At 39.9% G+C, this 64,652-nt stretch overlaps 1 protein-coding gene across 1 annotated transcript; it reads left to right on the forward strand.

The window, feature by feature from the left end:
- Positions 1-34,769: 34,769 nt before the first annotated feature.
- Positions 34,770-60,597, forward strand: SNX6 (sorting nexin 6). The gene is made up of 8 exons (XM_046651231.1): positions 34,770-34,852; positions 35,010-35,057; positions 47,939-48,043; positions 48,689-48,799; positions 50,557-50,678; positions 52,592-52,715; positions 58,074-58,169; positions 60,409-60,597. The coding sequence occupies exons 1-8, from the start codon at positions 34,847-34,849 to the stop codon at positions 60,595-60,597; spliced, it is 801 nt and encodes a 266-aa protein (XP_046507187.1). The 5' UTR covers positions 34,770-34,846.
- Positions 60,598-64,652: the final 4,055 nt, after the last annotated feature.

Genomic DNA, 64,652 nt, shown 5'->3' on the forward strand with positions numbered 1-64,652 from the left:
AGAAATGGAAAGATACTCCATGTGCATGGATTGGAAGAATTAACATAGTTAAAATGTCCATATCTCCTAAAGCAATCTATAGATTCAATGCAATCCCTGTCAAAGTTCCAACAACATTTTTCACAGAAATAGAACAAAGAATCCTAAAATTTATATGGAACAACAAAAGATCCCAAATAACCAAAGGATTCCTGAGAAAAAAGAACAAAGCCAGAGGCATCACACTCCCTGATTCCAAACTACAAAGCCATAGTAATCAAGACAATTTTTGTTGCAATCAGTGGATTAATGTGGATTAAACCTCCCCTACTAGATTGCTAACACCCAGGGGGATGGGGCTGTGCCTCTTTTGCTCACTACCATCTCTCTTATGCCTAGCACAGTAGCTGACACATAGCAGGAACTCAACATATATTTGGTCATTCATAAGAATACAAGAAAAATTTATGTAGATGTTCACCACAATTTTATGATAGAAAAAAAATTGACGTAAAGGTTAAATTATAGGAAATTTATATGATGAAATATGTAGCCATTAAGAAATCATGTTTCTGAATAATATTTAATAATATTGGAAAACATCCATTATGTAATATTAGATTAAAAATCACATGAATGTGTCAGGGCTGGCCTGGTAGTGTAGTGGTTGAGTTTGCACATTCCGCTTAGGCGGCCTGGGGTTCATGGGTTTGGATCCCAGGTGCAGACTTATACACTGCTCATCAAGCCATGCTGTGGCAGCGTCCCACATACAAAATAGAGGAAGATTGGCACAGATGTTAGCTCAGGGACAATTTTCCTCACCAAGAAAAAAAAACACAACATGAATGTGGAGTAAAAGTTCTATTTATTTATCATTTCCACATATTTTTAAAAAGTGGAGTTATTCAATATGATTTTGTTTCCTGCTTTCCACTTAATATTATATGCAAATATGTATATTATATATACATGCAAAAGATATATATGCAGAGTAAAAGGTTGAAGACATATTACTGGTGATTTACTTCGGTAGACAGGATTTCAGGGCAATTTATTTATTCTTCAGACTTTGTGTATTTTCCAAATATTTTTACAATAAACACATATGTTTCTATAATTACGAGGTAGCTGTAATTATGAACATGGACTTTGGTGTTAGCTAGATCTGAATTCCAGTCCCAGCTTAACCTACGCTGCATAGTACCTGAGTGACCTGGGCAAGTCACTGAACCTTGCCTGTGGCTCAGAAGAAAACCTACCCACAAGGTTGTTGCGAGAAGCAGATGATATAATACGCATAAATCACGTCAGCACAGTTTCTGCCATATCAATAAGTAGCAGCTCTTGTTATAGATTTCGATCTGATAAAAATGTAACTTCTAAAATTTAAAAAATACCTTTCCTTGGGAAAGAAAAAATAAAAATAAAAACCATATCTCGTTTCAATTATATTTTCCAAAAGAAAAAAGTGAGTTTAAAGTAACAGCCAGAACGTTGAAAAAGTGAAGGACGACTGGAGCTGGAGGATCAGCCGTAGGCAGCAAGATCATTGAAATTCAGGAAATTAATTCCTGAGTCACTTTCTAAAAAGTGAGAACAAAACCCTGTCGTTGCCGTCTTAAAGGGAGGTGAGAAGCAAGCACTGAATGGATTCCTGTACAGAAGCGCAGCTGCTGCAGCCGAGCCCCTCGGAGCCCTTAATACCGTGATGGCGAGCAGGAAATAACGTCGCCGAGCCGTTTGACTTGACGGGTGTCAACAACATAGCGGTCCGCTTGGAATCTACCTACCCCTCAACTCGGTGGGCATGGACTTACGTGACCTCGGCTTCTCCACTGCAAATCAGCACGTTGGCTCCACAACCAGGTTGATAGTTTGCAAATCCAAGATTTGTGCATCGTGTTCCAGTCAGGGCGGCGTGGAGTCAGGGAGACCAATTTTGTAACAGTTGTTCGATTTTCTCTAGTGGAAAGACCTGTTTGAATCTCAGCTCCACCACTTACCCAGCTTTATGACTCTGGGGCTAAAACTTACTCCCTCGTGAGCTTCGTTTTCTCATTTGTACGCTGGGAATGACACTCCTACCTCACCAGGAGGCTGTGCAACTGGAAGGAGATGATGTACGCGAAAGCCTAGAGCAGGGCCTGACAACAGGCAGGATCAATTCGTTACTTCCCACTTCTTGTGGCGACCCAATCCGAGAGGCAGTCCCAAGCATGCCAGGCCTGTATTCGAACAGGGCTACGGCAGTGAGACGTGAGGCCCACTTCTTTCATGGGGCACGTGTCCAGCGAACAGGGCCCTCTGCCAAGTGGTGAGGCCTTCAGGGAGGGAATCGACATAACGCAAGCCTTCAGGAAGCAGCATTCCTAAGCACCGGTTAGATTTCTAAATATAAATTTGCACCATACTACCCACTATACTAACACCCACTCCCCCCCGCCCACACACACCCACATGCACACACATACTCCTTGGATATGAAGAGTGATTTTCTCCACCTGTCATGGCTTTTCCCCAACTTTTTATTTTGAAAAATTACAAACATACAGAAAACTTGAAAGTAGTACAATGAACAACATGTGCTGTTCACTTAGATTTATCAACTGAGTTTCACTGCATTTCCTTCCTCTCTTTCTGTTTTTTTGGTTTTTATTTTTTTGCTGTACCATTTAAGAGTTAATTATAGACACTGTGACACTTCATCCCTAAATAACTTTAGCATGTATTTCCTAAGAACAAGGACATACCTCCCACATAACGTAGAATAAGTATCTCACTCGGAAAATTTAACATTAATGTGCCAGTATTATTAATGTACAGTCCATATTCAAATATTTCCACTTGTTCCAAAAATATCTTTTGTAATTTTTTTTAATCCAGATTTCAAAAGGAAAAAAGGAAAAAAATCAGACGTTGCATTTAATTGTTATGTTTTATCCAGTCACTGAAATTCAGCTCTTCTGCCTTTGGACTTAGATCTTTTGTTTTCCTCTTAATTTTTATTTCCTCACAATTAAATGGTAGGCCCCAGCAATTTTTCATCTTCACTTTTGATTCGCATGCTTAAGAAAAAGATGGCGTGTACTGAACATGATCCCACTATGTTTCAGTTTCAGTTCTTAGCTTTAAACCATATTTAAGTAGAATAACAAATGTTGGGGCTGGCTCCGTGGTCGAGTGGTTAAGTTCGTGCGCAGTCCGCTGCGTTGGCCCAGGGTTCAGATCCTGGGCACGGACATGGCAAGGCTTGTCAGGCCACGTTGAGGCAGCGTTACACATCCCACAGCTAGAAGGACCGGCAACTAAGATATGCAACTGTGTACAGAAGGGGTTTGGGGAGAAAAAGCAGAAAAAAAAAAAACCCACAAAAATATTAACAGCATCTACACAATAACAGGTGTGGGCAGGGAGGGGCTGGGGCATTCAGCTTGGGGCACATTCATGTCAAAGTCATGACAGAATATCCAGGTGACAAGACCAAGAGGTGGTGATTGGAGATGGGAACCTGAATCTCTCCCTTGGTAAGGTATAGAATGTCACCTACAGAGAGGTGAGAGAGGAAGCCGCAGAATGGGTGACTTTCCCAGGGGAGGGACCGTTCTGTGAGAAGGGCCAGTCTGAACCTTGGGAGACTTCCAAGCCAGAGGAGAAGCAGCAGGGCATGCCGGGGGCCCGGAGGAACCAGGGGAGTGGAGTTCCTAGGAGGCAAGGAAGGAGTGGGGGGCACGGCTAATGGGGAAGAATAATGACTCCCAACCCTGAGCTGCTTATGGTTTTTAATTCCAGATGCAAATTATTGTCAAGACCAGGCCAGCAGAGGGCCACTGGGACCCGGAGCTATGTACACCAGCTGGAGTCAGATCAGGTAACCTTCTGAGGGGCAGGGTGGAGGCCAGGCCGGAAGTGCAAAGCCGCAGACCTCAGATCTCCTTAAGGTAAGGCAACCGGAGAAAGAATCCAAGAATAATCATCAGGAAGAGAAGTTGCCAAGGAGACCGTGAAGGGACAAGCTGGGGGACAAAAGCCAATTCAGTGGGGATGGCCAGGGAACAAGTGGAAAGAATCTGTGTCCTTGACAACATTGAGCCACTGAATTAACCAACTCCAAAACTGCCCCACCTCTGGACTTCTTGTTATGTAAAATAATAAATTTCTGTACTATTAAAAACAAGCGGCAACCTAAATTGATGAATTAAGAAATTCCCTTAAAAAGCATATTCACCAAGAAGTCTGAAGAACCAAGAGAATGAAGTAAAAATATCAAATAGGTGAACCTAACACAGTCATAAGGATGGCAGCAAATCCACTCAGTTTGTTAACTAAATCTTATATGAAGGATTACATTTAAAAGATATAAAGAACAAGTCTATCAGCCAGTAACCAATGATTTTAAAAGCGTCAGAGAAAACCAGAAAGGCAGGAAAAACGAAAATCTGCTATATTGGCCTTAGTTTCTTAAGACAAGACATATGGACACACACACACATATGCATATGTACGTCGACATGTATTGTAGACAGAAAATTTGCCGCCCCCAGGAGGCAGTGAAGAATCTGTACGCTTTCCTGATTATTCAGGTGGCGAGAGCGAGGGAAAGCAGGGTGCAGACGGCTGAAGGTTGAAAAGAGGTTTGAGATGCTCTTGCCACCTAACGAGGGAATTTTGCCAGAATAACTGGAATAAACAGAGCTTGCACAATGCACCCGCTTTAATAAGGTTCCTAAGCAGTGTGAGTAACAGAGGAGGGGGAAGTGTCGTGACTGCTCCTATTGTCGCTAGTCTCTGTGGTAACTCTTCTCAGCAGATCCTGAATCATTGGGGGAGATTATCAAACCCTTTTAGTGTCTAAAAATTAACCCCAGAGAACTTCAGTTTACCGGTACAAAGCTTACTTTAGAGTTGTTTACAGGACCGTGAACGAATTTAACAGGCTCTAGTTGCAAATTTAACCCTAAAATTTTTCAACTTATTTCCTTCCATTTATTACGAAAATAATCTGTGCTGGAGTTATGGAGAAGAAAAGGGGAAGCGCATTTTCACCTTTTCACCCTCAGATTAACTATATAACCGTTTGCATGAAGCCTCCCTGGTTCATTTAGAGACGGTAGGGTTGACGACTTCTTTCCTATTCCTCCGGTCCTCTCATCTCAAGGGGTGGTGCTGGTGGGGATCTGAACAGCTGCACATTTCCAACATAGTATTCCCTAAATGGTGTCAAGTGACTGGGAATGAAGTTTTGGTGACTGGATGATTTATTCACTTAGTCATCGTTGTTCCATCGGGGGAAACAATAAGAGGCTTTTGTTTGTGTTTCTGTGTGTAGGGTGTGAGGGATGAAGAGAAGAAAATGGCCATATAATGAAACTTTGGTCCTCTTCTTTCCTTCTCTCAAAAGAGGTCTTTATCTTCAAATTACTATAAATGTATCATAAAAATAGAATGTATAGTGCATTGTGGCTCTTTCTATGTTGTTTCTTCATGATTGCCTGGAAGGTTTCTTTTTTCCTTTTCTATTAAAAAAAAAGTAATGCATGAATGTGGTCTAATCATAAAATATGCACACATTACAGAAGCGTACAGAGTGAAAAATAAAAGTCTGCCTTCACTGCCCGTGCCCAACCCCCTTCTCCCACCCTTCTGCCCCTACAAAAAAGTCCTTTTTTACTTTTTTTTTTAAACCTCTCTTATCCCAGTTTGGGGCAATTTCATAACAACAGATGGCATATTGCAAGCAACAGGCAAATTGCAAAATACAATCAGAAATCACTGAAAATGAACCTCACTGTGGAGCGCGGTCCCAGAAAGTGCCAGGGAAAATCGTGGCAGAGTGACTGAACACAGATCAGGCTAGCTCCACCAAAGAAAAGGCACATGGAGCCAGAAACATCTGGGTTTGCTTCTCCCCCTGCCACGAGCTAGCTGGATGTCCTCAAGCAACTTTGTTTCCCCAGCCGTCAGGCGGGCATGACAGTATGAGCACAAAATGAGATTTTGTGTGCAAAACCCTGGCAAGTGCCTGACTTAATCCTAGGACTTTGGCAAATGCTAGTTTTCCTCCCGCTTCCAGAGGAAATTTGCTGCATCTAAAGCACACATTGGTTTATTTCTGGTGAAGTTCTAGTTATGTCTGCGTGTTTAAGGGAAAATTATAATCCACTTTTGTACACTGTTTATAAAAGGTGAAAAAGAACGTGCTTTGCTCTCCTGCCAAGCTGCTCAGAGCACGTCGCTGTTTTCCAGGTTAAGGAAAGGCTGATGAAGAAATAGATCTGCGCTGCATTTGGGTTCAGGCAATGTGTGTGGGTTTAGGCAAGAGAGTTCAGGATTAAGAAATCCTGATAATCACAGGTATGTTATTTCCTAGAATCCTGTATCGTTAAGTGACTGATTCAAAGTACAAGTTGAATAATTGGGGGAATACTGATGCAAGAACATCAGCTTTTTTAAAAATTATGTATGTAATATTAACATGGCTATTTGGGAGTGCAGAAGTTTTGGTTTTCATCTCCAACAAAACTCTTCCGTAATCATCCAACTGGCGAGTTCATAATAAGGTGAAAGTATCTTGCAGGAGGTAAAAAAGATTAAGGCTTCTGGAGGGATCCACGAGAGTTTTCTGCATTCTTTGAAGCTTAGAGTGCCCTCTACTGGTTTCCTTCCAGAAAGCCAGGCAGGCAATGGTTTCTCAGAGGACTCACATTTTTGAAACACCGTGTATATAGCCCCTTATCTCTGTAACTTCCCTATTGAGTGACCTTTTTCTGAGGCTTCATTGTCTGAAAGAGAGAGCAATGACTTTTTTGGGGTGCCACCTTGATTCCGTAATCAGAAGTGTGTGTGATATCCCATTTGAAGTGTGATCAATTATGTCTGTTGGATCCCAAGTCCTACAGTAATCAGCATTTCAGAAGAATAATTAAATGGAATAAAGTGGCCCAAAAAAATTTAACTGGATTTTACATTTTAAAAATATAGTTTGTTGTACAGTACACAGTTTCTAGTGTATACAAGTCTCTCTGTACGTTTTTCAACTTCCTATGAATCTATAATTATTTCAAAATAAAAAGTTGAAAAAAAATCTAGTGACTTTACTTTGCAGCTTTAAAGCATTTAAATCTTTCTTTGAGCTTGTTGAACCAGAAAGGAAAGGAGATGCCTGGGGCTGGCCCAGTGGCTTAGCAGTTAAGTTCATGTGCCCCACCTGGGCTTCACAGGTTCAGATCCCAGGTGCAGATGTAGGACTGCTCGTCAAGCCACACTGTGGCGCCATCCCACATAAAATAGAGGAAGATTGGCACAGATGTTAGCTTAGGGCCAATCTTCCTAGAAAAGAAAAAAAAAAATGCCAACAACAAAGATAGAAAAACGTGCATCATCAGAAATTTGTATTTTCAGTTCTTCTTCTTTCCCTGTTTCTCCTCTTGCTGGTGGCCAGTAGCCCTTCCTGATAGTCCTTGAGGGACCTGCAATGATCCAGCAAGAACAGGTATGCCCACATTCATCAGCCGTGGGAGCTTACTGGACTTCTAATGTGAACTAGCTCACTGCTTTTCATATGTGTGCTTAAAAACAGAATCCTTATCTTCTAATGCGATGCTACCCAGAATTTGTCCACTTTTCTTTCAGCCATGCATTCATTTGTCACACAGCTATCGAGTACCCATTGTGTGCTACACACTGCATGTCATGAATATATGTTGCTTCTACCAGATGGGGGCCCAAAATATAATCACATTCCTTTTAACATGAAAACTAAACAATTCTCACAGTCAAACACATCAATCCCAGGCATATGTCTGTTTTTCCCCGTCCCCAGAATTCCTCTCTGTAATAAACCCATTAACGGCAGAGGGCAAACTCAGGCTGGGACCCAGTTCTCCTCTTGACTTGCCTGCTGGTCTCTGCTGGGAGTGTGGGGACTCAGATTTGCACTAGTTTCCATTACCCCCGGCATCGCCCTGGCTGGTCACAGATACCTACAATGGGTCCTAGAATAGGGAGGGAGGATGTTCTTCCCCACCCAGTGTTAATGCACACAAAGGACAGATATCCCAAACTGCTCCTCAAACACACACACACACTCAGAGCCCAAAGCTCACCTTGCCCTAGAGGACTGGCAATTCCAGTCTTGTGCCCATGACCTCAGAAAGCTCCAAAACAAGTAGCCTTCCCTCATCTGGACTCTCCCGTGACATCCTTGGTTATCTCGTTCCACAGAAAGCAGACAGCAGAGCTGCCCTGGTGGAAGTAGGGATGCGGCTCTGTCTCTTTCCTCCTTTCCTTTCTCTGCACCTCTCTCTCCCCAAGTTTGGTGGACACTGAGGTACCTCTGTGGAACTGTGGGGTTTTGTGAACTATGGATTGAAAGCCACTGATCTATTTAAGAACTCTTATTTTACACATGAGAAAAATGAGACCCAGAGGTGGTGTAAACTGCTGATCTGGAACTCTAACTGAGATCTCCTAGTTTTAAACCCCTTGCTTTTGTGTTGCGTTGTGCTGTTTCTCTTTTATCTCAATGAGGATTTATTTGTCCTATGTCCTATTCCCTCTGATAGGCAGTTATACCTTGAAAAGCAATCTCATAAACTAATTTATAATTGGACGTTTTTGGCCAATAGTAGCTTGGTAAATTGCTTCTATCAAGGTGTATTTGTCAAAATCCCAGGAGGAAACAGATGGCGTACTCAAATTGGGATAATTCCAGGTGGTTTAATAAAGGTACTATTTACACAAATGTGTGCAGTGTGTAGAGAGACCACAAGGGACAGCAGTGTCAAGGCTATTCCCACCCCCAGGCCTGGAAGGAGGAAGGGAAGGAGCAGACTCTCCAGAGGGACACGAACCTGCCAGAAGAGCAGCTGTGACCTTTGGCTAAGGGACCCAGGCAGTCCAAGGTGACATTTCAGGAATGAAGTTATAACAACAGTTATAACAACACCCCTCACTATCCTCTCTTCCTCTGATCTCTGCTGGGGATCTTCATTGGTTGAACTTGTTGACCTTATACAAATAGCCAGTTACTTCTCCAGCAAAAATGGATTTATTTGAGATCAGTAAAGAACTGCAATTCAGGATCAGCAACCATGGCAAACCAGTGCAAATCCCCAGCAACGAAGGGAGGAGAAATTCTTTTGGGGGGAAGAGGAAGTTGGGAGGGCCATTGTAAACAAGTCCATCGGAAGAGACTGGGAGTTGTAAGTTAGTGGTTTTTCATTGGCTGAGTTGTGGCAGTCTCTCATTGGCTGAGCTTCATGCCAGTCAGGAAGAGGAAGTCTTTCTTCTTCTTGGGCTCTACTATGAATGCAGGGCATGAGAACACCCCCTTTTGGCCTCCCAACTCCATTTTAATGAGATTTCTGTTTATTAATTTCTGCAAATCCAATGGGAAGTCAAAGGCATTGAACTAGCCCATACAGGTCAGTCACCCTACAGAGCGGAGTGAAGAAAGGTGGAGAGTGGATCTGGAGGGCAAATAGAAAACTCTCCTTTCTACAAGGTTATATGCAATTTAGTAAGGGACTTCTGGAGTCATCTAATGATGACTCATTGTGATATTGTGATTTATAGTAAGAAATATATATTTGGTCTTAGTCCCAATTTCTGGCACAGAGTCCCTAAAACCCTTGGAATTTCCCAAGTGATGAGAGTGGTAAAGGTGTCTTTTAATATGTTGATGAGTTGGCTTTTGGACCGCATCGCCGGGTGAGGGCTGATTGCCAGAAGAGCTAACAATGTAATTAGAGGGCTGGAACTTTCAGTCCCACCTCTCTGACCTCCAGGGAGAGGAGGGGCTAGAGGTTGTATCAGTCATCAATGGCCAAGGATTTCATCCATCATACCTGTGTAGAAACCTCCATAAAACCCAAAAAGGATGGGCTTTGGAGAGCTTCTAGGTTGGTGAACCAGAATGCTTCCACCTTCCAAAGTGCTGGGCGCCAAACTCCGTGGAGACAGAAGCTCGTTTGTCTGGGAGCTCACCCTGTGTATCCCTTCATCTGGCAATTGATTTGTATTATTTAACATCCTTGTAATAAGCCAGTAATCTAGTGAGTAAACTGGTTTCCTGAGTTCTGTGAGCCACTCTAGCCAGTTAGTTGAGCCCAAGGAGGAACCTCTGATTTAGAGCCAGTCGGTCAGAAGCACAGGTAACAACCTGGACTTGCAACTGGCATCTGAAGAGGGGGCTGTCTTGTGGGACTGAGCCCTTAACCTGTGGGATCTGACAGTAGATAGTGTCAGAACTGAGTTTAATTGTAGCATACCCAGCTGGTGTTGGAGAATTGCTTGGTGTGGGGAAAAAATCCACACATCAGAATTAGTGCCAGCATTGTACTCATCCTGTGAGGAGATCTCAGGTTCTGTGGAAAAACAAACGGAAAGAAGTCTTTGGGAGGGAGCTTTCCCAGTTGCCCTCAACTCATCCCACACAGCCTGTCCTGGGATGAATCTTGCTGTGACCTGTGCTCTACATTTCTTTGACAAGATGCACATCTAGGGATTTTTAAAGGGAAGTGTCATAGTTTCTTAGATCCACACAGGTGGCTGAGAAATCCCCCAAAGTACCACCCAAGTGAGGAGGGAGAGCCTTGCTTAGAGTTGAAACCGTAGCAGGGGTCTGGAGGCATGCACTGGACCCAAGGGGAGGGCCTGAGGTAAAATGGAAGAAATTGTGGAACTTCAGATAAATATTTCTTCAAAATAAGAACTAGTAATTCCCAAAAGATCTCTCCGAAGTTAAAAATAAAACTTTTTTTAAAAAACAAAACTTTAGGAAATTAATGTTACTGTTTTTCTTGGCTACTTCCTTAATGGGCATATGTTTAAGTTTTGATTTAATATTTAAAATACAAACTACATTTTTAGTGTTTCTTTAAATAAATTAATAGAAAAAGACGGATAAGAGAAAAATCTTGAAGAACAAAATATTTTAAAGAACATTTACTTTAAAGAAAATGTCCACCCACCCCTAAATTATGGGAAGATAGTTATAGCTGGTACCTATTGTAAATCCACAAAGTCCAACGAGGTAAATAAACTTATCTTGGATAGGAGGGAGACCTTCAAATGGGGATCCCTGAGCTGTGACAGAGAAGCAGGATGAGAATTGGACTGAATCTTTTATCAGCGAGTAGTCAGAGCCAAGAAATTTATACTACAGCAACATTCTAGAAGGAAAAAAACCCAGAAATTGTTTTAGTCTCTACTTTTCCTTCCACAGCCGATCAGTCACTTAATGGAGGCAGTCGTAATTTTGTAAACACTTCTTGATCCATTTCTCGAACCTCCGGCTTGATTGCCGCTCAGTTTTGGTCCCTACCACATCATACCTGGATGGTGCAATTGTGTCCTGCCTTTAGTTTTCCACCTTCCATCCCCTTTATTCAACTTCCACACCACAGGCAGGACGATTTCTAAGATGCAAGTCTGACCATTTACTTCTCTGCTTAATAACCTTCAATGACAACATCACTTCAATACATTCTGTATCAGTAATAAATTATCCTAAAGTGTAGTGTCTTAAAACAACACTAATCACATATTCTCTCTCATGATTTCTATGAGTCAGGAATTTGGAAAGGGCTTGGCTGGGAAGTTCTTGCTTAGGGTCTCTCATGAGGAAGCAATCAGATTTTGCTGGGGGCTGCAAAGGCAAGGACCTCTGGGTGCCATCTTGGAGACTAGCTGTTACATACACCTAGGATGTCTACTCTCCTTAAAGTGTCCTACAAGGCCATTCACCCTTGTCAGGGACAAGGACCTGCCACGTCCTCATACATCTCCAAGTTTGCTATTTGAGAAGTAAGTGACAGAGTAAATCGATTCATTTACTCCTACCACTCAGTAATTAGAGGTAACAACTCTACTCCTGTTGGCTCATTTATTTTAATTTTATTGGGGAAGCAAAGCTTAGTGCCACTTAAAAATAAAACATTCCGGGGCCGGCCCCATGGCTGAGTGGTTAAGTTCATGTGCTCTGCTTTGGTGGCCACGGGTTTCCTCGCTTGCGATCCTGATTGCGGACATGGCGCTGCTCATTGGGCCATGCTAAGGCAGCGTCCCACATAGCACAACCAGAGGCACTCACAAGTAGGATATGCAGCTATGTACAGGGGGAGTTTGGGGAGAAGAAGAAGTGGAAAAAAAAAAAGAAGATTGGCAACAGGATGTTAGCTCAGGTGCCAATCTTTAAATAAATAAATAAAACATTCTTTGGTTAGCACTACTAACAAATACAAAATTATCTCTAATAATAGGTGTCAGCCAGCAGGTTTCTTATCAGGAGGCTCTGGGAAGAATCTTCTTGCAAGCTCATTCAAATTGTTGGTACAAACTTGTTCCTTGTGGCTGTTGGACTGAGGTTTCTGTGTCCTTGCTGACTGTCAGCTAAGGAGGCACTCTCTCAGCTTCCAGAGGCTCCAAGCCCAATTCTTAGCACAAAGTAGATGGGCATTAAATATTTGTGGAATTGGATTGAATAACACCAGGAATAAATAATCCCCTGATCTTCTCTTTACGGTTCCTTCTGAATTTCTGCAGAGCAGTAGACAGTATTATTTTCCAGGCACTACACTAAGAACTTTGCATGTATTATCTCATTTAATCTTCATACCAATCTTATGAGAGTGGTACTTTATTTTGCCCATTTTGTAGATGAGGAAACTGAGGCCCAGAGAAGTTAGCCTCTATTATTCATATCCTCTCCGAATTCTTCATATTCCATAGTTTATGGAGTTCAGAAAGAGACTGTTCAGTTAACCTTTGCCTAGCAATGAATATACCGATTCTCTGGTTTCTATCGGAAAGACTATTGCACATGTATTTAGCAACAATTTTATTGAACTCGCGTTGTCTTCAAGACAAAGAGGACTGTGCTGTAGGGACCTAAACAGAAAGTACAATACTTCCTGCTTCTAAGATACGGTTTCATTGTCCTCATTTTAAAGTTTGGAAATCAGGATGTAGCTTGCCATTGGTGAAACATCTAACCCACTGCCTTTATTCTTTCCCAAATACTGTTGGTGCATCTTAGAATTGCAGGAATACGTTCTGTCAAAGACATGGCCCATGTCTCTCTTCCCCATGGTCTGCCAGAGAATGTGATGACTATGACAATATATATGCTTTGTAAAGCTGGCTGACATCCTGTTGTCTTCCAGGAACTTGCTGGCTCTCTGCCATACATATGTATTTTCAAAATGCATCTGCAGAGTTAAGCATTTTTAATTTTGAGAGCTTGCAGCACTTCAGAGACTCTGGTTTCTTTTCTGTTGTAAACAGGGGTATAATATGCAGTCTCTTACATGGCAAAGAAAGAGCCATTGGTTTTCCTGGGAAAAACCATTTTTGTCTTCATATAATGACTTAAGCATATTTACTTAAGGGCTATTGTCATTATCTTCATTAATCACCATCACCACAATGTAGTGGGAGAAAAAATTCAACACCCTAGTGCTCCTTCCAGAATTATAACTGTAAGTTTAAGAGCACATTTTAAAATTAATTATGAAGATAAGACCTTTGGGGATAACTTGCATGGCCTGGAGCCAGTTAAGAAAGAACTAAACTGCTCTGTAAGAAATTAATGAGAATTTAGGGGATCGAGGACAAGGAAGTTAGGGAGGGATGGGGCCTAAGGCAAGATGAGGGGGCACTGGGGCTGAAATCTGGCCCAGTTTCTGCTGTCAAGCTGTGAATTGCAAGGGCTCCTGAGGGAGAGTTGCCTTTTTCTAAATGGGGACAAAGGTGTCATATGGGTCACCAGTGACCCCAAGAGGGACACAGCACAATATGAAGAGACTACAACCGGATGGAAGAGATACAGGGTGATTTCTTCATAAGAAGAAATGGAGTAGGAATGTTTAAGTTCAGAAATGTTAAAATCTGATTTAGATCCTTCTGCCCTAGAATGTCATCTCCTCCATGGCTCTCTTCCTGTGGTGATATCTGCTCACATATAGTGTGGATGAGTGATGCTTTAGGGAGATGAGTTTGGAACAGTGTCCAGTGAGCGGACGAGGTGGAGAAAAGAGAGAAGAAACACTGAGCAGAAGGGCTATAGTGTTGCTGGAAGCAAGACCTCAACCAGAGGACACCAAGAGGAGACCAACCCTCAGAGCATCCTCAGAGACACTGGGGATGAGTATTTGAACCAAATGTTATTTGAATTTCAGAGGGCTTGGGGACATCCATGCAGCTGACATTTGTATTATACACAAATAAATATCATTTAAAATCATTTGAGTTTTCAGGCTGGCCCGGTGGTCGAGTGGTTAAGTTCGCGTGCTCCACTGCAGGCGGCCCAGTGTTTTGTTGGTTCGAATCCTGGGCGCAGCCATGGCACCGCTCATCAAACCACGCTGAGGCAGCATCCCACATGCCACAACTAGAAGGACCCACAATGAAGAATATACAGCTATGTACCGGGGGGTTTTGGGGAGAAAAAGGAAAAAGATAAAATCTTTAAAAAAAAATCATTTGAGTTTTCAAAAAATGGTGCTGGAAAAAGTAGACATCCACATGCAAAAAAATGAATCTATACACAGACCTTACACTCTTCACAAAAAATAACTCAAAATGGATCATACACCTAAGTGTAAAACACAACTATAAAACTCCTAGAGGATAACATAGGAGGAAACCAAATGACTGGATTTGCTGATGACTTTTTAGCTATAACCCCAAAGGCCCTATCCGTTAAAGAAAGAATTGATACCCCGAACTTTATTAAAATTAAAATTTTCTGCTCTGTGAAAGACACTGTCAAGAAAATGAAAAGACAAGCCACAGACTGAGAGAAAATATTTACAAAAGACACATCTGATAAAGGACTGTTATCCAATATATACAATATCCATCAAAAAATGGGCCGAAGATCTTAACAGATACCTCACCAAAGAAGATATACAGATGACAAATAAGTATATGAAAAGGTACTCCACATCATATGTCATCAGGAAAATGCAAATTAAAACAACAATGAGCTACCACCACACACCTATTAGAATGGCCAAAATCGAGAACACTGACAATATCACCTGCTGGTGAGGATGTGGAGCAACAAGAATTCTCATTCATTGCTGGTGGGAATGCAAAATAGTACAGCCACTGTGGAATACAGTTGGCAGTTTCTTCCCAAACTAAACACACTCTTAACATATGATCCAGCAATCGCGCTCCTTGGTATTTACCCACAGGAGTTGAAAACGAATGCCCACACAAAAACCTACACACAAATATTTATAGCAGTTTTATTCATAATTGCCAAAACCTGGAAGCAACCAAGATATCCTTTAGGGGTAAACGGATAAATAAACTATAATGCATCCAGACAATGGAATATTATTCAATGCTAAAAAGAAATGATCCAGGGCTGGCCTGGTGGCATAGTGATTAAGTTTGCAGGTTCCACTTCGGCAGCCCGGGGCTCGCAGGTTCAGACCCCAGGTGCAGATCTACACACCACTCATCAAGCCATGCTGTAGTGGTGCCCCACATCCAAAATAAAGGAAGATTAGCACAGATTTTAGTTCAGGGACAATCTTCCTCAAGCAAAAAGGTGAAAGATTGGCAACAGATGTTAGCTCAGGCCCAATCTTCCTCACCAAAAAAAGAGAAAGAAATGATCTATCAAGCCATGAAAAGACATGGAGAAGCAAACCTTAAATATTTATTACTAAGTGAAGGAAGCCAATCTGAAAAGTCTACATACTGTATGATTCCAACTCTATGACATTCTGGAAAAGGCAAAACAGGATTTTTAGGACAGTGAAACTACTCTATGTGATATTATAATAGTGAATAAATATCGTTGTACATTTATCCAAACCCATAGAATGCACAACATTGCGTGAAACCTAGTGTAAACTATGAACTCTAGGTGATAAAGATGAGTCAATGTAGGTTCATCAGTTGTGCCAAATTTACCACTCTGGTGGAGGATATTGATAATGGGGAAGGCTATGCATATGTGGGGGCAGGGGATATATGGGAAATCTTTGTACCTTTCACTCAGTTTTGCTGTGATCCTACAATTGCTGTTAAAAATAGTCTATTTTTTAAAAAATCATTTGAGGAAGTGAAGTCTGAGAGGTTAATTAACTTGCTCAGGGAAAAATAGCACATCTGTAATTGAAATATGGCCCCTGGGACTTCTGCTTTCTGTCATGATAGAGGAAGAGGAGCTGAATTTGCTGCCTGCCTTAAAAAACTAAAAAACTGGACAAAATATTTGAAGCAATAGTTTCAGACATTGGACAACAGGCAGCACAGGACAGTGATCCCTGAAGGGAAATGAAAGAGACCAGCTCCATGGTTGCCCCAGCTCACTGCCTGGAGAGAGTTTCCAGGCAGTAGCACAGAGAGGGGGAAACTAGGTAGAGCCCTGTGGTCTCCCTGAGTTGAGGAGACAGAGTTGAGAATTCGAGAAGACCCAAGTGGTTAGCATTTGCAGGGCAGAGTACCAGAGAGATTGATGCACAGAGAGAGTGAGCTCTAAAGATCTGAAGAGGGTTCCCCTAGAGTCTTCAGCCGAGTAGTGATAAGCACATGTATGTGAGGAAACTACCCAGGCTGGGGGAAAGAACCCCCAAAAATGATTGCTGAAGCTCACACAGGACTGGTAATAATTTACATTCTCCAAAACCAGAGGAAACCTCATAATCAAGGCATCGGGTAGAGCATTCAGCAGGCTATTGCCTCAGTCATAATGGGTTCAAATTAACCTTAAATTAAACACTGCTCTGGTCCCACCGAACAAAGCTTAAAAACAAGCCTCAAATTAATCAAATTAGTTACTTAACTGTATACCCCCAAAAAAGTTAAAAAATATTTAAAGGAATGCAAAAAAGTCTGGCACCCAATAAGGTAAAATTCATAATGTTTAGCATCTAATCAAAGCATGCAAAGAGGTAAGAATATACAACCAATATTGAAGAGAAAAATCAATCACTAGAAAGAGATCCAGAAATGGAACAGATGATAGAATTAGTGTGCAAGGACATTAAAACACCTATTAAAAATGTACTCTATATTTTCAGGGGCTGGCCCCGTGGCCGAGCGGTTAAGTCTGTGCGTTCTGCTGCAGGCGGCCCAGTGTTTCATTGGTTCGAATCCTGGGCACGGACGTGGCACTGCTCATCAAACCACGCTGAGGCAGCGTCCCACATGCTACAACCAGAAGGACCCACAACGAAGAATATACAACTATGTACTGGGGGGCTTTGGGGAGAAAAAGGAAAAAATAAAATCTTAAAAAAAAAATGTACTCTATATTTTCAAAATGGTAGAGGAAAGATGAGCATGATAAGGAGACATATAGCAGGTATTAAAAAAACGGACCCAGAACTCTCACGTTTTCCTGGTGGGAATATAAACTCATGCAACTTTTTTGGAAAGTAGTTGGCAATGTCCATAATAATTTAAAATAAACAGAATCTTCAACCCAAAAAAAAATTAAAAAAAGGACCCAGAGCCAGCCCAGTGACATAGCAGTTAAGTTCACGTGCTCCACTTTGGCGGCCTGGGGTTTGCCTGTTCGGATCCAAGGCACGGACCTAGCACTGCTCATCAAGCCATGCTATGGCAGGCATCCCACATATAAAATAGAGGAATATGGGCACAGATGTTAGCTCAGAGCCAATCTTCCTCAGCAAAAAGAGGAGAATTGGAGGAGATGTTAGCTCAGGGCTAATCTTCCTCAAAAAAAAGAAAAAAAAGACGGCTGGCCCCTTGGCTGAGTGGTTAAGTTCACGCGTTCCGCTGCAGGCGGCCCAGTGTTTCATTGATTTGAATCCTGGGCACGGACATGGCACCGTTCATCAAACCACGCTGAGGCAGCATCCCACATGCCACAACTAGAAGGACCCACAATGAAGAATATACAACTATGTACCAGGGGGTTTTGGGGAGAAAAAGGAAAAAAATAAAATCTTAAAAAAAAAAAGAAAAAAGACCCAAATCAAACTTCTAGGGATGCAAAAATACAATATTTGAAGTGAAAAATACACTGGATAGTATTACTGCAGATTATACACTAAGGAAGAAAAGATTAGTGAATTTGAAGACATAGCAAAGAAACTATCCAAAATGAAACACATAGAGAAAAAAAGACAAAAAAATTGAACAGAGCATCAGTGAGCTAAGGGACACTTTTCAAGAAGCCTAATATAAATGTAATTAGAACCCCAAAAGGAGATGGAACAGAAAAAATATTTGAATAAATGGCTAAAATTTTTCCAAATTTTATGAAATCTATAGATCTCATGCAACGGGCTCAACAAACATCAAGCAGAAGAAACATGAAGAAAATTACACCAAACATATCATAATCAATGTGCTTAGAACCCACAATTTAAAGAAAAAAAATCTTAAAAGTAGTCAGAGAGAAAAATGTACATTTTATATAAAGGAACAAATATAAAAATGACTGTAGACTTCTCTTCAAAAACAATGCAATCAAGAAGTCAATGGAGCAATATCTTTAAATGAATGAAAGAAATAAACATATCAAACTAGAATTCCATAATCAGCAAAAATATCTTTCAAAAACAAAGATGAAATAAAGAATTTTTCATATATACAGAAGCTGAAATAATTCACCAGAAAACCAGCACTATAAGAATTGTTAAAGGAAGTCCTTCAGGGAGAAGGAAAATTGTACCAGATGGATATCTGTACCTACACAAGTAAATTAAGAGTACTGAAAATGGAAAATATGTGGATAAATATTAAAAACATTGCTCATTTTAAATAAGCAATGTTTATTATTTTACTTTAAACAGAATAATGTATCATGGAGTTTATAACAACTGTAGAAATAAAATGCATGACGACAAAGGTTGGAAGGGGGAAATAAAGATACTGCTGTAAGGACCTTACAGTAAATGTGGAGTGGTATAATACAGCTTCAAGTCAGACTAGAGGTTAAAAATATAGCCTATAGGGGCTGGCCCAGTGGTGCAGCGGTTAAGTGTGAACGTTCTGCTTCTCAGTGGCCTGGGGTTCGCCAGTTCAGATCCCGGGTGTGGACATGGCACTGCTTGACAAAAGCCATGCTGTGGTAGGCATCCCACATATAAAACAGAGGAAGATGGGCATGGATGTTAGCTCAGGCCAATCTTCCACAGCAAAAAGAGGAGGATTGGCAGTAGTTAGCTCAGGGCTAATCTTCCTAAAAAAATAAATAAAAATAAATAAAACCTATAAACCCTAAAGCAACCACTAACAAAAAAAAAACACAAAGACTAATAGTTTATAAGTCAACATAGGAAATAAGATGGAATAATAAAAAGAGTGAATTGATCCAAAAGAAGGCACAAAAAGAGAGGAAAGGAAAAAGAGAACAGATGGGACAAATAGAAAACAAATAGTAAGATGGTTGATTTAAATACAACCATATCCCAGGGGCCAGCTCCGTGGCCGAGTGGTTAAGTTCACATGCTCCGCTGCGGCAGCCCAGGGTTCAGATCCTGAGCATGGACATGGCCCTGCTCGTCAGGCCATGTTGAGGCGGTGTCCCACATCCCGCAACTAGAAGGACTTGCAACTAAGATATACAACTATGTACGGGGGGTTTGGGGAGATAAAGCAGAAAAAATAAATAAATAAATACAACCATATCCCATATCAATAGTCACATTAGATGTAAATGGTTTAAACACCCCAATTAAAAGGAAGAGATTATGAGATTGGATACAAAAGTGAGAACTGATTATATGCTGCCTACAAGAAACCCACTTCAAATGTAAAGACACAAATAGATTAAAAGAAAAGGATGGAAAAAGGTGTCCCATGCTAATACCAATCAAAAGAAAGCTGCGGGAGCTACATCAATATCAGACAAAGTCGATTTCAGAGCATTGTTTAATGTTCAGAGCACTCATTAATGGTTTATTTCATAACGAAAAAGGTTCGATTCCTCAAAGGACATAATCTTAAATATTTATTCACTTTAGTAACAGAATTTCAAAATACAACAAGCAAACACTGATAGAACTGCAATGAGAAATAGCCAAATCCACAATTATAGTCAGAAATTTCAACATCTCCCTCAATAATTGATAGAACAAGTAGACAAAAATTCTGGAAGGCTGTGGAAAACTTGAACAATACTATCAACCAATGCAACCTAATTGACATTTATAGAACAACGCTCTACCCAACCAAAGCAGAATACACATTCTTTCTTAAGGACACACAGAACATTTATCAAAATAGACCATATTCTGGGCCATAAAACAGGTCTCATTATATTTAAAAAGATTCAATAATACAAAGTATATTCTATGACCACAATAAAATTAAACTAGAAACCAATGAAAGAAAGATATTTGGAAAATGCCCAAATTTTTGGAAACCAAGCTATATGCTTCTAAATAACTCATGAGTCAAAGAAGAAATCAGAGAGAAATTATAATATGTGGCTCCTTAATCTACATTTCAGTTCAGTGAAATAAACTTACCGCTCAGATGCTAGTTTATTACACTCCTCCAAATCCCTTCTATTTTTTTCTGTCCAGTTATCATGCAGAAGCAATCTTGTTATGACATCTTTAAGGTTTAATGTATGTATTTTATTTCTGGAGATCTATTTTCCGTCCCTAGTGAGAAGTACTGTTTTATAATGAGGTGTCTTTGTAAACCGAGTTGCAGGAGATGGAAACCCAACTCAAACTAGCTTAAGTAAAAAGGAGGAGTTGTCGGAAAGATCCTGGAATAGCTCACAGAATTGAGGAAAGCCATATATATCACTTTCCTATTGTTGCCATACCAAATTGCCACAAACTTAGTGGCTTAAAACAACACAAATTTATTATCTTACAGTTTTGGAGGTTGGAAGTGAAAAAGAGCCTCGTGGAGCTAAAATAAAGGTGTGAGCAGGGCTGCGTTCCTTCTGGAGGTTCTATGGGAGGATCTGTTTCCTTGCCTTTTCCAGCTTCTACAGGCTGGCTGCATGCTGTGGCTCGTGGCCCACTTCTTCTGTCTTCAAAGCCAGCAATGTGGGGCCTAGTCTTTCACACACTGCCCTCTCTCTGGTTCTCCTCTTCTACCCTTGTCTTCCACTTATAAGGACACTTGTGCTTATATTGGACACATCCAATATAATCCCGAATCATCTCCCCATCTCAAGCTCAGATGATTAACAAACTTAATTCTATCTGCAAACTTAATTCTCCTTTGCCATGTAAGGTAACACATTCACAGTTTCTAGGAATTAGGACACAGATCTCTTTGGAGGCCGTTACTCTGCCTACCGCACCATGCAGACAAACTTAGAATTAGAAATGTGCCACCGCGGTGCCATCTCTAATGAGGACAGGAAGCTGTAGTCTGTTTCAGAGGGCAGCTTTAGGCAACTTTGCAGGAAGATGAACTCCATATCCTCAGGATGTCTAGAGTTTCAGAAAAAAGTAAGTTTATGAGCACTTCCAGATCCTTCTTGGGGCACTCAAATATCAGGACCATTTATCCTAGGACTGTATTATCAGCAAACTTAATTTCTACAAAGGACATGCAGAATATTCTCATGCTATTTCTTGTCCCTTTAAAATTTATGAAACAATGAAATAATGAGCCAACTGATAGAAAAGCAATTATCAAATAGATGTCCAGTGGAAAATACTTGCCAGTTCTTCAGTCTACTCAGCAGATGCTTCAGTCTGATCGCACAACATCTATGTTTTTATGGAGGCTTCCCATCCCCACTGCCTTTCTTCTTCTTCTGGGGGACTCATTTAGACAACTGAGATCAAGCACAGCTTATCTGTCCAAGAAAAGATCTCACCTCCCAGTGGCTACTTCACCCTTCCCCTGTTTCCGTACAACGGGGGTTTCGAGAAGGTCTCCCACTCCCAGTTACTATTCGTGGGGTCATTCTAGCAATTCTAAATTTTCTTCTTTCTAAAGTTACCTGATGTCTAGCTTTCCAATCTCAAGACCAAGCCCCCTTATCCACTGGCAGCTCAGGCACTTGGCTTGTAGTCTTCTGCTCCGACTCAAGTTCTGCCATTATCTTTGATCTGCTCAGGCTCTAGTGCTCTTGGCCTCCACTCAGTTTTAGTTTCTCAAGAGCACCATGCTTCTGCAGCATGACCTTCACATTTCCTGCACGCTCAGGCTCACAGTGAGCCCTGCAGCAGGTAATGGTGGTTCGCACCCAAATTTCTGAGACCCTCCTGTACTAAGTTTATAAAAGGTATGGTACCTATTCAGTTAAATCTAAGAGGGGGAAAGAAATATCTTTAAGTCAGAATTTAATGTATGCTGCTACTGTGCCTTTAAAATGAGGATACACATGTTCTGAACTTCCTTTTTAGAAATTGCAAGGCAAAGGAAATTGTATAAAAAGCAAGGTCAGAGAAATGACTGAAAAATGTGGTCGTAGAGTATGAAAGAGTAAATGATTCAGTACATTTTCTGAATCAAAAAGCAGAAAGAAACCTCAAGAAGTCACTCTGCCCAACTCTCTGCTTCTGAGCCAGCCCAGACCGAAATCATCCCAGACGGAGCAAGAGTGGGATTTAGGGGGCGGTGGGGAAGGATGGAGACAGGAGAGAGGTCAGAGGGCATGATCTGTTCTGTTCTAAGATCTCTAAGCATGGAGAATATTGTATGGACCTTTTCAAAGTTTTGTCTGAGTCCTCAGAACATCTCTACTCAGCTGACATACTCAATACCAACATCTGCTAGGTGACCTACCCGTGGAAGACCTGCTGGCACCCAACTCAGCTGTCTTCTGACTTTGAGAAGGAGCTGAGGTTTGGGGAAACTTCTGGTCCTCAACCACACCGCAAGGAAAGCTCAACCTCCAGACTTCTCTCGGCCTCCTCAGGCTGAACCGCCAGGTTAGCGTGGGGGCAGCCCTCCAGACAACTCATCTCAGAGTTCTAGAACTGATCAAGAGCAAGAGCGTCTCCCTACCGTCAGCACGTGCCTCAGTGCTTCTGATGCCCTAACTCCTCCAGACCTAAAGTGCGAAGAGAGGAAATCAAGACCTGTGTGTCTGTCCGTGCCCTCTTTTCCTCTCGCTTCCCCTTCTCTCCTTCAGGGCTGAAAAGCGTTGGTGCTGCTGTCTCCCTCTCCACTTCAGCCTCCCAGCCAAGTCTCAGGGAAGGCAGGAGTATCTTGTTCACATTGTCAGGGGAGCTCCGTGTTCTAACTACTCCACCAGCCAAGCGTCCTGCAACAAAGGGCAAGTCACCACTCTCTCTAGCTCTGGGGAAGTAAAACGCTAGGCTCAGGCCAGAGATGGAAAGCTAGGGAACAAAATTTAGGAAAATATTTATATTCATTGTTTTAATATTTACAAAAACAAGTCTTATTTCACTAAGAAAGTGGCAAAGCCAGGACTCGGATGCAATTCTGTCTGACTCAATTCTTTGCACCAGAAGAAGTCATTCTTTAACTTTTCTGCTCAAGATCAGCCTTGCTTTATGATATATTTCCCAGCCTTTTAATTCCATTTTAATGCAATTTGATTAAAATTACTTGTTGAGTATCCATTAAGGACTTCTTACTATGCTACTACTGTGGTGGACTTATTCCTGCCCTCAAGAAGATATAAACCCTTGAGGCTTCTGCTGGCCTGCGTTCTGCTGGCCCTGGTCCTGCATTATCCCCACCCTCAACTTTGCGCTTTTTCCCTTTGTAAACGAACCCTCCTTGAATCTCTTAATTTGGGTGTGACATCTGTTTCCTTCCTGACCGATAGAGGGGAAGTATGGGACTCCGCTGCTTGAACTCATGAAGCAGGGAACTAGCTGAGTCGCGTGCCCTCCCATAGTGCAGAGCTGTCACTGCCCAGCCCAGAGGTTACTGTCATTTCCCAGATTCCCTGGTGTCAGGACAGGCCACGTGACTGAAAGTGAGCAGAGGTGATGTTCCTGCCCCCATGCCTGGCCCACAAAAGCTTCCCACTTGATGCTGGTACTCTCTCTGCCCTTGTTCAACAGCATCTGTGTCTCTAGGGTGGGCATTCTTAATCATTTTGTTCCATGGATGCCTGCATTCCTTCTCAGAATCATGCTTTTTTTTTTTAATGAACTTTTTATTGTGGAGTAATTTTAGAATTTCAGAGAAGTTGCAAAGATAGTGTCTTAGTCCATTTGCTTATATAACAAAATATCATAGACTGAGGGGCTTATAAACAGCATAAATATATGTCTCACAGTTATAGAGGCTTGAAAGTCCAAGATCAAGGAGCTGGCAGATTAGATGTCTGGTGAGGGGCCACTTCCTCATAGATGGCTGTCTTCTTACTGTAACCTCAATGGCAGGAGGAGCGAGGGATCTCTCTGGCGACTCCTCTGTAAGGGCACTAATCCCATTCATGGGAAGCACTAATCACTTCCCAAAGAACCCACCTCCTAATACCATCACCCTGGGGGTTAGAATTTCAACATATGCGTTTTCAGGAGGCACAAACATTCAGTCCATTGCAACAGTAGAGAGAATTTCCATCTATTCCCCACTCAGTTTCAATTTCCTCTAATGCTATCAAATCTTACATTACTGTGGTACATTTGCCAAAACTAAGAAACCAACATTGGTACATTATGATTAACTGAACTCCAGACTTTATTCAGATTTCACCAGTTTTTCCATTAATGTCCTTTTTCTGTTCCAGGATCTAATCCAGGAAACCACACCGTATCTAGTTATGTCTCTCCAGTCTCTTTTGGTCACGACAGTGTCTCATTCTTTCCTTTTTTCCATGACTTTGACAGGTACTTTGAGGGGTACTGGTCAGTTTTTTGTAGAATTCCAGAATAAGTTTGAAATGCATAAAACAGGATTATAAAGAAAACAAATCATACTGAAATATAGGTATTGGAATTTTAAAAAACTGTGATACAATAATATACGTACTTTTTTATTAACACATTAAATAGCTAGATCTAGTGAGGGCTCTAGGAACTAGCTTAATTTTGAAACAGTGGTGGGCATAAACATGACTTTGAGATTCCGTAACAGCTAATATAATATAATAGGAAATATCTTTGATTTCTCTTGGTGGCAAAATCATGGGTATTACTAATACTACCGTGGTTTGTTGCCTACAATAAACGCTAGAAAAAATGAAGACGTAAATTTTCTTCCCATCCAAATGTACAGATTCTCTGGATTCTGTGGCCTCCATGACTGTCCTCAAAGGGATGGCAGAACCACAGGATGGAGGAGACTGCACTCCTGAACATCTGTGTAGCAGAGACTCCACTCCCAGATCATCCCCCATTGCCAAATAGATTTTGCATAAGTAAGAAATAAATCATACCGGATTACACAATTAAGGTTTTGAGTTTATCTATTAAAGCAGCTAGCATTATCTGAACTAATGTCGCTCTTAACCACTAAATTTTTTAGATATATATGCATATGTAATAACTAACAATACAAAAGTACATATATTTGTATTAATTGAAACTTCTTTTTCTTACAAGTAACCAAACACTTAACCTTTTAGGAGACATTACTGGAAAAGTATTAGGATATCTCACTGAGTAAAAGGAGAAGTTAAATCATCAGACTTCTTAAAGGGCTTGGGTCAGTGCAGCTCCAGGGAACTCAGTAGCAGAATTCTGGGGTGCTTGCCTCTTATGATAGGCCCTGCCATTAAAGTTACTCTGCTTCCAACTCTGTCTCTGCATATCTCTGCTGATATTCTTTTTTTTTTTTGAGGAAGATTAGCCCTGAGCTAACTGCTGCCAATCCTCCTCTTTTTTTGCTGAGGAAGACTGGCCCTGAGCTAACATCCATGCCCATCTTCCTCTACTTTATATGTGGGACGCCTACCACAGCATGGCTTGCCAAGCAGTGCCGTGTCTGCACCTGGGATCTGAACCAGTGAACCCTGGGCCGCTGAAGTAGAACATGTGCGCTTAACCGCTGCACCACTGAGCCCAATCTTCCTCTTTTTTTTTTGCTTGTGGAAGATTCACCCTGAGCTAACACCTGTGCCAATCTTCCTCTATTTTATATGTGGGTCACCACCAAAGCATGGCTGATGAGTGATATAGGCCTACACCCAGGATCTGAACCCGCCCACCTGGGCTGCCAAAGCAGAGTGCGCCAAACTTAACCACTAGGCAATAGGGCTGGCCCCCCACTCCTTTCTTAACCATTACAAGAAGGGGTCATGGTAGAGGCAACTTCTGGGCCAATCTTGAAGGATTGATAGGATTGGGAGAGTCAAAGGTGAGAAGGGAAGTCAGTTTAGGCAGTGAGAACAGAGAAGGACCTTACACTACCTATGCATACCAAAATCTGGGCAGCTCCCCTTTCTGGGCCAGACCACACTTTGATTCTTTTCATTATAGTGAGAGGGAAAGTTTAGCACCACAAATCAAAGAGTTTCCTGGACCTGCCATTCTATTTCCTTCTGAATACATCTCTAAACTCTGCTTCAAGCCCACTCCTGAACCGGAGAGCTTCATGCATCTGGACACACTTCAGCCCAGCTACGTCTGAGCAACAGTACCAAAGAGACAAACAGAAGGGGGTGCCCAGGCCTATGGCTGAGCCTCCCTGGCCTTTTTTTCTGGGAACTGGAAGGATTCTCTGATCCCTGAATGGTTCCTCTCTTGGGACTCCTATGGCAGAAGTTGAGGCTGCCTCACAGGCTTCCTGGGGCTTAACCCCATTAGTCTTTGCTAGAAAGTGGTTCTTGCTCAGGTTCATAGGTCTTAAACAAAGGGATAAGCTACTCCTAGGAAGATTAAAGCAGCAGGGCGAGGCAGCAGGTTTTCCAAACAAGACCTGGGGTTTGTATACATTACTCATTCTCCTTTATGCAAACATGCAGGTATGTTTTCAGAAAAGAATGCAGTGACCTTTGGAAAATCTTTCTTCAGAATTCTACATGTAAGATCCTAAGAAAGAAATTCCCCAAAGTCACTTCATTCTTTTTTCTTTAAATAGAGATATAATTCACATACTCTAAAATCCACTCTTAAAGTGAACAATTCAATGGTTTTTAGTAAATTCACCATGTGCAACCATCACTACTATCTAATTCCAGAACATTTTCATCACTCTAATAAGAAACCACATACCCATTAGCCGTCACTCCCTATTTGCCCCCTCTGCGCTCCTCCCCCAGACCCTGGCAATGGCTATTTAGTTTTAGAGATGTATGTGTGTCAAGGGACAATTTTCGGTTTATTTTCAAACCTTTCTCCTTAAAAAACACATCAATTAATATCTGGCAGAGCATATTTGTAACAAATGCTCCAAAAAGCATGTTTATAGAAACTTGTTAATAGTCCCACAGAACTTTTTTTGAAAGCAGAGGTGCCTCACTCAGTGTTGCTCAATGCAATTACCAAATTGAAATTTCATCCAAAAGACCTCATCTGGTACTGAAAAATTATAAAAACCCTGTTTGTCAGCATAGTGAATGTAATTGTCACTGTTAAGGTTAATTATGTGTTAGATGACCAAAAGAATAATAGTACCCAGCTCTAAAAGTTCATGTGATATGATTAAGGACAATGACAGATTTCTCAATTCCTGAGTTCAGTCTTCGACAGATGAAAGCATAGTATTGATGACAGTGCACGATGGGTAGAGGGACAATCCAAAAACGATTTGAAGTTGCCAGGTTTTTGGTTTTTGGATTAGTCACTTTTTCTGAAGACATTTTGAGTCATCAACATTCTTTGCAGACAAGGACTTTAAAAAATATTCCAGATTCCAAAATACAAGGAAAAGTGGAAGTGAAAAAGCTTCACATGAAAAAAAAGTGAAAAAAAAAGGAGTGGAGGGACTCTAGAGAAGTGGTAGAATTTGGAGGAAGTGTATTTTTTATTCTGAAGGCAGAAATTCTTAACTAGAGAAACAATAGGTTATGTGCTGCATAGAGTCCAAAAATTTTGTAAAATCTTTTTTTTTCTACGACCTAAAAAAACACAGCTCTATCTTATGTTGCACAATAGTGTGTTTTTGAAAATCTGAGTAAAATGTAATTTTGGAAATTAAATATTTTAGATGCTCGAGAGTTTTCTGACTGAAAAAGAATCAGAATGATCTCTGGGTAGAATTCTTTGACAGGTAATAGACCATAGGGTCCTTAGCCTGCTCCATTGTGCCTGGAGTGCAAATAAAGTCAGTACACCAGATATTTTATTTCAAATAATTGAAAGATTTGTGCTCTTATTTCTGCTTTTTCTGTAGGGCCTGAATCCTCAAGTGAAATAACAGAATATGATGACAGATGAGAGAAAATATATCTAAATATAGCTTGGTTTCCCTTCTTCTAGAGTATTTCACATCTGGGCTTAGGGGGTTGGGGAATCTTTCATTTAAGCCCTTACGTTAATTTTTCTTTTTACTTATGAGTGTCATATTTCAGGTACTTTCCCATATTTCTTACAAGTTTTTTTATTTTTATTTTTTTTATTTTTTAAAGATTGGCACCTGAACTAACAACTGTTGCCAATCTTTTTTTTTTTTTTTCTGCTTTATCTCCCCAAACCCCCCTGTACACAGTTGTATATCTTAGTTGCAGGTCCTTCTAGTTGTGGGATGTGGGACGCTGCCTCAACGTGGCCAGACGAGCGGTGCCATGTCCGCGCCCAGGATCCGAACCCTAGGCCGCTGCCGCGGAGCGCGGGAACTTAACCACTCGGCCACGGAGCCGGCCCCTCTTACAACTTTTATGTCTTGTGCCTCCACTGCAGCTCTGTGATGGACGAATGAGGTCATCAAATCATCGATATCAACATGTAACTTAGAAATACTTTAGTATTATGTATGTGCTGCTTCTGTTCTGGGGATAAAGCAAAATTAAACTGTCTTCCACATCTCTCCCTTTAGGAACACATGTTAACAACAGGCAAAAGAAAGTGTGCTAGACTTCAGTTCAATGATCTTTGGCTTCCAAACGGAATTCTTCCAAATAGAATTAGAGGTACTGACATTAATCAATAAATCCACATGTGTCCTGGGGTCTGGATTCTGTAAAGATCATATGCCTTCTTCTCTTGATCCTCACCCTGATCGAGATGAGTAGGTTCACCATTGGTGCTGATTCCCGGGTCTGAATCCCAGGGAAACGGGAGTCCATTGTTTCTCTAAGAGTAGTTTTCATCTCTGAAACATTAGCCTGTCCACCATCATTCTACTGCGATATGACTTTTATTTTTTTGTCCTTCTAGATATGATGTCTGTGTTGCTTACTTGCTTATTGATTCATTTAAATGAAGTGTGGTTTGCTTTTTATTTATTTATTTTTGTGAGGAAGATTGGCTCTGAGCTAACATCTGTTGCCAATCCTCCTCTTTTTACTTTAGGAAGATTGTTGCTGAGCTAACATCTATGCCAATCTTCCTGTTTTATGTAGGATGCCACCACAGCGTGGCTTGATGATTGGTGCTAGGTGTACACCTGCCATCCAAACCTGTAAACCCCATGTGGCAGATGCGGAGCACCAGAACATAACCACTACCCCACCCAGCCCATCCCTGGTTTGCTTTTGTTTTTTAACTCCTAAGCTATGGGGGAGGATCAAGGAACAATGAGATTGACACATTTATTTTGTTCGTCTGATTTGATCCATTAACTGAAGTGAATAATTTTCAGCCTAAAAACTTACTAGAAAAAGATAGTCTTGGATTTTTATGTAATCTTGGGATAGGCATGGTCTTTCTTGACATTATCACTGAAATAGAAGCCTAAAGGAGAAGATTGATGGATCTGAGTACATTAAATTTGAAAACGTGTGCATATCAACAACATTATAACCTAAAATTAAAAGGCAAAGTTAATTTAAAAATATGTCTTCATGGGGCCACCCGGTGGCGCAGCTATTAAGCTCGCGTGTTCTGCTTCCGCGGCCTGGGGTTCTCTGGTTTGGATCGCGGGTGCGGACAAGGCATCACTTGGCAAGCCATGCTGTGGTAGGCGTCCCACTTATAAAGTAGAGGAAGATGGGCAACGGATGTTAGCTCAGGGCCAGTCTTCCTCAGCAAAAAGAGGAGGATTGGCGGCAAATGTTAGCTCAGGGCTAATCTTCCTAAAAAAAAAAAATTTTTTTAATTTAAAAAAAAATAAAAATTTGTCTTTATCATACCCAATAGAGGGCTTTTATCCTTAATATGTGAAGACTTTTCAAAAGCAATAGTAAAAGTATAAGCTAAGAACAGAAATAGGTAATTCACTAAAGAAGAAACACAAATATCAAATCAACAAAGTGCAAAGTCACTGGTCTTTCACGTAACACGTTAAAACAATGAGATTTCATTTTTAACTTTTGAACAAATTCCAGATCCTCTTTGACTTATGATGGAGTTACATCCCAATAATCCCATTGTAAGTTGAAAATGTCGTTAAGTCGAAAATGCATTTAATCCACCTAACCTACGGAACATCATAGCTTAGCCTAGCCTGCCTTAAATGTGCTCAGAATGCTTATATTTGCCTACATTTGGGCAAAATCCTCTAACACAAAGCTTATTTTATAATAAAGTGCTGAATATCTCATGTAATTGGATACTGTACTGAAAGTGGAAAACAGAATGGTTGCGTGGGTACGGAATGGTTGGAAGTGTATGGATTGTTCACACTCCTGATCGTGGGGCTGATGAGGAGCTGCGGCTGCCCAGCATCAAGAGTATCATACCTCGTACCACTAGCCTGGGAAAGGATCAAAATTCAAAATTTGAGATACAGTTTGTACTGAATGCGTATCACTTTTGCACTATCATAAACTTGAAAAATCATAAGTCAAACCACCAAAAGTCAGGACCACCTATATTCAATGAATGTCGTCTTTCATGCTGGCAGTGTGGCAGGCATGGTGCCAGGTTAGAATACTCATGTGGGAAAACAGTAGGAGAGAAAATGGACACTTCATACAAAGTTGGTGGCAGTATAAGTAAGTATGGCATTTCTAGAGAGTAATTTGGGAATGCGTATTTAAAACTTTTGACCTTGGGGCCAGCCCGGTGGTGCAGCAGTTAAGTGCACACATCCTGCTTCTCTGCGGCCTGTGGTTCGCTGGTTCGGATCCCAGGTGTGGACATGGCACTGCTTGGCAAAAGCCATGCTGTGGTAGGCATCCCATGTATAAAGTAGAGGAAGATGGGCACGGATGTTAGCTCAGGGCCAGTCTTCCTCAGCAAAAAGAGGAGGATTGGCAGCAGTGAGCTCAGGGCTAATCTTCCTCAAAAAAAAAAAACTTTTGACCTAATAATCACACATCTAAAAAATAATCAGAGATATTTCCAAAGATTTAACTACTAGGATGTACTTTACACTATTTTTTTTCCACATAACAAACCAAAATATAAATGATGTCAATTTCAAACTGAAGATTAGTTAAATGCATCAATGTATCTAGCTGATAGAATATTATACAGTTATTAAAATTTATGCTGAAGAACAGAAATATATTTACTATGACATAATATTATAAAGTATGATCGTGAACAATAAAAATACTAATGAGGCATATGCATGGGAAGACATTTAAAAGGATATTTGTCAAAATATGAACCGTGATTATCTCCAAATATTGCATTATAAATGAGATCCATTTTCTCAGAGCTACCATTGCACCTAACAGATTTGGGCAGTGTCAGAGAATATGTCTTTGTTGATTGCTTTGTTGATTGTTATTTAGGAGACCCTGATGGCTTTCTGCTCCACATCCATTTCCCTTCCTCTCCTTCCCGGAAACTCAAATTTTATTCAGGTGCCCACATTCTCCTAAGAAGTGTGGTTTGGGGAGGCTATCCGCAGTCCCAGCCCCAGAGGTAATTCCTGATTGGTCAAGGCTTAGACTCTGAGCTAATCATGGTTCTTCCAGTTCCCTTTAAGGATGGGCATGTGATCCAGTTCTAGTCCGATGAGATAGGAGAGGTCTACAGGAGGGAAAGGAGGCTTCTGAGGAAGTCTTTTCTGCTTATGGATGTTATGTCAGGATGTGAAACTTAAAACTTGACCATGAGGAGAACCAGCCTTAGAATAAGGTTGTCACTGAAGAGGGCAGAGTGGAGAGTGGGAAGGCATCTAGGTCCTTGATGGCACATTTAAGCTACTGATTATACTATGCCCAGAGACTCCTTATTTCTTGATTTTTTGTTGTGAGATAATAAATTTCCTTACTGCTCAAGTTTATTTGAATTGACGTTTTCTGTTACTTGCAGCTAAAGATATCCTCACTGATACAGTACACACTGGAAAAAATAGAGCTCAGCAATCTTCCTGCAGAGAATTTTGTTATAGGATAACTCTGAGGGAGGAGGGAAAAATTAGGACCCAGATGTTGTCCAAAACATAAAAGGATCTCCTAGAATTTGAGGAAATGAGGAATTAGTAAAAATACATTTTGGTGAAAACTTCTTTGATCAGAACACGATAAAAGAAATGAAATGGTTTTCTCCTCTATCTAATTAAATAATTATTTTCTATTGCTAAAGATTTCTTCTAAAAAATGACTTTTGTTTGACAAAAATGTTCAAAGCAAATACAATTTTCCATTTCCAAAATTTAAAAGTAACTCATTCATTATTCTCTAAAATTTTACTCTTCTCTAAAATCTTCCAGGACATTTGTTTTTTGCACACTATTGGAAACTATTCACAATGATAACATTTTACTTTCATGTAGCTAAATCTATGAAGTAATCAGATTGTGATTCAACATAATTTGTTCATGAAATCTACATAGAAGTAGGTAGTTTCATAGAAATCTAACAAAACAAGATGAAAAATTGATTATTTGGTTAAATGTATTAGAGAAGTGGTTCAGCTTTAATGTCCTCAATTTATTTTATAAGAAGTAGAAGAATCTGTTATGTGTGTTTGTCTTAATTTCTTTTCTTTTAATATTACTTAACATCTATAACTGGTAGTCATTAATATGAGTTACTGATAATTCCTTTTTATTATTCACAAAATATACCTTGCGACCTTTGCTCAGAAAGAAAGGCTCAGATATTAATGAACAACTTTATTATTTCAAGGTTGGGTTCTCTACTTATGTGAGTTTTCAGCTATTAATTTTAACTGCAGTAATTACTATATGTCTTTGTTGATCATTTCAGTTGGCTACTCAGATTTTAAATCCTACCGGTTTTTTTTGTAACTAGTGATTTTAAAGTTTTGACGTTTAAGAATTTCAATGGTTTTGTACAATGTTTCTGGACTTGGCTTAAACGTTGAAATTTAAAACCCTTGGTTAATGATCAGAAGCATTTGAGGTGGTCATATATGGCACTTCTCAACCTTTGTCCCCAAGGACACACCTGATCCTCCTATCAGCTGTATGTAAATCCCGCTCATTAATTGTAGCTCCACTCTTCTCTCTGTATGTAGGAAGTGGAGCTTTACAGGCATTACCTTCAATCTAAGAACAAATCATTAAGAAATATTGGCACTTTTTATCAGCAACAAATTACTGGAACGTTCCTCCTGACACTTCATCGCACTACGCTAACACCGCATGATGCCCCATGACTCCCAGGGAAAAACACTGCTCTGTGGTTACTACAATGCCCTGGGAAACAAGAAACAAAAGACAAAAAAAGAGAGTCATCCCCCTTATATTGGAGAATAACCCTTGTTGGGGCAGTAACTTACCCTCTCTATGCTCAGTTCTCTTTATGCGACAAAATGAAAGCTACAGGAAGTTCTCATGAAAGTATTAGTAAGTTTAACATTATCGTTTTGAGAGCTTCAATTTCATAAGATAGTATGGAGGGCTTGGCAAAGAAGGGAGGGAATCAAACGTGGAGAGCCTAGAATCATAGGCTGAAGAGTTGTACTTTTATGTAATGGAGACTTGTAGCAATTATTGAACAAGTTAGGAGCATGATCATCAATAACTATCTTGGGAGAAAAACTAGCAGCAGTGCGTAGAATGGAGGTGAGAGAGATGGAAATAAGAAAAGTTAGCAGAGTATTACAAAGGTCCAGAGGAGAGACGCTGAGGGTAATTGCTGTGGAAGGGGGGTGGGGGGGAGGAATGGGACCAATTTAAGAAGGAACGCAGATAATCAGTTATAGGAGCAATAGGATTTGGTTACTAAATGGTGTGAGGAGTGAGGGAAAAGAAGGAAGGATTTGAATAGCACTTTGAGGTTTCTGGCCTGAACATCTGAAGATGCTGCTGCCATTAAGTGGGTGAAAGCACAAGGATTGCTTGTTTGTGGGTGCGTGCATGCCTGTGTGTGAGTAACAGGTGAAGCGGGGCAGGGGTTAAAAGGAATGATTTTGTCCTGTTGTTTGAAGTGCCTGTGGACACCCGTGTGGTGCTAACCGGCTGGACAGTTAGAGTAGGTCTGGGGACATTTCTTCGTATAAAGGAAAGGAATACTCTTGTAATGCAAACAGCTCATTTTTATAGTACTCAACCATAAGCGCCACAAACCATGAGGTAGTTATTACCTCGCCAGCAGTAAAACTTGATTACAGTCCCTGACTTCTGACTGTGTGAAGGCCCTTGGTTCCCACAACTTCCAGGGGCAAAATGATATTAATTGTGATTAATTATCGTGTGGCACAATACAAAGACTAGACGATTTATTGTGGCTTCCAGAGGGCGCTTGCTTGCTTTTTCGCTGCATCCCTCAGGGAAAGGGAACTGGACAGCTCCCTGGGTGGCCCTCGGCCTTTCCTGGGCGAGAACCAGCCAGGCGCGAGCTGTCCCCAGCCAAGTGGGTCCGGGCCCTCCGGCCCTCTCTGAGTCGGTGGCTCCGACCTTGGGCGGGGAGCCCCGTGGCCCTCCTCCCTAGCTCGCGGACCCCGGCCCTGCGCCGGGGCGGGCGGGGCTGCCCCGAGGCCCCGCCCCCTGCCCGCCGCCGCCGGCTCCGCTCGGCCGCGGTGCGGTGCGCGCCTGCGCTGGCCCTCGCCTCGGAGCAGCCATGATGGTGGGTGTTCTCCGCGGCGCCGGGCCCCGGGCGCGCGGTGGGGGCGGCGGGCGCGGGGCGGGAGCCGGGGCCGCGCCGGCCTGGCACTAATGTCTCCTTTTGTGTCTCCCCCACTCCGTCCTCTCCTCCGGCGCGCCGGGCCCCGCCAACCCCACAGGAAGGCCTGGACGACGGCCCCGACTTCCTCTCGGAGGAGGACCGCGGAGTAAGTTCTGCCTCCGCCTCGCCCGCGGGCCCCTCCCTCCCCGCTTCGGCCCGGGGTGTGGTCCCGCGGGTCCTCGGCCGCGCGGCGCCCCCTCCCCGCCGGCCGCCTTTCGGTTTCCTCGCCGCCGCGCCCCGCCCCGCCCTCCTGCAGCCCTTCCTCTTCGGGGCCGCTTCGCTTTGATTTCCCGGGACCGCGGCCGCTTTCTCGTGTCCCGCCCCGCTGGGGACCCCCGGGAGGACCTCCTCCCCGGCCGGGTCGGGGTGCAGGTGGGGAAGTGCAGGTGGAGGCCGGAGCTGGACCCCCGCCCCGCCACTTTGGTGGCGATGAAACCCATCCTCAGACCTTTCTGGCGGCATCCTAATTTTCTCCCCCGTGGACCTCGAACCCTCTCCCGCCCACCCGTCTCTCCCTCTGAAACAGATAATGGCACAGGCTTGTGCTAAATTACCCCTTGGCAAGGGATTTTTACGGTCACCATATCTTAACTCTTCTCCAGTATCATCTCAGATTTTGCAAAGTGTTGGGAGCCCACGCTGCCTTTACTTTTCTTAATGTCCCCAAAATACATCTTTTGTAGAGTTCCCTTGTTGTTTTGAGGAGAATTGAATTCCACTTCAGAAAGGGCCTTCAGGGCTCCGACTCCTCCCTCCTGCTCTCTCCCCCCATTTGCCTTGGCTGAAGGGTGGTAATCTGTATAGTGCCTTGTACAAGTGAGCACTTGAAAAATATTGATATGTGATGATTCCAGCTCGGCAACCTTCCACATTTAACAGCCTGCACTTCAGTTTTGCATTTTGCTTTTACTTATTCATCTTAGATAATGCGAGACACATCTGTTAGTCGACTTTTGGTAGGCGATAAAATATTTTTGTAAGATGATGATGATAATTAGAAAAAAGTTATTTTTTTCTAATAAGAGATGAAGTAGTTAGTATTAACTGATGACCTTTATAAGAGCTTTCAAATGTTAAAAAAGATGCAGAGGGTGTTATGTACTGTATTTGGGGTTAAATAGGGGAAACCAGCAGATTTCTTTAGGAAATGAGACGAATTGATTTTAGCACAAACTGATTTTTCTAAATATAGAGCATATAGCCTTCTTTGTTTGGATAACAACTTTTGTGTCTTATTTTTGTGGTCTACCAGGAAAAGCAAACAGGATTTGCTCTCTGTAAAATCTGACTCGTGTTCAGTAAAAGTATTAATTTCTTGATTTTTATGTTTATGTGAAATTAGAGTATTTTCTGGTGAATATTTGTGTTCCTGACTTTATGCCTTTGGTAAGATGTGCTTATGGAACTGGAACCAATTAAGTAATATGTCCAAAAACTTTTTTCATGTATTACAAAATTAGAGGGAGACAGAGACAAAGAGCGTGCGTGACCGGGAGGTTCTTGTAGAATCTTGTAGATGAAAATTTTAATATGAAAATGGAAAAAACATTATCATGAATTAGAAGCAGTTGTCATAATGAACTTGTATACGTGTCCAGGTCTTCCTTATTTTTGTCCTGTGGAACTGGGTGAATCATTGTACGTAATAATCTTAGCTGGCACTGTGTTAAGCACTTTTTAAGTGTTTCCTTATATCCTCTCATCATCCCTGTGAGGCTTTTAGTATCTGCCTTTTACAGATGAGAAATCTGAACCTTAGAGAAACTAAGTAGTCTGAGGTCCCACAGCCAGTGAGTGGGAGAGGTGCCCTTGAGACCATGTTTCTGACATGGCGAGCCAGTGTGAGTATTTCTTAAAGTGGCCTTGAAATCAGAATCACCTGAGGTGTTTGAAAAACAGTTTCTGGGTCCTCACCCTAGTAAATCAGTCTCATGAGGTGAGGAGAAGAACAGATAACTAGTTTTTTTAACAAGCACCCAAGAAGATCCCATTGTGCACTGAAGTCTGATTACGGCTGCACAAAGTTATCCTGCCCCTTCCTTGTTTCAGGAACAGGAATATCTGGCCTGTTTAAATTTCCTTATATTGTGTTTGTCCTGATAGAAATAGATTGCCATAACGAGAACTTTCAGGCACTGCACTTTTAGTTTAGATTATCTTGTTCAGTCTGTTAAGAAGGAGAGTTGATAGAGAAAAAGCATGAAGTGCATATTTGATATGAATTGCAGAGGGGGACATCACAGATTCAAAAATAATAGTGCAAGCATTTCAAACAAAGCAGCAAATAACACAAGATTCAAGTCGGTATTTTTAAATAAATTTCTTTAAACAGACTTAAATTTTCATCATGGTATTTGGAACAGGAGAGAATCTTACAAGCTTAAGAAAATAGTGTTTTGTGAGAAGCTTAAAAAAGAGACTTTAAGAATACGCAATATTGAAAATCATTAGCCACTTTTTGATCTCTTCAGCCACACCACTCCATAATGGGGTCCCCCCTCCAAATGAAGGACAGTAACATTATTTAGTAAACAAATGAGCCCTTTGAACTGGACACATTTTACTCTGTGATGCTTGTTAAAAGAGCATTGGGTGCCAGTGTGAAGGTGTAATTCTCTTAGCATTTGATTTGAATTCTAAATAATATGTTTACTGTTTTCAAAATTATTTTGGGTGGAGTAACTACACCTCTCCTGGACTCCTAGCCTTGCTCCTCCCTCTCTGTTCCTTATCTCATTAATGTCTTCATTTTCTGGTCATGCAGGCAGGGAACCTGCATCATCATGTCCTTCATCCCCATATCAGAACAGGCACAAGGCCAGTAAATTTCACCTTGGAAATGGTGTTCATCCCATCCTTCATTTGCATGGCCGCAGTTAGGGTCCTTGCTGTTTCTTGCTTGGATTGTAGCTGTACCTGTCATAAATCGCTGTCTCCAGTCTTTCTACTTTCCAGTCCAGCTTCCACATTACTTCTAGTTACCTAACTAGAATGTTTATATCACAGAACACCATCAGGCAAAAGGACTTACTCAGACCCCATTCTTTTTGCAGTAAAGTCCAAACTCCTTGGGCTAGCCTTCAACACAGCTCATAACCCTGCCAGGCTGGCTTCGTTTCTCACTATGCTCCCCGCTATCACCGCCGCTCTAGGCTCACTCTAGTTTGCTTGTCATTGCCCAAGCATCTCTCCACTTTAATGTCTGCTTTATGCATGCTTTTCAATCTTGTGGACTACTTTTTTTTCTCACTTGAATTTGACTTATCTTTCAAGACTTGGCCCAGATGTTTACATTTTCTGTTGTACCTACTCAGTATTTAGCTTGAACACAGTCCACATTTATTGATAGTTATTTCAGATAAAAATGTGACAGAGATTGTGTTGGCAGAGGATAAGAAGATGAATGTTGGCCGAGGAAGAAGAGAAAGTTCCTGCCCTGAGACGATCACTTGTAGTGAGAGACTTATGATAAAATGCCAGGAGAGTACAAAGGAGAGAGTGGTTCCCTTGGGAGGGGGACTAGTGAATACATAATGATAGCTATACACTGGTATTGCATTTACTGTTTGCCAGGGACTTTCCATGTATCAACTCATGTCCCAAATCCCTGTGAAGTAGGTGCTGCTACTATTCCTACTTTGGAAAGGAAAACTGAGTCTCATAGAGATTAAATACCTTGCCCGAGGTCGTACAGGCGGTGAGAGCTGGATTCAACTCGGGCAGTCTAGCTGTAGGTCCTGGCCTCCTAACCACGGTGCTGCCTCCCAAATGAGCTCAGTCTTAAATGTTGACCAGGAATTTTGTAGGCGCTCAGGGAAGGGGAAGGCTTGCCAGCAGAGAGGATACCATGTATAGGTAATTTGGTTCTACCTGGAGCACTTGTTTTTACTGGAAGCAGGGTTGCAAAGGTAGATATGGACAGTACAGATTAAGAGTGTAAAATGCATGATAAAGACTGTGGGCAGTGGGAAGTCCTGAGGGATTTTACGCTGGGAAAGATAAATGCCTAGAAAACAGCATTGTAGATTACTCTGATGTGGAGAGTGGTTTGAGGCTTCCTCTCAGAAAGCAGAGAAGCCAGTTAACAGCTGTTGCCCAGATGAGAAATGATGAAGGTGGAACTAAGACAGTGGAAAAGGGGATGAAGGAGGGGACATAGCAAAGAGATGTTTACGAGATGGAATTGGCAGGGCATAGTGACTGAGTAAGTCCATGGCTGGGCAGAAGAGGAGGAGAAAATGAATATTGGAGAGAAGACCAGAGTTAGGAGGGAGATAAGAAGTTGGGTTTCAGACACGTTAGATTTGAAGTACCTATAAGGCATCTAATCCCTTCCCTGCCAAACTAGAATGCAAGATCTGTAAGGATGAGGATCATGTCTTTTCACTGCTCCCTCCCCGGCACCTAGACACTAACTCAATCGAAAGCACTCAGTTGTTTAATAAGTAAATACGTCCAGGTAGATATGTCTAGTTAGTAACTTGAAATTCCGATTGGGTACTTAGAACATGAGGTTTGAGGTGAAGATATAAATTTAGGAGTTATTAGTCAAGAATGGCTGAGGTTGCTAAGGCTAGGTAGCACAGAGGGGAAACCAACATTTAAAGGCCAAGGAGAAGAAATGACTAATTAATGGGGCTGAGAGGGGTAGGAGGAGAATGAGAGAAGTCCCCGGAAGTTGAGAGAGTTTTAAGGAGGAAGTGGTCAAGAGTTATTGCCAAGGCAGAATACCACGATGTCACATAGACTGAGAAGTATTGGATTTGGAAATTAGGTACTCACTATGTGAAGGTTTTGAGAGACCAAGCCTAGCTTGACTAGGGGAACAGTGTATGAGCAGGTCCTGGAGCAGACAGGAAGATCAAATGCTCACGTGGACAGACTGCTCAGCCCTCCACAGCTTACCACTTCTGCTGAGAATGCAGAGGCGGTGGTGAGGCTAGATTCATTTGTAGAAAGGTTTATTGAGGGGTCTGAGGGAAAAACAGTTGCTAGTGTTTATTTCTCTTGGATGTGGGAAGCAAGGTCACTTGTTGAGAGTGGGGGTAGAAATGTAGAGGGGTGAGGTAGTAAAAGTTTGGAGTAGCTGAAGGGGAACTGAGCAGATCTGCTCAGGACTGTTGAGTGGTTGTAAGTGCCTAATGCAATTTGCAGACCATTAATTTGTAGTGGACCAATATAAAGAGTTGTGACTTTTCTCTAGCCACACTCAACAGCTCATACTAAAAGCAAAGAAAGTTGATGGCTGAATTGATCCTAAATGTGGGAATTTGCAAGCCAGGTATGGCGAAAGAGCATTGGGAGTGGATGGGACCAGCAAGAAAGGCATTGGAGTGACATATCATGTGACTCTAATAATGTTTCATTGTTTCTGGTATGGTATATGAGAGGAAATCTGGTTGCAAATGCCAGTTTCCAGAAGATGTTGTATAATCAACCCTTGATTTGACTGCTGGGTATAATGGAAATGATGTGTTACAGGACTTCCAAAATCATAACTGGGCTAGGAGTTAGATAGATGTAAACTTTGGCTGGAATTAGTGAGCTTAGCAGAATTTACTTCTGTCTGTCTCGTACTTCTGTCTGTCTCGTGGGGTCTTTCATTGACTGTACTGTAACTACCTGAAAACAGTTTCTGGTGACAACCTTCTTTTCTACTCTTCCCTTCTTTCCATTCAACAACTATTTGTTGAGGGCCTCTGCTGGGAATATAGCAACAAGCAAAACAAACAAAAATCTGTGTCCTCATAGAACTGACATTCTAGTTAAGGGGGGGCCATTAAAAAAAAACACTAAAATGTAGTAGGTGGTGAATCCATGCTGTGAAAAAAAGGAGGGAGGGATAGAAGTTGTTTAAGGGTGGTAGGGGGTTGCACTGTGGTTTTCAAGAGGGTGGCCGGGAAAGCCCTTCCTGAGAAGGTGATATTTCAGTAAAGACTTGAAGGAAATGAGGCATGATTCGTGTACATAGATATCTGGGAACAGAATGTTCCAGGCAGAGGGAACAGTAAGTGCAAAGATTCCTGAGGTGGTAGCATGCCTGTGTGTTCAAGGAACAGCGCGGAGGCCATGTGGTGGGGCTGCAGTGAGCCAGAGGAACAGCAGATTAGTCAGAAGGACTGTGTCTGATGCAGATTTTATAGGGCCTGGTGGGCCACTGTAAGGACTTGGGCTTTTCTCCAAGTGGGAACCCCTTAAGTTTTGAGCAGAGGAATGATTTGTAGTTTAACCGGATCCTTCTGGGGGATGTATAAGGAATAGATGGAATGGTAGAAGCAAGAGACCAGTTGGGAGGCTGTTGAATAATTAAAGTTATTTTCCTTCTTTTCTTCATCCATCCATCCATCTCTATGCATGTACTTTTCTGGCAAAAGATAATTAATTTTTAAGGAATGTTCTAAGGTAGATACTTACAGTAAAGTCAGTGTAGTAAACTAATAGTGAATGTCTTTACTAAGTAATTATATGTGGAGAACTAATTCATCAGCAATAGGGCAGTGTCTTTAAATTATTTTTCTAATGATACGGTGTTTGTGTTGCTTAATCCCTTTTCTCTGTCCTAGTCTTTCTCTTGACCATGATGCAAATGTTACACCTAGTCAGTCTCTGACGAAAGAAAGTACAAAGTTTATTGGCCCAGATAAGGATTAAACCAGTGAACACAATCTAATTAGAATTTCCTCAGACGAACCGACTTCACGGGTTGCAGAAAGTTAATTAAATGTTGATGAGTCACAAGTTGTTTGCTTTAACTCTTTCCCTTAATAAAAACTCTAAAATTACTGACTTCTCTGAACAAAGAAGAAAATTCCTCTGGAGAATCTGTATGCATTTCATGTAATTAACACTAAATTTACAATATGATATTTTATCAAATCTAAGGTGCAAGTGATTAGAGGATATATTTTCTTTTTTTTCTTTTTAAAGATTGGCTTCTGAGCTAACAACTGTTGCCAGTCATTTTTGTTTTTTTCTGCTTTTTTCTCCCCAAATCCCCCCAGTACATAGTTGTATATTTTAGTTGTGGGTCCTCTAGTTGTGGCATGTGGGACGCCGCCTCAGCATGGCCTGATGAGCAGTGCCATGTCCGGGCCCAGGATCCGAACTGACAAAACCCTGGGCCGCCGAAGCGGAGCGTGCGAACTTAACCCCTCGGCCACGGGGCTGGCCCCATGGATATATTTTCTACTATGTACCACTAGTAAGGAAAAAGTCTTGCCAATTAAACTATAATTTGTCATCAATTGAAAGACATCCCTATTTCAGATATGTTGAAGTGTGAAAAATATGCATCTAGAATTGATGAAATATGATAGTACGTTAGCTTTCAGTGAAAATTTTGTATTGATGTGGGGGATGATTTTATTTTGTTGGCTGGCCTTTCCATTATACATCTTAGTTATTAGAAATAGGACTTAAAAAAACCCTTATTTGTGTGAAGCAAATCTTATGGTGAAACAAAATAATTTTTATGTCTACTTTTCTCCATAGGCTCAGGAAATGGAAAAAGTTATTTAGGGTGTGAAGCATCTATAGGAACTGACTATAGGAAGATGCAGTACCAGAATGAACACTTTACTTGATATTTTGAACTTATTATGAAAGATAATTTAAAGGAGTCAGAATCTCACCATCGGCATTTTTCTGTGACCATATTTGTGGTTGATGCACATTTTCCTGAGATGAGTTCTAGAACTCAGTTCTTAAAAGAATGAAAAAGACAAATGGTAAATAGAATTAATAGCTGTTAAGGCAGTATGTGAATGGATAATATGTTTTAATAAGGCATATAAGAGAGAATTTACAGAAGAGTTAGAAAGTAAAGAAATTGAGGCATAAAAGTAAAGGAGAGAACTTCTAGGGGTGATGGAAATGTTCCATATCTTGATTATGGTGGTGATTACAGGGGTGTAATCTGTATATTTGTTAAAACTCTTCAAACTATATACTTAAAATCTGCATTTCATTGTATGTAAACTACCCCTAAAAAAATAGAATCTAACGGGCTGGCCTGGTGACATAGTGGTTAAGTTTGTGCACTCTGCTTTGGTGGCCTGGGGTTCGCAGGTTCAGATCCTAGGCACGGATCTAGTACCACTTGTCACGCCACACTGTGCTGGTGGCCCACATAAAATAGGGGAAGACTGGCATAGATGTTAGCTCAACGACAATCTTCCTCAAGCAAAAAGAGGAGGATTGGCAACAGATGTTAGCTCGGGGCTAATCTTCCTCACCAAAAAAAAAAAAGAGAGAGAATCCAAGATTAAAAGTGGTAAATAGATAATATAGGAATTTTTTATTGAGTTTTATGATAGGTTACAATCTTGTGAAATTTCGGTTGTATATTATTGTCTGTCAGTCGTGTTGTAGGTGCAACCCTTCACCCTTTGTGCCCACCCCCCACCCCCCCTTTCGCCTGGTAGCCACTAATCTGTTCTCTTTGTCCACAGGTTTAAATTCCTCATGAGTGGAGTCATACAGAGATTGTCCTTTTCTATCTGGATTATTTCACTTAACATATTTCCCTCAAGGTCCATCCATGTTGTTGCAAATGGGACGATTTTTGTTCTTTTTTACAGCTGAGTGGTATTCCATTCTATGTATATACCACATCTTCTTTATCCAGTCATCTGTTCATGGGCACTTAGGTTGCTTCCACGTCTTGGCAATTGTAAATCATGCTGCAATAAACATTGGGGTGCATAGGACTTTTGGAATTGCTGACTTCAAGCTCTCTGGATAGATACCCAGTAGTGGAATAGCTGGATCGTATGGTAGTTCTATTTTTAATTTTTGGGGGAATCTCCATACTGTTTTCCATAGTGGCTGCACCAGTTTGCATTCCCACCAGCAGTGTATGAGGGTTCCTTTTTCTCGACAACCTCTCCAACATTTGTTACTATTTGTTTTAGTTATTTTTGTCATTGTAATGGGTGTAAGGTGATACCTTAGTGTAGTTTTGATTTGCATTTCCCTCATGATCAATGATGATGCACATCTTTTCATGTGCCTATTGGCCATCTGTATATCTTCTTTGGAGAAATGTCTGTTCATGTCTCCTGCCCATTTTTTGATCGGGTGGTTTAATTTTTTGTTGTTGAGTTGTGTGAGTTCTTTATATATTATAGATATTAAGCCTTTGTTGGATATATTACTTGCAAATATTTTTTCCCAGTTAGTGGGCTGTTTTTTGTTTCAATCCTGTTTTCATTTGCCTTGAAGAAGCTCTTTAGTCTGATGAAGTCCCATTTGTTTATTCTTTCTATTGTTTCCCTTGTCTAAGAAGACATGGTGTCCGAAAAGATCCTTTTAATACTGATGTCAAAGAGTGTACTGCCTGCATTTTCTTCTAGAAGCCTTATGGTTTCAGGTCTCAGCTTTAGGTCTTTGATCCGTTTTGAGTTTATTTTGGTGAATGGTGAAAAAGAATGGTCAATTTTCATTCTTTTACAATGTGGCTTTCCAGTTTTCCCAGCACCATTTGTTGAAAAGACTCTTTTCTCCATTGTATGCCCTCAGCGCCTTTGTCGAAGATTAGCTGTCCATAGATGTGTGGTTTTATTTCTGGGCTTTCACTTCTGTTCCATTGATCTGTGCACCTGTTTTTGTACCAGTACCATGCTGTTTTGATTACCGTAGCTTTGTAGTATGCTTTGAAGTCAGGGATAGTGATGCCTCCAGCTGTGTTCTTTTTTCTCAGGATTGCTTTAGCAATTGGGGGTCTTTTGTTGCCCCATATGAATTTTAGGATTCTTTGTTCTATTTCTGTAAAGAATGTCATTGGGATTCTGATTGAGATGGCATTGAATCTGTAGATGGCTTTAGGTAGAATGTATAGGAATATTTTTATTTATAAAAGTTACAATAGGGCCAGCCCCGTGGCTGAGTGGTTAAGTTCGCACTCTCCACTTTGGTGGCCCAGGTTCGGTTCCTGGCCGCGGACGTGGCACCACTCATCAGGCCCTGGTGAGGCAGCGTCCCACATGCCACAACTAGAAGGATCCACAACTAAAAAATATACAGCTATGTACTGGGGTGTTTCGGGGAGAGAAAGCAAGGGGGAAGAAAACGATTGGTAACCGTTGTTAGCTCAGGTGTCAATCTGTAAAAAAAAAAAAAAAGTTACAATAAAAAAAGCCAAGTGTACTAGCAGAAAACAACAACAGAAAAAAGGGGAAACAGTGTATTTGGTATACAAGGATAGGGAAATGGAAGAAAGAGAAATATTTTAGTAATGTGGAATAATCTTAAATTGGAATAATAAATAACAGCTATTTATTTATTATTGAGGTATAATTGACATATAACGTGTTAGTTTCAGGTGCACAACATAAGGCTTCACTATTTTTATACATTGCGACACGATCACCATAGTAAGTCTGGTTAACATCCCTCACCATGCATGGTTACAGAAATAAATAACAGCTATTTAAATGTGGAAATCCTGAAAGGTGTGTTTCCAAATTGACGGAGCAATGGCTAAGAAAATAAAGTAAATCTGAAAGTAAAAATGTATATATGGATATGAAATCTGACAAAAATGTTTTTTATAATCGTTAAAAGGAAACTGTTAATAGTCGAATTGAAGTTTTGACAGAATTTGAAGATGAAGACAACCATGAAAATCAAGGCTAGTGTTCCCAAATATAGTTTTTAAGGCTCTTTGCCTGAAGATTCTGTTTTGCTGGGTCTGTGGTAGGGTGTGGGATTCTGTTTTTTCATAAGCACCCGGGTTAATTCTTATCACTTGTGTTTGGGAAATGCTAGACTAGACAGTGAAAACATGAGAAATGCCAAGGTTAGTGTTCCAAAAACCATATGATAAATTTCTTAGTTTCCTGTGGCTGCTGTAACAAATTACTGCAAACTTGGTGGCCTAACACAACCGAAATTTCTTTTCTCACAGCCCTGCAGGCCGAAAGTCTAAAATCAGTATCACTGAGCTGAAATCGAGGTGTCGGCAGGCCACGCTCCCCAAGGCTCTAGGGAAGAATTCGTGCCTTGGCTCTTCGGTCCTAGTGGCGGCATGACTGTAATCTCTGCCGCCAGAGTCACATTGCCTTCTCTTTTGTCTGTGTCGTCTCCCTCTTCCTCCCTTTTTTAAGGATACACGTAATTGCATTTAGGGCTCACCTGGATAGTGCAAGATAATCCCCATCTCAGGAGCCTTAGTTTAGTCACACCTGCAGAGTCCTTTTTTGCCGGATAAGGTAACATCCTCACGTCCCAGGGATTTGGTTGTGGATATCTTTGGGGAGCTATTGTTTAGCCTACCACAATAAACATCCTAAAAGTGGCCAGCATATGAGTAAAGAGAGAAAAGGGACAGATTTTCTTAAACTAGAATAGAGGTAAGCGTTGGAGGAGAGGTAGGAAGGACAGCATGAAGACCACATGAGACTAAATAGAAGCAAGAAAAGCAAAGAACAGAGTTCTCCAATATTTCCACTATTGCAGAGGCAACAAGATAGTTGGAAAAGAAAACTTTGTACCTCAAGACAACTTTCCATGTCTTTTATTAGACAATGGGCTGCATGTAACACTGAGTACAATAACAGTTTTTAAAATTACTTTAAAATGTTTTCAGGTAAGTTTATAGTATAAACTTTTAAAAATGTGATTAGATTAAAATTTAACTTAATATAAACTTATTAAAGTTATCAATAAAGTTTTTATTAAAGGCCATCAGAGATGATATCACATGGTTTAAACTGATTAATTTCTTCTGTGAATCTTAAATTGGATTTTATGTAATAGTATTTTTTTAATATGTTTATTCAATCTAGAAGCAGTAGTGCAAAATGAAATAGTGTGTTACTTTTTTTATTACTAATAAACAACTCTATTTAGTGAAAAAGTTCACAAAATTTGTCTTTTAATAAAGCACAGGATTTCTGTTTAAAGAAGGCTTACTTTTTTCCTATTTATAAGAGTCATACATGCATATTGTGAAAAATTGGGAGAATGAAGGAATGTATAAAGAAGAAAACCTACTGTTATTCATATTTTGTCATATTTCCTATAAGCCTTTTATGTATGCATTTGAAAAAATATAATTGAGACCATAGAGTATATACCGTTTTGCTTCCAACGTTTTTTCCGTTTACGTTGTAATTGAAATTTGAGGTGCTCGTGCGAGGTGAGATTCCCAGAGTAAGTCCTGGGTTTTACACCTAGAGTATTTGAAACAGGCTAGTTAAACTTTAAATGTTTCATATCTTTGCAGTTGACTAAGACTTTATCTTTTAGTGTATTTGATTCTTTTATATGTCTTCAAATTACCCAAACATATTAGAATGTTTATTTGTTTAAAGGAGAAGAAAAATGGATGAAATTTAAGAATGAAAGGAATTGTAAGTGGAAAAGTCTTCTCATAGGCAAATAAATGGAAGCACTAAATAGGGAACATATTCAGTTCTTTGAACGTATTAAAGCTTATAGAGTAAAATGTGAAATTTATATCATGGGAGTTATTGAGTATTTACTATATCTTAGCATTTTTCTTAGAACTTTACATATATGTAACATTTTTAACTGTGTTTATTAGTTTTATTGTATGTTTCTGAATTAAAATAAGCAATAGAATTAAAATCATTGACCGGTATTCTTTTTATTATTTTTCTTGTTCTTAAAGGTAGATATCTTCCTTAATTTTGGAATACTTGAACTTTAATGGACCATCTTCTTGGAAAATAGTTTACTTTTTGGGTGAAACTGTAATGAATCTTGGTCAGCACATTGACTCATTCAAAGCAAAGTATAGTTGAATGGTGTAGAATGAAAATTGGTTAAGATAATAACATGCCCAAAGCATCTGCCCCAAAATAAATATATGTAGATTAAACAAACTTGAGTACTTTTTTAGATTTAAGATTCTTTTGTTAGTTTAATTTAGTTTGTTTTTGCATTGCTTTATTGTCTTGGAGAAGAATTAAATTGTATAAAAGCTCACAGAATTTTCATTAAGGTTTTATTCTCTTTCTCTAGCTTAAAGCAATAAATGTAGATCTTCAAAGTGATGCTGCTCTGCAGGTGGACATTTCTGATGCTCTTAGTGAGAGAGATAAAGTAAAATTCACTGTTCACACAAAGGTAAATGTGGTTTTGTATTTGTGTTACTTTAGCTATTTATTGTAGTAATGTTACATGTGTAATAATATATTGACTGGAACTTTGGTTTTGAACATAATTAGAAACTATTGTAGCGTATAATTCATTGCTACTATTTAAAAAAAGAAACTTTTTAAAAAAGCTGCTTCTAGTATTTTTTAAAGATAGATGTTTGAGTTAATCATAGAATCTAGACATAATGCAAATTTAATTTTCTCTAGACTTTTATTAATCTTTTACTATTCTTGTTATTTTCAGTTTTGTTGTGATCCTTAATCAAATTACTGTCTTACAAATTATTTTCTTCTTAGAATTCAATTCTCAGGCACATTTTCAAATTGCAGATCTATTTTCCTTTGTTTAAATAGTTGAATTTGATATATGTATATTCATAGGATAACTTTTAAGTAGTGGTAGAGTGCAGTACAGTAAGAGGCTGTCAGCTTATCTTCTCAGGGATCTCAGGGTAATTTTGTCTGGGTGTCTCAGGGTTTCCATGGTAGAGTTTAAAAGTACTGATAATCTTCCATATAAGACTAATTGAAAAAATACATATATAGAAAATGTTTATTAAAAGCTTTTTAGTATAATTTTGATTTTTATTCAAGAGAATCTCTATCTTTGCAGAGTTCATTGCCAAATTTTAAACAAAATGAGTTTTCTGTTGTTCGACAACACGAGGAATTTATCTGGCTTCATGATTCCTTCATTGAAAATGAAGACTATGCAGGTTACATTGTAAGTGTCGAGGTTCCATTTTAATGCCACTTTCTAGGAACTTTTGAGATACTTTATTATGTGTTGAAGTCTTGTTTAACATTTTTGGGGAACTGATGTAATTTTTAAAAATTACCAATTACAAAGCATAGTTGGCTAAAACCTTTTTATCCTAAGTTGTCTTATTTGGGAGTGTGGGAATATAGATATGTTCTGCTTCCTCATTTAAACTTAGATTCTTAGTATTTATTAGAATTGAAATGGACTTGTTCTAGGGGCCCATTAATTAAGGGGATGTTACAGACCATACTGGTTCTGACCCCTTAGGTGGACAGATATTTGGAGTTGGAGGGCTCCTTACGAGGTTGTCTAATCTAAATGTGGACCAGATGTTGTGCCTCAGCTGTTGACCACACTCAGATTTCTGAAACTCAGTTTCATTTGATTTCCTTGAAATCATCCTGACCTGGTCCCATCTTCATCCTTGTGGACACTCCTCAGTCATTTGCTTCTTTTTCTTTCTGCAGCTCAGTTTGGTGGGCAATTGGTAATGCTTTTTTTTTTTTTTTTAACTGTTACTGGTTTATATAAAGGATACAACTCAGGAACAGCCAAATGGAGAGATGCACAGACAAGGTGTGGGGAGGGGGGTTGGTACTCTGCTTTCATGCCCTCTCCAGGTACACCACCTTCCTGCTCCCAGCATGTCAATGTGTTCACCAACCTGGAAGCTCCTTCTCTTCTCATCCTATTTCCACCTTTTTTTCTTCTTCATCTTGTCTCATGGCATTTTCTTAGTACTTTTTCCTTCCATAGACTAAACACTCCTCAAAGACCAAGACGGTCTTATTTATCCACAGGCCTGTTGCCCTGCCTCATGCCTGGCACGTAGTAGTCGCTATGTGTGGGCGTCAGTGAATGTGTGCTGAACTGTATGTGATGCTTCCTTCCCTGTGGCTTTCCTTGGTGTAACGCTTTTCTTGTAGGCATTTTCATTTTAACTTTCCCCCCTGCTTATCTTTTTTCCCCTCTTGTCTTACTTGCTGTCATTTCCCATTAACAGTTCTTACTTGTAGGCCCTTTCTCCTAAGGTAAATTTTTTTCTTATATCCTTCCCTTGAATGACATGTCTCTTCTAGATCTTATATTTTTATTTACGGTAAGTGCTTACGTACCCCTTTACTGTGGGTGAATGGAACGAGGTTAGTCATTAATCTGTGTCACGTTCTCTTGTTTTTAAGTCAGTGCTTTCTGTTTCTGGTACTCTCCTCCAATCCAGGAAACCTTTTTAATGTCCCTTGCTATACTAGCATTCACTAATTTGAAAAAACACAATAGCATAAAGCTACTATGAATTCATTAATTTAAAAAATACGTATGTATTTAATCATGCCCTTTATGTGTGTAATCATACTTTTGAAAAATGGTATGCGTATTTGCTATACGTATTCATTTATCTTACGGTCAGAACTTAATGTGCATGTATATTTGGGGACTCTAGGTTGCCACATAGGAATCTACAGATTAAAGTTTGGGAAGTACTGTCCTAATACCAGGAAATATTGCTCAGCTGTATTTCTTTTTTAATGTAAAGGACCTGAAGGATCTTAATTTCTAGACCTAACCAAATTCTCTTCCATGACTTTGGGATGTTCATGGTGCGTAGTTCATGTGGGATATGTTTAGCTCTCACAGAGACAGTCTTTGCTGGTGGCAGCAGTACAACTGCAGCAAGAAATTAAAGGGTCTTTAACATTAGTGATTTGCTTCTGTTATAGATCCCACCAGCACCACCAAGACCTGATTTTGATGCTTCAAGGGAAAAACTACAGAAGCTTGGAGAAGGAGAAGGGTCCATGACGAAGGAAGAATTCACAAAGATGAAACAGGAACTGGAAGCGTATGTGATTTTTGTTGTTATTGTTAATAGTGCTTCTTTCAATGCCTTTTTTTGTGCTCTCTGATATCCCATTCTTTTAATCATTTCACCATAGTGACCCTTTCTGAAAGATGCAGGTTTAAGCCACACAATCAGTGCTAATGATCATGATCAGAGCCTACAGGAAAATTATGGAATAATTGTCTGCATTGTAAAATTCTTTAAATTAATGTTTTAGATAGACTGAAAATTGAAAATGAAGGATCCGGAAGTTTATAAAAAATAGTGGAAAAGGAAATGACTTTTTAAAGCAGAATATAAATTATTTGTTTTTTATTTGCAAGGCCTTAGTCGTTACCAACCTAGTTCTCTTCTTTCGACGTGCATACGACCAAAACTTCAATTTCTCAGAGAAGTATGCGCTGAGCAACTCTTTACATATATTCTCTTTTCTTTAAAAAAAAAAAATGTGTGTGGGGTGTATGTGTCTGTAATTTCCCCCTCCGCTTTTCTCTGCCTGTGGCTTCTGGCTGAAGGGAAAAGAATAGGAACAAAGAGAATAGTTTTAAAATGTTTTTCATTAAATGATTATTAGTTTCATATATACTGGAAATGTATTAAATCCTTGAAAAAAATTGAGTTAATTTCTGTTTCATTTTTAGTGTATTTGCTGAACATATAGAATCTTTCCCCTTTTATTAAACATGTGAAGTAATTTTGGATTTGCTCTATATTGTTTCTCTGTATGTTGAGAATTGGGCAAGGAAAGACTTTTCCTTGCTTTATCATCACTTCCATCACTCTTTCTGGTCATTTCTCCCCTTCATGCATTTCCTTTTCTCCTCTTCCACTCAATTTCAGTTATCAAGCATATATTCACACTGCTACTAGACTCCTCTTCAGAATGCTAAACTCTCCTGACAAGATAAATTAGCAAAGTAGATCTTCTTTGTCAAAGTGTAAACTGACAGATATTTTAAGAATTCTGTCAATGCTGGGTGCGAGCAGTAGTGTAATAGCTGACAGATAGATACTTACAGTTTATAAGACTGAAAACTGGAAATTAGCAGAGCACATTAATATTGAAGAATCTGTGGTTTTCCAGTGGCCCTGATCATGACTCTCTTGTGGTCTGGTTAGGGGTTGGATAACAGAGAACCTTGGGTTTATTCTACTGCTACCTCCATCCTCTGCATCCTTCTTTTTTGTCTTCACTGAGTGACTACCCTCACGGAGATCAAACTTCTCCCACCATTGGTCCTGCTGGTTTGCTGGTATGTAAAACTTATCCTCCTTGCACGTAGTTGAAGCAAAAATATTGGGCCTTTTCCTTGAGCGTTTTATTTTTTTTCCAAACTGATGTGTGTTACTATATGATCGCTGTGATTCACTGATAACATTAAAATATTTTAAACACAATTCTTCAATGTAATGGCAAAACTCAGTCTCTCTGTGGTATGTTTATTTCTTGTGTGTTTGGGTCATTAAATGAAAATAGTTATTAATGTTTAAAATAAGCTTACTGAGGTTTGGGTTTTGATAGTTTTTGTACTAAGGTGTTTAAAAGCAGTAATTATCTAGAGAGTGAATCATTAAGATTGTGTCAACAATTTGTAGTATCCTTTCTCTGGAGCTGAAAACAAATGCCCTTACAGTTACCTTTAACATCGGTTTGCATCAGAGGAAAGGTTTATAAAACCTGAAAATATTAACATTTAAATATAAATACTATTAACTAGCATGAGGTCTTTTCAGAGCTGGGTTTTATATATTTCATTAACAGTTCAACTAAAACCTTTGTTTACATGGATTATATCTTTGTACCTCTAATTTTGCATTTGGAGTAATTCAAAGAGTATTTGCTGAAGAAATTGTTGCAGATGATTTTCCAGTTGATACAGTGTTTTACCTTTAATTTTGTTTATTGTTTCTAGTGAATATTTGGCAATATTCAAGAAGACTGTTGCAATGCATGAAGTGTTCCTGTGTCGTGTGGCAGCACATCCTATTTTGAGAAAAGATTTAAATTTCCATGTCTTCTTGGAATATAATCAAGATGTGAGTATTGATTAAAGCAGTGATCAAGGTTTATTTATAGAGTCATTGGAAAAGGCAGTGAATAGTTAGAAAAGGCTTAAGACCTTTTTATAATGTTCTTATTTTTCAAGGCAGTTTAAAATGACACTTTTTCAGCCGTAATGCAGTATTTCCATAGAACTTGAGTAGGCTAATTAAAGAAGTGACGGTAAATCATGTTGCAACGTGGGACATTGATTTTCATGCTGAATTGTGAACTTCATAAGAAATAGGGTTGTCAAATTGGTTAATGTTTCCTAAATTTGAGTTTGGAGTCTTCTGAACCCTTATGGGGAGTTCCAGGGAGGTGCCTGAGCTAAAGAATTCCATATAACTTTTGGGTTAATCGTTGACTCTTGATGTGTTTAACTCACCTCTTCAGTGCTGATCACTCCTAAGTTTCCTCCCTCCCCCCTGCCTGAAAACCCCCTTATTGTGCAAAAAGAGAGATTGAGGTGGTGGAGCGTTAAAGATTTCTTCATTGGTGGTGCTGGCAAAAAAAACTGCTTTTAGTGGATGGGTGATACACATTTTGGAACCTATATTTGGATGACAAAATTAACTCATAATTTTAGCAGAAAACAAATGTAACATAGTGCTTGCTTGCTTACACGTTAGCATCAAGGTCAAGGAATTTTGTGTATAGAAATTTGCCTTTTCTGCTTTGGTTTTAGTAGATAGGATAAAAATAATGTCGTAAGTCTTAACAGTAGAGAAAATGAAAAATTTTTAAAGGGTATATGCAGTAACTCAAGATCACAGAAATATACCATTTTAAGAATAGGTACTTTCAGAAATGTAAATATGGTATGTGATACTGGCATGTGGTCATTTATAACTAGAAATTGTAAAGAATGCTGGCTATATCATGAATTATAAGAAGCTAAAAATGATTCATGAGTAAGGTTGAGAAAAAACACATGAAAGAATGCTGTCATTGCTTTGTACCTTTAAGTTTGTTTTTGCTGGGCCTTGTTTATGGGCTGGGCTAAAGCCTTAGTAATTTGGGAGAGCAGCGCAGGCATAAAGTGAGGCGCAGTGATCTTGGTGCATTGAGGCCGTTCAGCTGGAGTAGCTCACGCTCCAAGTCCTGTTGCCACAGCCCTTAGTACTATCTGAAATTATCTCTGTATTTTTAAAATTGGTTTGTATGTTCATTATCTAGTTCCCTCTACTAAAATGTAAGCTCTCTGAGAGTCAGACTTTAATTTTTCACCACTGTATCTTCGCTATTTGAGGATAGTGCCTGGCAGTTAAGATACAAAATAAGTATTTGTTAAAGTAGTCCGTGAAAGATTGCTAAATATTTAGATCAGCTTTATAAATTGCTTTCAGAAATCTTGGATTTCACAAGTTTTCTCCCACCAAGGTAGATTTACTTTTCTTCCTCACAAACTAATAATATGCTTAATAGAGAGAATGATGCTGCTGCATTATAATAACGCTTTTAATATCAGCAAATGGTGTTTTGGAGAAAGCCTAAAAAGATGGACTGCAAAGTGTTTTGCAAATATTCTTGAATTAACAGCAAGTACCTTAACAGGTTGTAGAAGATTAAAGGCTCAAAACTAAAAGGTTTTTCTCACTCTTGTTTGTAAAACTGTTTTCTCAGATCCTTTCTCAGTTCAGTGGTGCTGGAAAAGAAACTTGTATGTGCTGTTGTGTTACCTGTTTCAGAGTCCTGGGATCGATGAGCTGTTGAAGTAGGGCCAGGGTGTTTGAGGTCGAAAAGGGCCATGGGGCATATGGGAGGTCTAGGAAAGCCTCTTCCAGCTTTGGTGGTGTGAGAAATGGCCACTCCTATGGGGACTGATTGCCTCTAGTATTGCATTACTTATGTAGCTGTGCACCTTCTCCGTTTCCAGTAGGTATAGTCATAGTTTACTGAACAGTAGCTTAAATATTTAACCTATGTAACACCCTAGCCTCCATTCATTCTTCCTTCCTCATCAGTGGCCACACCCAGGTCCTTGCCGTCACCCTGACCTGCTTTACCTCTGAGTTCTTGAATCCTATTATTATAGACCACAAAAGAAGCCTTCCATCCACACAGCCCTCTTTTTCCCTATTCCCATTAGAGTTGTTCTTTGACTCACTGGTACATCTAGACCCTTGACCTCTCCTGCGCTTTGACCCTGTCAGCAGCCTTTTGTCTTTGTCCTCAACTAGCCCAGAGTCCCGGCTCCATCATTTATAACAAGGTTATAACTTTAGACAGCTCTCTCCCATTTTCCATGAAAGCTGATTTCAGCTTGCAGCAGTTCCCCTTGATCAGATAGTGACCCTATTCACAGGGAAGTGGAAGCTGATCAGAAATCAAATCTGTGACTTCCTGTATCCTCCACAACCTCCAGCCACTTTGGTAGCCACAGTTGTTTATTGCCTTCCTTTGTTTGTTTTTACTTCTTCTTTTCCAATCTGGATGCCTTCTATTTCTTTTTCTCACCTAACTGCCCTGGCTAGAACCTCCAGTACAGTGTTTCATAGAAATAGATGAGAGCAGGGTCCGGTTAAGTTCGTGCGCTCTGCTGCTGCGGCCCAGGGTTTTGCCATTTCGATTCCTGGGTGCGGACATAGTACTGCTCATCAAGCCATGCTGAGGCAGCATCCCACATGCCACAACTACAAGGGCCCACAACTAAAAATACACAACTATGTATTGGGGGGCTTTGGGGAGAAAACGAAAAAAATAAAGTCTTTAAAAAAAAGAAAAAGAAAGAAAGAAATAGACGAGAGCAGACATCCTTGTTTTGTCCCTAATCTTAGGAAGGAAGCATTTGCTATTTCACTCTTTATTTAGTATGATGTTGGCTGTGTGTTTTTCATAGACGCTGTTTATCAGGTTGAAGAAGTTCCCTTCTATTCTAGTTTGTTGAGTGTTTTTGCCATGAGAAAAAATGTTTTTATCATGAAAAAGGACATCTATTGAGATGATCATGTGGTTTTTAGCCTTTATTCTATTGATGGTACATCGTGCCTTTCTATTTTGACTAAGATATCTTTCTAGCTATGCTGGATCCCATGTGCTTCTGGACCTTTGGGATCTCTTCTGAGTTTTCCTCTTAACCCTGTGGCTCCTTTCCAGTCTCCTTCATGGGCTTTTCCCTCCATATCTCCATTCTTTTAAATCTGATCCTTCCAGGGTTCCTCCTTGAGTCCTCTAGAAGTCTAGAAGTTCCTTTAGACTTCTAATTCTATTAAATTCTCCCTAATTGATCTCATCTACTCCTATGGCTTCACATATTCTAATATGCTCTTAATTTACAAATCTGGATTACTCTTGAGTCCCATCCGTATTTGTTGAACGGTCTCCTGAAAAGCTCCATTTATGTGTCCTCTGGGTATTTTACCCTCACCTGAACTCCCCTTTAAACCAATACCTCCTTTTCTATTCTCTGTCTCAAAGAAGGTACCACCACTTCCCAAGGCCTTAAAACCTGAAAATTACCCATGACTCCTGCTATTCCCTGTTCCTTTGAGGAGTCACCAAATCCTCTTTGTTTTGCTCCCTTGCTATATTAGGAATGTGTCCGCTTCCTTCCATTGCCAGGCCTAAAGGTTAGCTCTGACTTTCATAGTTCTTGGCTGGGTTATTGAAGCAACCCCTAACTAGTTATTCATCCTCCAACCTAATCTTTCTCATCCTCTAAGTCTGTATTAAATTCCTTGTGTGCTGGCCTAGTGCCCTGTGAATCCCGCTGACATTACACCCCTCATACTATATTTAATCGTATGCTTACTTCTCTGTATCCTCCTCTGTACCATAAGTTACTTTAAGGGTAGGGGCCATCTCTTAATCTTTATATTTACAGTGCATGACTGAAATAGACACTCATTAATGTTTTGTTAATGAGTGAATTAATGAATTAATTAATAAAAATACAATTAAAAAAAGAAAACAGTGCATTGGGAGGTCTAAAGATACAGCAGTGAATTCCAGCTGGGAGTTTAGAAGGATTTCATGAAGAGATGCCCTTTAATTTGGATGTTTAATTAAGTCTGAATAGAATTTTTGGTGAGAGAGGGGATACTATTTCGGGTACAGAGAACCTGAGTTCCAAGCTCCTTTTGAAAACTATTTGAAACATAAGACGTGTGGGGTAGAGTGGTTGGTAGAAAGGTAAGTTGAACCAGATTGTTGAAAGTCTCAAATGCCATGCTAAGGAGACTGGCCTTCATTCTCTGAATGTCGTGAAGCTCTGTAAAGTTAGTGAGTAAGGAGGAGATGTTCAAAATTTGGTTTTGGAATGTTGTCCCAAGCAGCAGAATGGATTGAATTGAGGAGTTGGGGGATGTTAACTAGTAGTCCAATGTAGTAGTCTAGAGGTGGTGAGGACTTTTACTAGGACAATGGGAATGGAAAGGGACAGATTTAGACATTTGCTGGTAGAATTTGAGCTTTGAGAGAAAGGAGGAAGTTGTAGATTATTTCAAGATATTCATGAGGTTTTAGGGAACACATGGGAGTCCAAGAGACTGCTTGGTGGATGGAGGGGTCATGAATATAGGGAACCAGAAAGAGGAAAAATTTGGAGATTAGATTATGAGTACTGTTTTAGGCACATCTAATGCAAGGTTAGCAGAATCTCCATGCAACAAGGATATGATTTAGGCAATTGGACATAGGATCTAAGTTTCAGGAAAGAGCTTAGGGGTAACGATCAAGACTTGTGTCAGTTACATAAAGGTGAGCATTGAAGCCATGGCCATGGGTAAGGAAATTAGATGGGATGTTCCTATCTGGGGCGTCCTGATGCAGCAAGTGGTAAGAGTCAAGCGTTAGCTGCTTCTTTGTTTTGCATTTAAATAACCATTCATGCTATGCAAAGTCATTTTTTATATACCTGTACTATAAACTGCTGACCCCAAAAACAGGACAAGAGATGATATTTGGATGAGTTCAGAATGGAGAATTTGCAGAAAATATTTTCAGAGCTTTTACAGAATCATATGGTGGTATATTTTACTCCAGTAAATTCCACATATTTAAAGGAACTTCTTAATTAACTTTTTAGTTGTCTTTATATTATTTAGTAGTGTTTGACAAAGTATAGTGAGAGAGCTTTTTGCAATAGAATTATCAAATATCCTTGTCAAATTTGAGATATCTAGACCTTCTTGTAGGTCAGCTGAATTTGAATCTTTGAGAGTGAGGCCACACTCCTTTTTAATGTCCTAAAGTTTGAAAATCACAGGTACACATGATGAAACTGCCACTTTATTAAGCTTGAAAACTGGGATCCTTTGGAAATTGCCATTTTGCTGTCAGAGAATAGAGGAAGCACTGCTTTCCGTTTGTAATATAAAAAAAATGCTAACTTCAATTTACCTTCCTTTCAGTTGAGTGTGCGAGGGAAAAATAAAAAAGAGAAACTTGAAGATTTCTTTAAAAACATGGTTAAATCAGCAGATGGAGTAATTGTTTCAGGAGTAAAGGTAAGACTTTATTTGACCAAGAGGTATTGGTTTGAGAATTTACTTCTTTTAAGAGGGAGACAGATTGAGGTTTCAGATGCGCAGGTTATATTGGAGTAAAAGAGAAGTTCACACAGGAGGATCCTTAGGCCTGGGAAGCTGAGCCCCGCGCCCTGGGTTCCACTCTTTGGAGAGTACCTTTCTTCAACGGCTGAGAGGTCTCAGGTCCAAGGGGATTGCCCACCTGGAGCCCCCATGCCCCTTCCCTCCAAGCCGGACCGTGCTCCAGGTCTCTGGAACCTCCTATTTCCCTGCCCAGTTCCCAGGCTTTGTTCCAGGTCCTGCCTGGGCTTCTCTGAGCTCATCCTGCAGTGGGTGGACTGTGCCACTGGTATATGCACTCGATGGGTGATCGAGGGGTGACCATGGGGCAGCTGGGTAGAGGGAAGGAACAGGGAGAAAATCATTGTGCAGGATGGAATGTCCAGCCACATGCACACGAGGTCTCTCTGTGCCTTAGAGAACTACAGGGTGGGGCAAGAAGAGGGGCGGCCTCCATTTGTACGCTTGGCCTTGGCCTTACAAATGTTGGGGGAAACCTGGGTTCCCATTTGGAGTTCGAAGAGCTCAGCTGAGGTTATCTCTTCCTCTGAATCTCGGTTTCCCATTTTCTAAATGTGGTTAATAATATTACCTACCTCACAGGATTATTGGAAAGATTAAACGAGGTAATATGTGTCATAACACTTACAGAGTTATTTATTTACCTAAATGAGACCTAAATTTTCTTAGTGATGTTCTAAAAATGGTACAAGAATTGATTTATCTGAAAACTTTTACCATTAAAATATGAGAAAAATGTTTATATTACGTTATCAAGCAAATACTAAAAAAGAGAAATAGTGATGCTTTATCACCATTGCCTGTTTTTATAGATACATCTACAATAAAACTTAGGTGTGAAGTACTATTTATCTGATTTCTACTTTGAGTTTTCAGAGATAGGTCAAGTGATGTGTTGACGATGCATGTGCTGTTTATTAATAATTAAAAATTAGTGGGGCCAGCCTGGTGGCACAGCGGTTAAGTGCACACATTCCGCTTCAGCGGCCTGGGGTTCGTCAGTTTGGATCCCGGGTGCAGACATGGCACCACTTGGCAAGCCATGCTGTGGTAGGCGTCCCACACATAAAGTAGAGGAAGATGGGCACTGATGTTAGCTCAGGGCCAGTCTTCCTCAGCAAAAAGAGGAAGATTGGCAGCAGTTAGCTCAGGGCTAATCTTCCTCAAAAAAAAAAAAAAATTAGCTGCTTCCTAATAAGGACTCAGCTTACTTCCATTTTGATGCTGCTAGGCATTAATTTTGAACATTTCTCTTAGCATTAAATGTAAACCACTATATTATTAAGATTTTAATTTAATTTTATGTTAGTAATAACTAACATTTTTTGAAGATTTACAGTGTGTTGCTTAGTAGCTCACATTTTCTTATTTCATCTTCGCTACAACCCTGCAAGTTAGATAGTTTTATCCCCGTTTTTACAGTTAAGAAAACTGGTACACATGAACTACAGATTTTAAGTCACATTTTATCCGTACTTTATCTTCTTGCATTCTGTTGATGTGTCTTGAATTATATCATGTCAACTGATGCTTTTTCATTAAATGATTGCTATTGTCAAAGAGGGGGAACTACTGTTAACAATTTTTATTTTTAATGTATATTTAGCTTTGTTCCCAAAAAAGGTTGAAGATGCTAGTTAACGCCATAACTGCTCCCGGATAGTTAGTTTGGCCAGGTTCCTCAAAGCAAAGAGGGCCCTATTGAGAAGGCCCGGCAGCCTTCAGGCACGGCCCATAGAATACATGAGACCAAGAGAGAGAGATTTTCGCTTGTCTAGCAGAGTTTCTTTCTTTTTTCTCGGAAGCCATCGGTCACTCCCGCTGGCATAGTTATTTGTTGGGGAGGCTGGATTGGAGAGGCAGAGCTCAGGAGCATGTTTCAGAGTACAGCATGTGAACATGAACCACGTGGGGAGCTCAGCCTGCGGACACAAACCACAGATTTCTTCCTTGAGAGATGGAAACGCATGTCTGTTAAAGTCTGAACTTGTTGATGAAATCACTCTAACACCTGATTATTAGAGGATAGCTGTGCTGTTTTATTGATGACCTTTTATGATTAGAATGATAAACTGATTTGCATATTATACTAAAGCAAATAAGTGAAAAAAGTTTATGTTTTCTTTTGATCTTATAGGATGTAGATGATTTCTTTGAGCATGAACGAACATTCCTTTTAGAATATCATAACCGAGTTAAGGATGCATCTGCTAAATCTGATAGGATGACAAGATCCCACAAAAGTAAGGTTTTTTCTCTATGGCTAAAGCTTACACCTTTTAATGGCAGAATTGTAGAGTCGTGTTACTTACAGTTTAAGTCCTGATAACGAGCAGTGGTCCTTGAACTGTGGTCTATGGAACTTTGACCCCAAGACCCTTTCAGCAAGTCTGTGAGGTCAGAAGTATTTTCATTATACTCTTCCGATGCTTTTTGGCTTTTTTCAACATATTGACTTTTACAGTGATGATGCAGAAGCCATGGTGGATAAAATTGCTGGTGCCTTAGCACAGATCAAGGCAGTGGCACCAAACTACTTATGGTCACTGTATTCTTTCTCACCATGCATTTGCAATTAAGTAATCATTTCAATTAAGAATTTACTTGATGAAGCACTAGAACTTTTTACTTATAATTAATCTCCTCCCTTGAGTACACGCTGTTTTACATTCTGGGTGATGAAATGGGAGGTATGCATAAAGCACTTGCATACTGAAGTGTGGTAGACTCTAGAAAAGCCTTTTAGTGATTGAGTTGCAGCTGAACTAGCTACTTTTTTTCAGAGAACACCATTTTTACTTGACAGAATGACTGACAGACAAATTGTGGTATGTATTATTCAGACTTAAGTATTTGGTAGACATTTTCTCAGAAATTAACCAAATGAGCCTGTCACTTCAAGGGAAACAACTGACAGTATGTGTTGACAATGATAAAAGTCAAGCTTTCCAGCAATAATTAGAATTTTGGAAAACTTGTATCCATCACCATGAGCTTCCCAATAATGAAAGACTTATCTAAGGAGATTGATAATAATATTAGTGAATGTGAATTTTTGATATTATATACTGAAGTGTGTCAACATTTGGAAGATTTGCATAATTCATTGAATTAGTATTTTCTGAATGATCAAGTGCATGAAGTTACAAAATCATGTATGTAAAAGATCCATTCAAAGTGCAAGATAGACCAATGGGGTTTTTTGAACAGCTTTATTGAGATATAATAGATATCATAAGCTGCACTATTCAGCATATACAGTTTGATAAGTTTTGACTTGTTTGAAATCATTGCCACAATCAAGATAATGAAATACCCATCACCAGCGAAAGTTTCCTTGTGGCCCTTTGAAGTCCTTGCTTCCCATCCATCTTCAAGCTACCATTGATCTGCTTTCTATCTCATATAGATTAGTTTGCATTTTCTAGAATTTTGTGTACATAGAATAAGACAGTATGTACTCTTTAGTGTCTGGCTTTGAAACTCAACAAAATTATTTTGAGATTCATCCGTGCTGTCATATGCATCAGTAGTTCATTCCTTTTTATTTCTGAGTGATATGCCATTATATGGCTATACCACAGTTCTAACCATTCAGCTATTGCTGGACATTTGGGTTGTTGCTAGCTTTTGGCCATTATGAATAAAACTGACATGAACCATCTGTATATAAGTCTTTGTATAGACATATGCTTTCATTTCTCTTGGGTATTACCTAGAAGTAGAATGGCTGGGTCATGTGGGAAGTGTATGTTCATTCAGCTTTTTAAAAAATTGCCAAACTTTTTTCCAAAATGATTGTACCATTTTACATGCTGTGTGTGAGAGTTCCAATTGTTTCACATCATTGCCAGCAGGGATGGTCAGTCTCTTTCATTTTAGCCATTCTAATATGTTAGTAGTGGTGTCTCAATGTGGTTTTAATTTGCATTTCCCTACTGACTAATGATGTGAACATCTTTTCTGTGTAAGTCCTCCAACTTTGTTCTTTCTAAGTTGTTTTGATCCCCCAGGTTCTTTACATTTTCATACGGATTTTAGAATCAGCTTGTCACTTTCTACAAAAATGCCTCCTCAAAGAATGACGCAAGAATTTGTCGTTCTTTTGATTGGAACTGTATAGAATCTGTAGATCAGTTTGGAGAAAATTGACATCTTAACAGTATTGATTCTTCTGACTCAAGAATATGGTATATATCTGTCCATTTAGTTAGGTTTTCTTTAAATTCTCTCAGCAATGTTTTATAGTTTCCAATGTACCGATGTTATACATCTTTAGTTAGATCGATCCCTAATTATTTTTTGATGCTATTGTAAATGATGTGGTTTTTAAATTTGTTTCCAGTTCTTCTTTACTAATATATAGAAATACGACGTATTTTCAATATTGATCTTCTATCTTGCAAACCATACTAAACCATACTAATAGTAGTACTATTCTACTACTAATAGTAGACTATTAGTTCTAGTAACTATTTTGTGGATTCCTTAGGATTTTCTACATAGATGATCATCTGCTAATAAAAACAGTTATGCTTCTTCCTTTTCAATTTGGATGCCGTTTCTCTCTTTTCCTTGCCCCGATGTACTATAGCTATACCGTCCACTCCAGTGCTGATGGAAGTGGTGGGGGCAGGCGTTTTTGCCTCATTACTTATCTTGTGGGGAAAGCATGCAGCTTCAAACCATTAATTATGTTGTCATGTGTAGGTTTTTCTTAGATGCGTTTTATCAGGTTGAGAAAGTTCTCTTAAACTCCTAGTTTTCTGAGAGGGTTTTTTCTTTTTTTAAGTCAGGAATGAGTGTTGGATTTTGTCAGGTGTACTTTTTGCAACTATTGAGATAATCATATGGTTTTTCTTTTTCAGTCTATAAGTGTGGTTAATTGCATTAATTGACTTTCAGATGTTAAACCAACTTTGAATTCTTGGGATAGATATCACTTATCCAACTGGGGTTTAATGTAACAGAGTACAAAAAGTTCGTTGATAGGCTTTTAGATTCCACATTGCTAACTCTTAAAGAAACTACTACTTGTTGAGTTTTGATGTGGTATCAAAGAAGAATATCCTCAATTATCTGAAAATAGTAGTAAAATACGTCTTCCCTGTCAGTTACACGTCTGTTTGAGGCTGGATTTTCTCTACATACTTAAACAAAAAGAATATATCGCAGTAGGTTGAATGCAGAAGCAGATAAGAGAATCCAGCTGTCTTCTGTTAAGCCGGACACAAAAGAGATTTGCAAGAATGTACCAGTCACTCTGCTCACTAATTTAAATTTGAAATTTAAATTTAAAGCTATTGTAAATGTGAATTATTATTTATGTTAACATAATGGTTTTGATATTGTTATTTTAAATGAATTAGTAAATATTTTAAAATTTTGTTTTACTTTTAAAAAGAAATACAGTACATTTGATAAATATAACCGACATAAATGAAAGCTCTTCAGGGTCCTCAGTAGTTTTGAAGAGTGTAACGGAGCCCTTAGACTAGAAGGTTTGAGAACCTCTGATACAGACACTCACTCAGTAGGGACCTGAAAGTGTGAGCCTCCATTTTTGAGGATTGTTACGTGTCAGAGTAGAAAGGAGGAAATGCAGAAGTCTCTGGCTTGGTAGCTTCTGTTCTTGTGTCATTCTTTTAGGAGGGTTAAGAATTATTTTTATATTTTATTTTCTTATAGCTTTGTGATTTGCAGATTTCTTCTAAGAAGTAGTGGTTTATACTTGCCTGTTCCATAATTAAGAACTCTAAAGTAAAAGTGTGGGAAACCTGAATTTCTTCCTAGATTCATTACGGATTTACTTTAGAGCCTGTTAGACCACATGTTTAGTCTTATGTGGGTTTCCTTGTTTATAAAATGACATTAAGGATAGAATATCTTACACTTTTACTCCTCTATTAAGAAAAAGTTTGTAAATATGAAACGGTACATACTAGTGTGGATTGTAATTATTAGGAATTAGGAATGCCCTTAATTTTAGGTTTGATGACTTAAAATGGGACTATACTTTTTTTTTTTTAAGATTTTTTTTTTTTCCTTTTTCTCCCCAAAGCTCCCCAGTACATCGTTGTATATTCTTAGTTGCGGGTCCCTCTAGCTATGGCATGTGGGACGCCGCCTCAGCGTGGCTCGATGAGCAGTGCCATGTCCGCACCCAGGATTCGAACCAACGAAACACTGGGCTGCCTGCAGCAGAGCACGAGAACTTAACCACTCAGCCATTGGGCCGGCCCCCTACTATACTTTTTAATTTCTTACAGACCTATTTAGTTCATAAACTAAATATCTGTTAGCATATGGCATATCTATTTTGTACCAACCATTTTGTTAGACGGTGGTGACTTCAAGATGAAGAAAATATAGTCTATGCCT

Source organism: Equus quagga, chromosome 2 (assembly GCF_021613505.1).
Source record: "Equus quagga isolate Etosha38 chromosome 2, UCLA_HA_Equagga_1.0, whole genome shotgun sequence".
NCBI lineage: Eukaryota > Metazoa > Chordata > Mammalia > Perissodactyla > Equidae > Equus > Equus quagga.

Coding starts and splice junctions, on each gene's coding strand:
- SNX6 (XM_046651231.1), top strand. Junction 35,058..47,938: donor TCTCGGAGGAGGACCGCGGA/GTAAGTTCTGCC, acceptor CTCTTTCTCTAG/CTTAAAGCAATAAATGTAGA. Junction 48,044..48,688: donor AATTCACTGTTCACACAAAG/GTAAATGTGGTT, acceptor CTATCTTTGCAG/AGTTCATTGCCAAATTTTAA.